Here is a 70776-nt window from a genome sequence, read left to right as displayed (position 1 = left end):
TTATTTTTGTATTTTTAGTAGAGACAGGTTTCATTATATTGGCCAGGATGGTCTCGATCTCCTGACCTCGTGATCCGCCCACCTCGGCCTCCCAAAGTGCTGGGACTACAGGCGTAAGCCACCACACCCGGCCTGCAGTATTTCACTGTTTTATGCGATTGTGTATTAAACTGAATAATTACAACACAAGTGTAAGTTATTGTAAAATGATCCTTGACATGGTTATAATTCAACTGGTAGGAGCAATGTGATAAGCATCAGTCAGTATGGCTTATAGAGAATGGAGAATGCCTATTAATCCAGTGAATTGATTATGTACAGATTTGTTAACCACTATCCCTATTATAAAAGATCTAAATTAACTTCTTATTGCTTTTGTTGTACTGTTGGAACAGTACCTGGCACACACTATTATAAGTATTTGCTACTATATTAGCATTGATACTCAAACTAGGTACAAGTAACAATGCATGAAAGGGTGAAATTCTGCCTACTTTACATGGTCTCCAGAACCGCTGAGACTACCTGTACTTGAACTGTCAAAAGGGAGCAGGGTGTGGAATATAAATGGCAACAGGTTGATTGAAAACATATGAATTCAAGATATAGTCAGTTTCACATTACTAGAAGTAGATTATCCAGTGCTTACAGGAAGAGATCTTAAAAAAGAGGTAGGAGAGGCCAGGCGTGGTGGCTCACGCCTGTCATCCCAGCACTTTGGGAGGCCGAGGTGGGCGTATCACAAGGTCAAGAGACAGAGACCATCCTGGCCAACTAACATGGCGAAACCCCGTCTCCACTAAAAATATAAAAATTAGCTGAGCGTAGTGGCCCACGCCTGTAGTCCCAGCTACTCGGGAGGTTGAGGCAAGAGAATCGCTTGAACCTGGGAGGCGGAGGCTGCAGTGAGCCAAGATCGTGCCACTGCACTCCAGCCCAGCGAGACTCCGTCTCAAAAAAAAAAAAAAAAAGGTAGGACAGCTCACATGTCAGGTCAACAAGACATAAAGAACTAGGAGTTGGGCGCGGTGGCTCACACCTGTAATCCCAGCACTTTGGGAGGCCAAGGTGGGCGGATCACGAGGTCAGGAGATCAAGACCATCCTGGCTAATACAGTGAAACCCCGTTTCTACTAAAAATACAAAAAATTAGCCAGACGTGATGGTGGGCACCTGTAGTCCCAATTACTCGGGAGGCTGAGCTTGCAGTGAGCAGAGATCGTGCCACTGTACTCCAGCCTGGGCAACAGAGCAAGACTCTATCTCAAAAAAAAAAAAAAAAAAAAGAACTAGGTTCACAACCCAATTTAACCTTATCACCTCAAAACTGCTAAGACGATGGTTCCAGGTCCTCCTAAAAAGGGGCAGCTAGACTAGGGAGCCGCTATAGACTTTTCGGTGCACATTACACTACTTTCCCCTCATCAATTCATGAATGACAGAAAATGTCAATCTTTTAAACAAAAACCAAATAGTGCATCCCAAAATCCAAAACAAATGACCTTGGTTTAACATTATTATGAAGTAAATATGCTGAGAAACTGAGTACATATAAACACACTATGCAAGAAAATTAAAAATTTGCACTATGCAAGAAAATTAGAAATAAAAAATTAAAAACCCAAATATAGGTAATGAGCCACTTAAATATAAGTAATAGATGTGGAGATTTGGCCATTTTGTTTTAGTCTAAGTAATGCAGTGTGTATCTAATTTGCAGGTGGAAAAAAACTTGAAAGTTATACAACAGAAGATTTACAATAACCAGAAAGTTCAAAGACTGTAGCTACTTGTAACACTCTTGTCCACTAGGAAAGAATCCACAGTGGCACTGACTTTCTTCCTTCTATGGACATCAAAAAGTACTGAAAATGTTATGAATAGTTAGGAGAAACTCAAGAGACAGCCCAAGAGGCTGAACCAGTCCCACTAGATGGCACCATCACAGGGAAGTCACTCTACTCTCTCATTTGGAGATGCAGGGGCTGAAATCTTTTTTGATCTTCAAAAAACAAAGCTGTCATCAACACAGTGATACTCTTTTTTTTTTTTTCTTTTTGAGACGGAGTGGAGTCTTGCTCTGTCGCCCAGGCTGGAGTGCAGTGGTGCGATCTCGGCTTACTGCAAGCCCCGCCTCCTGGGTTCACGCCATTCTCCTGCCTCAGCCTCCTGGGTAGCTGGGACTACAGGCACCCGCCACCACGCCTGGCTAATTTTTTGTATATTTTTGTAGAGATGGGGTTTCACCGTGTTAGCCAGAATGGTCTCGATCTCCTCACCTCATGATCTGCCTGCCTCGGCCTCCCAAAGTGCTGGGATTACAGGGGTGAGCCACTGTGCTCGGCCCTAACACGGTGTGATATTCTCATTGAGAAATAAGGATCCGAAATGAGAATTCAAAGCCAGGGAGAGGAGTTTTTCCAAAAACACCCTTTTCTCCCAGTATCATCATCCCCTCCACACTCCCATTTCAAATCAACAGTCTGAGAGGTACAATGTCTTACTGGTAAAAGAAGTAATACAAAGGCTGGGCACGGTGGCTCACGCCTATAATCCCAGCACTTTGGGAGGCCGAGGCAGGTGGATCACCTGAGGTCAGGAGTTCCAGACCAGCCTGGCCAACATGGTGAAACTCCGTCTCTACTAAAAATACAAAAAATCAGCTGGGCATGGTGGCACGTGCCTGTAATCCCAGCTACTTGGGAGGCTGAGGCAGGAGAATTGCTTGAACCCAGGAAGCGGAGGTTGCAGTGAGCTGAGATTGCACCATTGCACTCCAGCCTGGGCAACAAGAGTGAAACTCTGTCTCAAAAAAAAAAAAAAAAAAGGCCGGGCGCGGTGGCTCAGGCCTGTAATCCCAGCACTTTGGGAGGCCAAGACGGGTGGATCACGAGGTCAGGAGATCGAGACCATCCTGCCTAACACGGTGAAACCCTGTCTCTACTAAAAAATACAAAAAACAAGCTGGGCGAGGTGGCAGGCGCCTGTAGTCCCAGCTACTCAGGAGGCTGAAGCAGGAGAATGGTGTAAACCCGGGAGGCGGAGCTTGCAGTGAGCTGAGATCCGGCCACTGCACTCCAGCCTGGGCCACTGAGCGAGACTCCGTTGCACAAAAAAAAAAAAAAAAAAAAAAAAAAAAGAAGTCATACAAAATGGAGATTTTATTTTCCCAGCTCTGCAAACTACAGAATTAATTTTTTTCTTCAAGTTTCTTTGTTATGGAAAAAAAAAATACTCTCCTGCTAGTCCTCAAGTAACAAATTCATTGTAATCAACAATACTAACCATGACTGGAAATATCAAAATAACATACAACTACTGAAGCCGGGCATGGTGGCTCACGCCTGTAATCCCAGCACTTTGGGAGGCCGAGAAAGGCAGATCATAAGGTTGGGAGTTCGAGACCAGCCTGGACAATACGGTGGAACCCCCATCTACTAAAAATACAAAAATTAGCTGGGCGTGGTGGCGGGTGCCTGCAGTCCCAGCTACTCAGGAGGCTGAGGCAGGAGAATCGCTTGAACCCGGGAGGCAGAGATTGCAGGAGGCCAAGATTGTGCCACTGCACTCCAGCCTAGGCGACAGAGCGACTGTCTCAAACAAACAAACAACTAATGGAATAAAAACATCTGGAAATAAAGCTGGGTGCAGTGAGTGGCTCATGCCTGTAATCCCAACACTTTGGGAGGCCAGGCAGGTGAATCATTTGAGGTCAGGAGTTCAAGACCAGCCTGGCCAACATGGTAAAATCCCATCTCTACTAAAAATACAAAAGTTAACAGTGTGCTAGTGCCGCAGGCCTGTAATCCCAGCTATCTGGGAGGTTGAGGCAGGAGAATCACTTAAGACTGGGAGGTGGAGGTTGAGGTGAGCTGAGATCCTGCCACTGCACACCAGCCTGGGCTAGAGAGTGAGACCCTCTCAAAAACAAAGAAAAAAACTGGAAATAGGTAAATTTCTTTTTCTGTACAGAGAACTTCTTTCTATGTTGAAGGCAGAATTTTCTATTAAACAGATAGGCTACTGTATTAAAGTTTTCTGATACCTTAGTTACATGATTTTAAGCTGGAGCTAGACAGCAACATGTTGAATGTCACTCATTCTTATCACTTATGCCCCACTCCATCAAAAGTATACTTGGATACAGTCATCAAGAACCTAAAAACAGAACAACAACCCTAATGACAAAGATCAGTGAGCTTAAACTATGTACAATTTGAATACAAACTTACTGACTTACAGGATGGGGGAGGGGGGGTGTCGGGGGACCATTTAAACAGACAGATCTGGATATTAGCCTTATGCTCAATCTTCAAGTGAAAAGACAAATCAGAGGTCATTTAGAGATCAATTTAGTATTCAAATACATTGCTCACTTCTACTTGAAGCTACTTCACCTAGATCAGAGAGTTTACATTTGTACATGCAACTTCAATATACAATGTCCAGGAGTACAGCCACTCTAAAGTGCCACAAAAGTAAAACTGTCTAAGTGGCCAAAGAAATTAAGAATATGTAACAAATCCTGTGTTCCCACAGCACCTTGTTACAGCTGTAATACAGATCTCATCACGGTATCATCTCGCTCTCCCCAAACTGCAGATGTGGAGGTACTGTGCTCAAGCATCAGCCCTAATATCTTGCACAATGCCTAGCATACAGCAAGTGCTCAATATTTGTTGAATAAACAAAAAGTATCAAGCTGGCTGGGTGCGGTGGCTCATGCCTGTAATCCTAGCACTTTGGAAGGCCAAGGCGGGCAGATCACTTGAGGTCAGGAGTTCGAGACCCAGCCTGGCCAACACGGAGAAACCCCGTCTCTACTAAAAATAAAAAAAAAATAGCCAGGTGTGGTGGTGCATGCCTGTAATCCCAGCTACTCAGGATGCTGAGGCAGGAGAATCACTTGAACCCGGGAGGCAGAGGTTGCAGTGAGCCGAGATCGTGCCACTGCACTCTAGCCTGGGCAACAGAGCAAGGCTCTGTCTCAAAAAAAAAAAAAAACAAAAAAAACGAAACCCTATCAAGCTATCCCAGCTCACCAAAATGTGAGACCCATCAAAGAAGCCCATTTTTCCAACTAAACCTCAACACGCCTTCTCCTTGGAGAAGCTATTAACTGAGCACGAGATCAACACCCAGGTTACCATGAGACAGGATTTCTTGAAAAGCACAGAAAGAAATGTTGTATCACATTGGTTAAAGATCAAAAGCTCAGTCAGGCACAGTGGCTCCCGCCTGTGATCCCAGTACTTTGGGAGGCCGAGGTGGGTGGATCACCTGAGGGGAGGAGTTCAAGACCGGCCTGGCCAAGATGGTGAAACCCAGTCTCTACTAAAAATACAAAAATCAGCTGGGCGTAGTGGCGGGCGCCTGTAATCCCAGCTATTCAGGAGGCTGGGGCAGGAGAATCCCTTGAACCCAGGAGGCGGAGGCTGCAGTGAGCTGAGATCACGTCATTCCACTCCAGCCTGGGCGACAAGAGCAAAATTATGTCTCAAAAAAAAAAAAACTCAATAGCTCATACATTCACACACCTCAAGCCCAAGGAATGTGATCTTGGACCAATGAAGCTTTTAAATAAAATATTGTAAATATACTTTGCATACTGCATTAAAATCAAACATTTTACACATTGTAAAATCATCCTATGAGAGCAGAGGGGTGGACCAGTGGGTACAAAAGCACGCATAGGAAACTGTAACATTGCTTAACTTCATAGGTGCCCATTAATGGGGGCCTAATCTAATATTATGCTCCTGCAACAAAAATAAAAACTAAGAAGGAAGAATGAGAAGAGCAACAAACCAGTCTGAGGGTGCAACCAGTAAAGAGTCTGCAGACTTCACAGAGGCCAATTTTTCAAAACTCTACCATGTAACTACCTCCAAAGTCCAATGTAACAAAGCTATGCAATGCTTTATAATTTTCTTTCTGAATGACTGACAAGTTTTAACAAAATATGGCATAGAATCTATACACACATCCTGTTAGTTTCCTTGTAACAAGAACCATGAGAAACCTCTCCTATACCAGCCAGGAAGAAGAAACATATATTCCCATATAGAACATTTTCAAACCTACTATGTTAAATGACTACTGGAATGACTAGTAGGACCTAAAAGTTCATTGAAATTAAGACCCAAATCATCTCCTCTGCAAACTATCAGAAGGGCCTACCCAAGTTGCTCTTAATCATTTAAAAAATGTGTTTAAATCAGAATATGAATAGTGTTCATTATCATCATTTTACTCACCTTACTAACACCTACTCCAGTAAACCTGGCCTCCAATAATTCCTGCCGTCGTGGGTCCAGGCTATGCAATTCTTCCATCATTTCTACTGAAAAAGAAAAAAGTAGGCTGTGAAACCATAAATACTAATATGTGAGGCGGCAATTTTTTGTAGAACAAAACTCATAGTAATTATTTCACTGAATGATCAAATGCAGTTAAATCTCAAGTAAATACAGCATACGAGTGGTAGACTACTATGTGCTGCATCAAACAGTAATACATTTAAAACATCTAAAGCAGCTCAGAAGTCCTCTTCTATGACAGTCACTTATTCTTCCCTAGTTCTGATCTGATTTTAACAGCAAAAATAAACCCCTCAAACCCTTCATATAATCTCTGTAACAAAGTTGAGCACAGGGGAAAAAACAAAACAAGAACTAGCCTGCAAAAAGAAAATTCCTTCTATCAGCCTTCGAATCTAGCTAAGTATCTTCAGATATTTATTTCCCACTCAGGAAATAGTCCTTAAACTAAAAATATAAACCATTGACAATAATTTCAAAAGAATATAGGATGAATCAGAAGCTACAAATAACTGCAAAAACACTATAATACAGCTCCTTTCTCTGAAGAGCTCACAGTAGCTCATGAGAAAAGGAATTAATTATTTTAAATTTAATAGAGAGCCCACGGTGAAACCATCCACCTCCATTCACTCAGGAAATTAATATAGCTCCATAACAATCCCTTTAAAAAATCGTTTTCTGACCACTCCCTGCAGTAGGTTTCTCTTGATTCTGGACATCTGCTTTTAGCCCTTCTTCCAAGCAGGGAGGGGCAGGAGGACACCATTTTTAAACTTCCATAACCAATTAATGCACAGGCTACTTTCAACAAATATGTCCATCCTTTGCAAGAGACCAACTCCTACACGACCCATTGAAAACCTCCCTTTAAAATTAACAGTGGAAAAGAAGCATACATCATTACATAGAACCCCTTCGAACACATTATTAAGTAGTTGGAATGGTTGGTGTGATTTTAAAGTTACTGAAAAAATGAATCGAACATTCTCCTCTGCAATCCAACAACTCCACAATCTCCAGTAACAACCCCCTTACAAGTCCTTCAGTTTCATTTCCCTTCCTGGATTGAGAGCCTGGGGCAAAGGGGAATGAAAAGGTGACAAATTAAAGTTTCACCCACACAAGCAAGTGCAGGTTAGAGAGAGAATTAGGAAATTCTCAGAAAGGTTGAAATGCATCTTTATAAAAAGAAAAAGAAGGAAAAAAAAAGACTGGGGGAATGAGTTTCCCCCGTGGCCTTCCTCGCCTCTTGCCCTGCCCTAATCGAGGTCGGAATGGCAGAGGTTGCAGTCTCTCCCAAACCCCAAGGTCTCTCGCAACATTTCCCAAACCTATCCATCCCCAGGCCCGGCCCGGAAAATGACGCCCCGGCGGTTATTCCGTTTAATGTCAACTCATGTTAAGGAAATAGCCACTCCGTCTAATTCCAGCGGGGCCTTGGACTGGGATCCTCCCTGCAGCCAACAGCCGGGAAGCAGGGGCGACGGGGCCTGGTCCCGGCGCCCCTCGCCGGCTCCAAACTTTCCCCAACTCCAGGCCCACCTGTCACGGAGGAAGGGAGGGCCGGCTCTCGGGGGCGCCCGGGAGGCTGCCGAGGCCTCCAGCTGCCGGGGCGCCCCCGTCTCTCCTCCGGCCGCCGGCCCCAATCCCAGGCCAGGGCCGCCTGGGCCTCCCCCATCTTCGGCCCGGCCCCTCGGCAACCCGCAGCCCTCAGGGAGCCCCTCCCGCCTCAGCGCCCAGGAGCTGCGGTCCGGAGCCGGCCCCGAGCTGGGGCCCAGGTCGCAGGCTCCTCAGGCCACAGGGGTCCCTGGGACGGTTAATGCCCCAGGCCTGGCGCCCTCCCCCGCCCGGGGCTCAGCCTCTCACCTGCCGCCGCCGCCGCCGCTCCACGCTCCTCCCGGGAGGGGCCCCGACCCGACCCGGCTGCGGGCCGCTCCGCTCTCCCCCTGGGCAGGCCCGGGGCGGAGCCGGGGCCTCTCCTGAACGCCGCAACCCCCCGCCCGGGCAGCCGCCGCCGGCGCCCGGCTCCACGAGAGGGCGGGCGGGGGAGGGGGGGCACGAAGGCCGCAGATCCCCGGGCTCGCGTACAGAGCCAGGCGCCCGACGCGGGCCCGGGCCCGGGCGGCCGCGGGGGGCGCGGGACCGGCCTCCTGGCGCCGGACAAAGGCCAAGGGAGGCGCAGGAGGGCCCAGGCCGGGCCAGGAGGTGGGGGCCCGCTCGGCTGGGGGCCACTCGGGTGCGGCGCGGAGGGCGGGGGGGGTCGGAACCGCTGGTGCCCAGGACCCGCCTCCGGCCCCTTAATCCGGATCGGTTCGGTCCGGATTAGTAGTGATCGGTGTAAACACACTAGTGAAACCGCGTGTTTCCTCGCGAGATTTGCACGGCTGGGAGGCAGGGGGGGGTCCTGGGGGGGGTGGGGGAAGCGCCGACAGTGGGGGAGGAGGGGGAGGGGACGAGGAAGGTTGGGGGGGGTCCCCGCTGCCCCGGCGCCCCGCCTCCTCCAATCAGCGGCCGCGCTGCCGGGCAGGGGTTAACCAGGGGACCCCGCGCCGACCGAGGAGGCCGCGCCTCGCCGGGCGGCTGAGGGCGGGTGACGGGCGGCGCCGGCGGACTGGCCGCGACGCGAGGGGAGGTCTGGCGGCCGGGGGCGCCCTGCGACTGCCGGAGGCCAGAGGCCTGGAGGACCTGCCGCCGCCTTTGTCACCGGTCCCCGCCCCGCTGGACTTGCCCGGGCCGGGGCAGTGGGGCCGGCGCTGGAGGGGCTTGACCGCCCAGGTCCACCCATTCTTGGATCTGCCTCGCCGGCCCCCGCGCCCTCCCAACCCCAGCCCAACCCCTAGGCTCCGCGAGTTTGGGTGAGAAGTGCGGCGGCTTTTCCCAGGGATGGAGTTTAGAAGACGCTAATCCTATGTGCGAGCGGCGGACCCCACCCGGACTTCCCGGAGGCGCCCGGTTAGTGAAGCGACGGCGCCCACCTGCGTTCGCGGACTCGCGGCCGCCACTCCCCGAAGCAGCCGGCCCACCCCAGCCCCGCGCGGCGCCCCGGAGGGCGGGCTGCACTCCACGTACCTGGCTAGCAGAGCGTCTCCAGGGACAAAAGGTGCCCTGGGATCAAAGCCGAGCCCCCGCCCCCGCCGGGATGCTGCCCTCCGGAGGGAGGGGCGCTGCCCCCAAGGCACTGTCCCCGGGCACCCAGGGAGAGGTTCCATTTCAACCTCCGATGAAAAAAACGGCCCTCCCAGGTACTTAGGAGGGTCTGAGGGTAAGTGCCAAGACGGAGAAACACGCCGGCCCCTGACAGAATATCTCCTGAGGAATGAGAACTATCTAGTGGGCAAGGAGGGCTTCCTGCATAGCAGAGGGCACCCACTCTGATCGCGCAGCGCCAAGGGGAAAAAATCACACTCTTCACCGGCTCCCCTGAGCCAGGACAGTCTCCGGTGCAGCCACCCACCTTATAATTTTCCGCGGATGCTGCCTTGATCAGATGTCGGAAGATGACTTTAAGGACTACAAGCGAAATCTCAAGGGGAAAATTCAGACCTTGAACAACAGCCTTGAACTTTTTCAGGGTTAAACAAGTACTCCCAAGTGGAGTTTCTGTCCTTATTTCTTCGTTCTTCTCTAAATTCTTCCATATATTACCAAAACACAGACCTGCCAAAACGACACAGGATGGCGCTTTGCTTTTTGTTAGTTCTCCAACCTTCCAAACCCTTGGGGCACATTCAAGCGCTGTGGAAAAACTCCATTAAACCAAGAGTCGTCTTACTCCAGATCCCAGACTGCTTGGGAAGTTGGACATGCATATTCCCAAAGAGAATAGTGTTGGAAGGAGAGAGGAGAGCAGCCAGGGGGTGGGGGGTAGAGGGTAGGAAGAGAGGGCAAGATGGACGACTACCACTCGAGGCCAGCCTCTACTGCCTGATAGGGCGGGAGAACCTAAGAGCCCGTCCAAGGCAACACAAAAGCCAGTGAGGGTAGGTCTTTAATTGCAGCCAACGATCAAGAAAGCAACTCCATCAAATGACACTGCCTTTTTAAAACTTTATTTTTTTCTGAGTCAGACTCTCGTTCTGTCGCCCAGGCTGGAGTGCAGTGGTGCGATCTTGGCTCACTGCAACCTCTGCCTCCTGGGTTCAAGCAGTTCTCCCTGCGTCAGACTCCTGAGTAGCTGGGATTACAGGCACGTGCCACCACGCCCTGCTTATATATATATGTTTTTTGTTTTTTTTTTTGTTTGTAGAGTCTAGGTTTTACCATGTTGGCCAGGTTGGTCTCCAATCACCTCAGGTGATCCGCCCACCTCAGCCTCCCAAAGTGCTGGGATTACAAGCGTGAGCTACCGTGCCGGACCAAATGACACTGTCTTAAATGATTTAATGTCTTAAATAGGGAAAGGAGAGTAAGAGAAAGCCCTCAACGGAGTCAGAGGTGTCTTGCAGCCTAGCTCTTTCCACAGACAAGCCTCATGGGCCTGTTACCTAACCTTTTCAAGCTCCTCCAACTGCTTCTGTGATGGAGGGATTTGGGCTAGAGGAATTTTTTTTTTTTTTTTGAGACGGAGTCTCGCACTGTCGCCCGGGCTGGAGTGCAATGGCGCGATCTCGGCTCCCTGCAACCTCTTTCTCCCGCGTTCACGTGATTCTCCTGCCTCAGCCTCCCAAGTAACTGGGAATACAGGTGCACACCACCACACCCAGCTTATTTTTTGTATTTTTAGTAGAGATGGGGTTTCTCAATGTTGGCCAGACTGGTCTGGAACTAACCTAGTGATCTGCCCGCCTGCAGGCAGGAGCCACCGTATCCTGCCTATGATCCCATTTTTTAAAGTAATTTAGGCTGGGCGCAGTGGCTCACTCCTGTAATCCCAGCACTCTGGGAGGCCAAGGTGGGTGGATCACTTGAGGCCAGGAGTTCGAACCAGCCTGGCCAACATGATGAAACCCTGTGTCTACTAAAACTATAAAAATTAGCTGGACGTAGTGGCACGTGCTTGTACTTTCAGCTACTTGGGAGGTTGAGGCAGGAGAATTCACTTGAACCTGGGAGGCGGAGGTTGCAGTGAGCTAAGATGGCACCACTGCACTCCATTCTGGGTGAGACCCTGTCTCAAAAATAATAATAATAAAATAAAAGTAATTATTTAAAATAATTATTGGGCCGGGCACAGTGGCTCACACCTGTAATCCTAGCACTTTGGGAGGTCAAGGCGGGTGGATCACAAGGTCAGGAGACTGAGCCCCCCTGCGGCCAACATGCTGAAACCCTGTCTGCACTAAAAATGTTTTTTAAATTGGCTGGGCATGGTGGCGGGGACCTGTAATCCCAGCTACCTGGGAGGCTGAGGCAGGAGGATGGCGTGAACCAGGGAGGTGGAGCTTGCAGTGAGCTGAGGTCGCACCACTGTACTCCAGCCTGGGCAACAGAGCTAGACGCTGTCTCAAAAAAAAAAAAAAAAAATTCCGTCTTTAAAAAAAAATACAAAAGCTAGTTGTGCATGTTGCCATATGCTCGTGGTCCCAGCTACTTGGCAGGCTGAGGTTGGGAGATCACTTGAGTCCAGGAGGTGGAGGTTGCAGTGAGCTGAGAACCCACCACTGTACTCCAGCCTGCGTTATCAGTGAGATTCTGTCTCAAAAAAAAAAGAAAAAAGAAAAAAAATCTAGGCTATGCTCCCTGTATGGGAAATCTAGTCTAGTTATTTGGCAGAATCAGGCTTTGCAGGCCGTATTGTCTCTGTCGTAACTCCCAACTCTGCTGTTTAAAAGGGAAATAGCCACAAACAATATCTGAAAGAAGGATTATGGATATATTCCAATAAAACTTTATTTGCAAAAACAGGTTGCTGGTTGCAACGTAGTTTTCCAACCTCAACATGATTCTCAGACTTTAGGTTGCATCATCATCACCTGGAGGGCTTGTTCAAACAGATTGCTGGGCCCCACCCCCAGAATGTTTGATTCAGCAGGTCTGGGGTGGAGCTGATATTTGCATTTCTAACAACTTCCCAGGTGAGGCTGGCCAATGATGGTCTGGAAACCACTTTGAAAACCTCTGAAGCTTTTCTCAACTCCCTTATGTCTCTGTACCTAAAACACTTCATCCCTACTGTAGATGTAGCGTTTAGCGTGTTGTATTAGTTTAGTGATTGGCGTGTGGGTCTCTGGGAGCCTTTCTGAATCACCTCCCTAGACTAGTGCCTGACGATAGCAGTTTGCTCCGTGTTCATTGACTGAACTGAAACCAGAGGGTCATGGTCATCATCATTGTTCCAAGCCATAGATAGAAGATGAAGTCACCACCCCCAATCTCAGAGCTCATCAGAGTAGAGCTTGGGCTGGATCCTGCCCTTCTCTGCAGTGAGCAGTTTTGTCTCTGGAGCTCTGTGCAACCTGGAGCCAGCCCTGCCTGGGTTAAGAGGAAAAGGGACTCCCTCCCCACACCCCCACAGCGTGTACGCAAACACACCAGGAGAGATGACCTGCTCAGAGGAGACCTTGAACCAAGGGAAATGAAATGAGAGTGGGTTGGGGGCTTGTCTGTTTAAGTTTGTTATTTTTTGCTTGTAAGTGGACACTTTTACTTTGTGGTGTGGTGTGTGAATTTGGGGACTTAAATCTAGATGGCTGTCTGCTGCGGACAGCCACTGTTTCTGAATTACAGGGCATTTCAAGTGACCTGTGGTCAGGATGTTTTCTCTCAGATCAGGCAAAATCAGTTGGTCCTGATAATAACCAGGGGAGCCGTCCTTTCTCTATCTTGAGTAGAAGAAGCCACAGCTCCCGGGTCCCCCTCCCCCTCCTGACTGCCCACCTCCTGGCTTCCTGTCTTGCTGTGTCGCGTAGGCTGGAGTACAGTGGCGCGATCTCGGCTCACTGCAACCTGGGCGTCCCAGGTTAAAGAGATTCTCCTGCTTCAGGCTCCCAAGGAACTGGGATTACAGACGTGTACCACCTCACCCAGCTAATTTTTTATATTTTTAGTAGAGACGGGGCTTCACTGTGTTAACCAGGATGCTCTCGATCTCCTGACCTCATGATCTGCCCACCTAGGCCTTGGAAAGTGCTGGGATTACAGGCGTGAGTCACCGTGCCAGGCCTGCCTCCTGGCTTTTATCCTGGGGGCACTGCAAGTAGAGCCAGGCATGGGGCGCATGCATCCTTCCCAGCCTCTCTTTCCTGCTGGGCATGGAGGAGGAGGCACTGGCAGGAGCTCCCCACAGACAGGCGCTGCTTAGTAATGGGTTGGCTGCAAACTGCAGGCATGACAGTTACCTTCCTCTTCATGACCCCCAGTCCTGATGAGGCTTACACAGGAATTTCTTTGCTTTGTGAAGTCTTAAGACTATACTGCCGGGCGCAGTGGCTCACTCCTGTAATCTCAGCACTTTGGGAGGCTGAGGCAGGTGGATCATGAGGTCAGGAGATGAAGACCATCCTGGCTAACACGGTGAAACTCCGTCTCTACTAAAAATACAAAAAATTAGCCAGGCGTGGTGGCGGGCGCCTGTAGTCCCACCTACTCGGGAGGCTGAGGCAGGAGAATTACATGAACCCGGGAGGCAGAGCTTGCAGTGAGCCGAGATCACGCCACTTCACTCCAGCCTGGGCAACAGAGCGAGACTCTGTCTCAAAAAAAAAAAAAAAAAAAAAAAAAAAACAAATAAAAACAGGCCAGGCACGGTGGCTCACACCTGTAATCCCAGTACTTTGGGAGGCTGAGACGGGCAGATCACGAGGTCAGGAGATCGAGAGCATCCTGGCTAACACGGTGAAACCCGTCTCTACTAAAAACACGAAAAATTCGCCAGGCGTGGTGGCGGGCGCCTGTAGTCCCAGCTACTCGGGAGGCTGAAGCAGGAGAATGGCGTGAACCTGGAAGGCGGAACTTGCAGTGAGCCAAGATCATGCCACTGCACTCCAGCCTGGGTGACAGATCAAGACTCTGTCTTAAAAAAAAAAAAAAAAAAAAAAAAGACTGTACTGCCTAATCTTCCATGCCTCGCTCTTTCCACATTAATAGACAAAACCAGGAATAAGGACTGCTGCCCCTCCTGCTCTTGATTCGGCTCCATAAGAACTGCCAAAAGGCCAGGCAGCATTTGCCGCTCTTCTGGGGTTCAGTTCTGAAAGGTGCGACCCTGCAACCTAGAGCACAGGGAAGTCAGGACAGCAAAGGAGCCAGGCTGAGCTGGCGCTGGCTTAGAACTCTCTGATACTCCCTGTTCCCGCCAGCTTGTTAGCCCAGCCTGCCAATCAGTTTTGCATCAATAAACTTTATGTTCTGAGCTTGGCCAGATGAATGAGAGGAGAGCAGCTAAAGACTGATCTCTGACCTTGGCACGTAAACAGCCTCCAGATTGGACTTGACAGTTAATAAATGAAGGCCCTGCAATTCTCTGATGCCTTTTTGCCTTAATTAGATTGAGCATTCAAAGGCTATGAGGAAATCTTCCATTTGAAGAGAAAGACCTCACAAGACAGGAAGTCACTTCACTCATTCATTCATTCACACTGTCCATCATTCTGTCAACAGTCACTGGCATTTGTCAAACGCCCTATTACCTGTGCTCAGCGCTGTGCTAACTGCTTTTGAGTCGAGTGGCTGCAAGAATTCCAGAAGTCCACGCCGTGCTCTTCTGGAAGACTGCACAGCCAGGCAGTCAAGAGCACAAGCTTCAGTTCAACACATCTGAGCTCAAATCCTGATTCTGCCATGTGACTTTTGGCAAGTTATTTAAACTCTCTGCCTTTAGTTTCCTCTTGGAGTAAATAGTACCAACCTCCAGAGGTTGTCATCAAGGCCAAGTGAGACCATCTGTGTAAAGTGGGCAGCACAGAGCCTGGTGCTTGGCAGGCACCTGGTGGCCATGAACATGACAGTGCCTGCGCTTGGCTGAACTGTCGGGCTGAGAAGCCTCCCTTCCTTCCCTCTCTCCCCTCCCCCATCCCTGGCATGCTGCCAGTCACTGGGGAGCTGATGATGACTCACAATCCCTGCCCTCAATGATATTATAAATCTATTGTTGGCTGAGCACTGTGGCGCAACGCTTGTAATCCCAGCACTTCGGGAGGCTAAGGCAGAAGGATCACTTGAGGCCAGAAGTTTGAGACCAGCCCGGGCAACATACCAAGATCCCCTCTCTACAAAAAATTTAAAAATTAGCCAGGCATCGTGGTGTGCACCTGTAGTCCTAGCTACTGGAGAGTTGGGAGGCTGAGGCAGAAGGATCGCTTGAGCCCAGGAGTTCAGGGTTACGGCCTGGGTGAAAGAGGGAGACACTTGTCCTTTAAAAAAAAAAAAAAAAAAAAAAACTATTGGCCAGGTATGGTGGCTCACGCCTGTAATACCAGGACTTTGGGAGGCTGAGGCAGGTGGATCACTTGAGGCCTGGAGTTCAAGACCAGCCTGGCCAACATGGTGAAACCCTATCTCCACTGATAATACAAAACATTAGCCAGGCATGGTGGCACAAGCCTATAATCCCAGCTACTCAGGAGGCTGAGGCAGGAGAATTGCTCGAACCTGGGAGGCAGAGGTTGCAGTGAGCTGAGATCACACCACTGTACTCCAGCATGGACGACAGTGGGAGACTCCCTCTTAAACACACACACACACCAAAAAACAGGATGGCTGGGTACAGTGGCTCATGCCTGTAATCCCAGCACTTTGGGAGGCCGAGGCTGGCGGATCACAAGGTCAGAAGTTTGAGACCAGCCAGGCCAATATGGTGAAACCCTGACTCTACTAAAAATACAAAAATTAGCTGGGCATCATGGCACATGCCTATAGTCTCAGCTACTTGGGAGGCTGAGGCAGAAAAATCACTTGAACCTGGGAGGTGGAGGTTGCAGTGAGCCGAAATCGTGCCACTGCACTCCAGCCTGGGCAACAGAGCGAGACTCAGTCTCAAAAAAGAAAAGAAAAAAAAGAGAAGAGAAGAGAAGAGAAATCCCTGAACCCTTTCACACTATATTTGTTCACACACACAGGTTTCCTCAGTGTTACCCGTGTTCATCACATTGATGTGCTATTTCACTTCATGTGTGCTGTGAACTTCACCCAGAGCAAGGAGAAAGCAGTATGTACTCTGAAAAGCACCGCCTTCACCCAAACAGCACCTTGTCATGCATCTCAGAGCCCTTGGCCTCTGGGCTATCTCTTCACTCCCCCAGGGGTGCTCTGAAGTCTTAAGCAGTCTGCTTTTCTTTTTTTCTTTTTTTCTTTCTCTTTTGTTTTTTTTTTAACAGTCTCACTCTTGTCGCCCAGGCTGGAGTGCAGTGGTGCGATTTCAGCTCACTGCAACCTCTGCCTCCCGGTTTCAAGCGATTCTCCTGCCTCAGCCTCCCGAGTAGCTGGGATTACAAGCATGCGCCACAACGCCTGACTAATTTTGTATTTTTAGTAGAGATGGGGTTTCTCCATGTTGGTCAGGCTGGTTTCCAACTCCTGACCTCAGGTGATTCACTCGCTTTGGCCTCCCAAAGTGCTGGGATTAAAGGTATGAGCCACCACGCCCGGCCTCTCTTTTTTTTTTTCTTTCTTTTTTGAGAAGGATTCTCACTCTGTCACCCAGACTGGAGGGCAGTGGTGCGATCTCACCTTACTGCAACCTCCACCTCCCGTTCAAGCGATTCTCTTGCCTCAGCCCTCTGAGTAGCTGAGACTACAGGTGCCCACCACCATGCCCACCTAATTTTTTGTATTTTTAGTAAAGACAGGGTTTCACCATGTTAGCCAGGATGGTCTCACTCTCCTGACCTTGTGATGTGCCCACCTCGGCCTCCCAAAGTACTGGGATTACAGGCATGAGCCACCGTGCCCGGCCAGCAGTCTGCCTTTCACGTGCCTCTTTTTATTTATTGTTTTTTTGGGTTGCTTTTGCTTTTTTTTTTTTTTTTGAGACAGAGTCTCACTCTGTCACCCAGGATGCTGGAGTGCAGTGGCACGATCTCGGCTCACTGCAGCCTCTGCCTCCCGGGTTCAAGCAATTCTCCTGCCTCGGCCTCCTGAGTAGCTGGGATTACAGGCACATACCACCATACCTGGCTAATTTTTGTATTTTTGTTAGATACAGGGTGTCACCATATTGGTCAGGCTGGTCTCGAACTCCTGACCTCAGGTGATCTGCCCACCCCAACCTCCCAAAGTGCTGGGATTACAGGCATGAGCCACCATGCCTGGCCTTGTATTTATTGGTTTTAATCCTCAATTAGAAACCTCTTAGGCAATTGTCTAGTTTTTACTAGCTATCCTTAATTTTTTTTTTTAAGTGAAATCAAGTTTATTAAGTAAGTAAAGGAATAAAAGAATGTCTACTCTGCCAGGTACAGTGGCTCACGCCGGTAATCCCAGCACTTTGGGAGGCCGAGGCGGGTGAATCACAAGGTCAGGAGTTCAAGACCCGCCTGGCTAAGATGGTGAAACCTCATCTCTACTAAAAATACAAAAATTAGCCAGACGTGGTGGTGGGCGCCTGTAATCCCAGCTACATGGGCGGCTGAGGCAGAGAATTGCTTGAACCCAGGAGGCGGAAGTTGCAGTGAGCCGAGATCGTGCCATTGCACTCCAGCCTGGGCGACAAGAGCAAAACTCTGTCTCAAAAAAAAAAAAAAAAAAAAGGAATGGCTGCTACTCCATAGGCAGAGCGGCCGCTATCCTTAATTCTTAAATAACCCAGGCTCGTGCTATTCAGTATATGCTTCCCATCATTTCCTAAAGGGACAGTGAGCATACAGGAGTTCAGAGTCCTTTGAGATCTCCTAGTTCAATCTCCTCAGGTTGCAGATAGAGAAACTGAGTCTCAGAGGTGTGGGGACTAATCTCTCCTCTTGCCTCCCTCCCTAATCCAATAAACAATCTTCACCCAGCTCGTCAACACGAACCCACAAATTTCACCAGTTTTTCTCTGCGGGAGCCTCCCCATTGCTCTCCTGGCCCTTCTTAGCAGAGAGCTTCATATCCTACGTAGAGGAGAGAGGGGAAGTCATCAGACAGGAACGCCCCCACCAAGTTGCCCGTCTGACCTGTGGCTGTCAACATTGGGCAAAGACCACCCCCCAGGCCCTCACTCTGGGCCATCCACCTGTTCCTTCAGGACTCTGCCCTGTACCTCTCACCCCGGCTGACATCATCACCTTCTCCTCCTCCCTCCCACAAGCATTGCTTTCAACACACACTCATGCTCCCATTCTTCAAAACATTTATCAATTGTATGAAACTTTCTCTTGACCCTGCTAGTCACCCTTCCTTTTTGTAATTAAAATAATTTTTTTTTTTTTTTGAGACAGAGTCTTACTATGTCGTCCAGGCTGGAGCACAGCAGTGGTGCGATCTTGGCTCACTACACGCTCCGCCTGCCGGGTTCACGACATTCTCCTGCCTCAGCCTTCTGAGTAGCTGGGACTACAGGTGCCCACCACCACACCCAGCTAATTTTTTGTATTTTTAGTAGAGACAGGGTTTAACCGTGTTAGGATGGTTTCGATCTCCTGACCTCGTGATCTGCCCGCCTTGGCCTCCCAAAGTGCTAGGATTACAGGCTTGAGTCACCGCGCCTGGCCTCTTTTTTTTTTGAGACAGATTCTTGCTCTGTTGCCCAGGCTGGAGTGCAGTGGTGCAATCTTGGCTCACCGGAACCTCCACCTCCCAGCTTCAAGCCCTTCTCCTTCCTCAGCCTCCCGAGTAGCTGGGATTACAGGCGCCTGCCACCACGCCTGGCTAATTTTTGTATTTTTGGTAGAGATGGGGTTTCACCATGTTGGCCAGGCTGTGTTGAACTCCTGACCTCAAATAATCTGCCAGCCTCGACCTCCCAAAGTGCTGGGATGACAGGCCTGAGCCACCGCACCCAGCTTTGTTTTTTTTTTTTTTTTTGGAGACAGGGTCTCACTCTGTCATCCAGGCTGGAGTGCAATGGCAAGATCTCAGCTCGCTGCAACCTCCGCCTCCTGGGGTCAGGCGACTCTCCTGCCTCAGCCTCCAGAGTAGCTGGGATTACAGGCGCACCCGTCACCACACCCAACTAATTCATTTATTTATTTTTATTTTTAAAATTTTTTGAGACGGAGTTTTGCTCTTGTTGCACCACCACACCCGGCTAATTTTTTTGTATTTTTAGTAGAGACGGGGTTTCGCTATGTTGGCCAGGCTGGTCTTGAACTCCTGACCTCAGGTGATCCACCTGCCTCGGTCTCCCAAAGTGCTGGCATCACAGGAGTGAGCCACTGCGCCCAGCTGCACCCAACTTTGTAAGGAAAAAATTAAGCTGAAAGAGGAGTTGAAAACATATTAACATATTCTTCACCTAGGTTTTTCCAATTAGCATTTTGCCGTCTGTGCTTTCTCTGTGTATGGGGAATGTGTTTAATTTGTTGTTATTGTTGGAGCCCCGGACAGTTTCAGGTATCTACTCTTTCCGCCCTAAGTACTGCAGTGTGTGTCTCCTACAGAGTTTCCCTCTTACCACACACCATTATCACACACAACAAATTCAGAGCTGCTATAGTATGTAATACAGGCCAGGTGTGGTGGCTCACACCTGTAATCCCAGCACTTTAGGAGGCTGAGGCTGGAGGATCACTTGAGCCCAGGCAGTTGAGACTGCAGTGAGCTCCCTGCACTCCATCCTGCATGCCAGAGTGAGACCTTGTCTCAAAACAACAACAACAACAACAATGTATTATCTAATGTGGAGTCCACTTTCCAATTTCCCCATTTGCCCCCAAAATGTCCTATATAACTGTTTTGTTTTGTTTTGTTTTTTAAGTGTAAATTTTTTTCGTTTCAGAGATAGGGTCTTGCTTTGTCACCCAGGCTGGAATGCAGTGGTGCAATTGTAGCTCACCCACAGCCTCAACATCCTGGGCTCAAGCCATCCTCCTGCCTTGGCCTCCAAGTAGCTGGGACTATACCTGGCTCATAGCTATTTTTTAATCCAGACCCCAGGCAAGGCTAGGCCAGGCACTGGTGATTGTGCTGTTTTACTCTTCCTTCCCATCCCAGTTTGACTTCCAGATCCCTCCCTCCACCCAGACGGCTCTGGTCAAGGTCAGGAGCCACTTGCATTACCAGATATAAAGGATCCTTCTCGCTGGGTGCAGTGGCTGACTCCTCTAATGCCAGCATTTCGGGAGGGCGGATCACCTGAGGTCAGGAGTTAGAGACCAGCCTGGCCAACATGGCGAAACCCCATCTCTACTAAAAATACAGAAATTAACTGGACGTGGTGGGCACCTGTAATCCCAGCTATTCAGGAGACTGAGGCAGGAGAATTGCTTGAACCCCGGAGGCGGAGGTTGCAGCGGGCTGAGATGGCACCATTGCACTCCAGCCTGGCCAACAAGAGCGAAACTCTGTCTCAAAAAAAAAAAAAAAAAAAAAAAGGCTCCTTCTCTGTCTTCATTCTCTGTCTTCATTCTCTGTCTTCAGCAGGGACCCGGCAAGAGCAGATTCCTCTGAGTTTCCGGGTCGCAGCACATTCCCATTTCCTCCCCAACCTGGAGATTTGTGGTTTCAAACACCAGTTGTGCACTGATGCCACCAGCATCCAGGGGCGTGCAGCCCTGACCTGTCTCCCCCCTCCAGACTGTCATGTTCCACTGCCTTCTCCACACTGCCATGTGGGTGTGCCATGGTTACCTCCATGGATCTGAACAGAAGTCTCCATGTCTTCCCTTCTTTCCCAGCTCAGGAGCAGAACAGCACGACCACCACTGCCCTTTATCCTTCATAACAGCCTTTCCTTTTCCCCTCCGGCCCTTCCACCCATGAGTCCTCTTGGACCCACACGTCCCCATCCTCACCTCCATCACTGAAGCCTGGCCCCCCATTCAGAGTCCGGAAGTATGGAGGGCCCTCCATGCGGCTCTCAACTCTTGCCCCACCCCCACAGTACACTTTCCACAGTGCTAATCTCTTTAAAATGTAAATTAGACCTGGTCACTCCCTCCCTTAAAACCCTTTAATAGTTGCTCATTGGAGTGAAAAAAAATCTCCGCTCCCTCTGGCTTATAAGGCCCAGGTGGTCCAACCCTGCCGCCATCTCCAGTCTCCTCCACCATTCTTGCTGGGAACCCTCCAGGGCCTGCCTTGAGCTGCTTGAATGCAGACATTTTCCTGCCTGGGAGCTTTTATACTTGCTTTCACCCTGGCCTGCCATGCTCTTCACCCTGGAATCTCCTGTGGCTGCCTCCTCTCAGCCTTCCTGGCCTCCCAAATCTCCCAGCGTTCACTGTCCAGATCCTGCTGCCTGGAGCGGGCTGTCCTCTCCATCTGGGGTCCGGGGCTCTGACTGCCTCAGCTCAGGGTACATGCACGCCCTTCTCCATTCACTTGGACAAGGGCGGGGGTAAGGGATCATCATTTGGTCTGGATTCCTTCTCATAATATTCATTATTATTATATACATATTTTCTTCTGATTTTAAAATTAATTAAAACAATTTCCAGGGCCCCTAACAGTGTCATAGGCCTTATGGAGCAGCGGAACCTGCCTGAGGGTAGAGCTGAAGTTCCTCGGAAACCAGATGACCTTACAGCCTCTTCACTGTTCTTTGAGATGAAAGACAAGAAATGCAGATGAATGCTTTCTGCTACAAATCTCATCTCTCCAGGCTAAAGTTGCCAAGGAACATGCCATCGCTGTAACTGCTAAAAACACAACGTATAATGAAATGCATCTTCTACACATGAATCTGTGAATGCAGAATAGCCCACAGAGGTTGACAATTTGATTCTGTTCTCTGCAAGGTGTTAGAATTTCACTATGGGGGCCACTAGGACTCTGCTGTATTAATGATGTATATTCTGTTGTTTTTTGTTTGTTTGTTTTTTCAGACAGAGTCTCACTTTGTCGCCCAGGCTGGAGTGCAGTGGGTCGATCTCAGCTCACTGCAACCTCCCAGGTTCAAGCGCTTCTCCAGCCTCAGCATCCCAAATAGCTGAGACTATAGGCGCTCACCACCACACCCAGCTAATTTTTGTGTGTTTTTTTTGTTTGTTTTTGAGAGATAGAGTCTTGCTCTGTCACCCAGGCTGGAGTGCAGTGGTGCGTGATCTTGGTTCACTGCAACCTCCACCTCCCAAGTTCAAGCAATGCTCCTGCCTCAGCTTCCCAAGTAGCTGGGACTATAGGCATGCACCACCACACCCAGATAATTTTTGTGATTTTTTGTGTGTGTGTGTGTTGGAGTCTCTCTCTGTCGCCCAGGCTGGAGTGCGGTGACGCGATCTTGGCTCGCTGCAAGCTCTGCCTCCCGGGTTCACGCCATTCTCCTGCCTCAGCCTCCAGAGTAGCTGGAACTACAGGCGCCCGCCACCGCGCCCAGCTAATTTTTTGTATTTTTAGTAGAGACGGGGTTTCATCGTGTTAACCAGAATGGTCTCGATCTCCTGACCTCATGATCTGCCCACCTCAGCCTCCCAAAGTTCTGGGATTACAAGCGTGAGCCACCACACCCGGCCAATTTTGGTAATTTTTTAGTACAGATGGGGTTTCACTGTATATTGGCCAGGCTGGTCTCGAACTCCTGACCTCAGATGATCTGCCTGCCTCGGCCTCCCAAAGTGCTGGGATTACAGGTGTGAGCCACTGTGCCTGGCCTATACTATTGTTTGTTTTGTTTTGTTTTCGAGAGGGGGTCTTGCTCTGTTGCCAGGCTGGAGTGCAGTGCACAATCTCGGCTCACTGCAACCTTCACCTCCTGCCTAACCCTCCTGAGTAGCCGGGATTACAGACGTGTGCCACAACGCCCAGCTAATATTTTGTATTTTTGGTAGAGACGGGGATTTCATCATGTTGGCCAGATGGTCTCGAACTCTTGACCTCAAGTGATCTACCCACCTCAGCCTTCCAAAGTGCTCGGATTACAGGCGTGAGCCACTGTGCCTGGCCCTATTCTATTGTTTATACTCAATTTTCAGTTGAGGAAAACAGCATGAGAGAACCTTAGTAACTTGGCCGAGATGGCAGAGAGAACAAATGGTGACTCCAGGGTTTCAGTCCCAGCCCCTGCTCTTAGGGGTTGCTTTGGAGAGATTGGGTTTGAGGTGCCCGGGGCCCTGCTAGGGGAGAGATGTCTAGGAGTTATTTAGATAAACTAGTTCAAGGCTCAAGAGAGATTCTTAGCTCATGACATAGATTTGGGAATTATTCTTGTATTGGTAGCACTTAGAGATTCAAAGTGGATCTGCTCATTCATTCTTGCCATCTTGTGGGACCTAGAATTGTTTCCACACGTCGAAATCACCGTGATGCAGCCTCCTCCCCGTGATAGGCTTGCTCCCCGGCTGGCTCTTTTGCCCTGCCGTTTCCCAGAAATGCGTGGCTTAGAAGGAGCACTTAGGGAGCCCTTCTCTGCAGGTTTTGAGGTCCATCTCCAGCCCTGCTGTTTCCTGCTGGATCGGGTAGTAAAACTTGTCTTTCCTCCCTTTGATGCCTGACTCTCTCAGGGACATGGCTTGTGGGTGACATTCTATGCACTTGCCCACCCAGTAAATATTTACTGAGCACCTTCATGTTCCAGACAATCTAGGTACGGAGGATATAACTGTGAGCAAAGTCGACCAGGTCCCCGGACCCCAGGAGCAAGCCCATAGTCTAGAGGCAGGAGGCAGAAGCGAGCAGGAACAAGGATGCTGCTCAGGAGTCATAAGAAACAGTTTTGGAGGCTGAGGCGGGTGGATCACCTGAGGTCAGGAGTTCAAGACCCACCTGATCAACATGGTGAAACTCCATCTCTACTAAAAATACAAAAATTAGTCGGGCATGGTGGCAGGTGCCTGTGATCCTGGCTACTTGGAAGACTAAGGCAGGAGAATCTTGAACCTGGGAGGCGGAGGTTGCAGTGAGCTGAGATTGTGCCACTGCACTCCAGCCTGTGCAACAAGAGTGAAACTCTGTCTGAATGAAGGAAGGGAGGGAGGGAGGAAGGGAGGGAGGGAGGGAGGGAGGAAGGAAGGAAGGAAGGAAGGAAGGAAGGAAGGAAGGAAGGAAGAAAGAAAGGAAGAAGGAAGGGAGGGAGGGAGAGAGGGAGGAAGGAAGGAAGGAAAAAAGGAAAGAAGGGTGGGAAGGAGGGAAGAGAGAAAGGAAGGAAGGAAAGAAGGAAGGAAGAAGGGTGGGAGGGAGGGAAGAGAGAAAGGAAGAAAGGAAGGAAGGAAGGAAAAGAAAGAGAGGAGAAAGAGAAAGAGAGAGAAAGAAAGAGACAAGGAAGCAAGACAAACCCTGGGACGGTGTGGGGCTGAGGGTTCATGGGAGGTCAGGGAAGGACTGTTAGACGGGCAAGGCCTGAGGGTATAGGATTGGCATGTCTAGAAGGCCTGCTTGAACGTGCCCAGGGGTCGAGGAGAGTGGAGAGGGGCTTAGAAAGGGAGGAGGATCACAAGGGAGGGGAATGTCCCCCCGGCATACTAAAAATGCAAACATTAGCCAGACGTGGTGGCGGGTGCCTGTAATCCCAGCTACTTGGGAGGCTTAGGCAGGAGAATCGCTTGAACCCGGGAGGAGGAAGTTGCAGTGAACCAAGATTGTCCAGTGATCTCTATCTAAAAAAAAAAAAAAAAGTCAAGAGAGCTGGGTGCTGTGGCTCACGGCTCACGGCTCATGCCTATAATCCCAGCACTTTGGGAGGCCGAGGCGGGGGATCGCTGGAGCCCAGGACTTTGAGACCAGCCTGAGCAACATAGTGAGACCACGGTCTCTTGTCTCTTCTAAAAGTTAGACAGGCATGGTGGCACACACCTGTAATTCCAGGTACTTGGGAGGCTCAGGCAGGGAGGATTGCTTGAGCCCAGAAGTTCAAAATTAAAATTGCAGTGACCTATGACTGTGCCACTGAACCTCCAGTCTGGGTAACAGAGCCAGAGTCTGTCTCAAAAAAAAGAAAAGAAAAAGAAAAAGAAAAAAAAAGAAAAGGCAAGAGCAGATAGCTCTTTGCTAAGGAGAGAAAAAGGAGGAAGAAGGAGCAAGAAAGAGGCAGTAGCAGGACTGGCTGGGTTCTTTACAAGACCCAATGTAAAATGAAAATGCCGGCCCCCTCGTTAAAAAATAATTATTAATAATTCTGGGCAGGGTGCGGTGACTCACGCCTGTAATCCCAGCACTTTGGGAGGCCAAAGCGGGTGGATCATGAGGTCAGGATTTTGAGACCAGCCGGACCAACATAGTGAAACCCTGTCTCTACTAAAAATACAAAAATTAGCCAGGCGTGGTGACGGGCACCTGTAATCCCAGCTACTTGGGAGGCTGAGGCAGGAGAATCACTTGAACCCAGGAGACAGAGGTTGCAGTGAGCCAAGATTCTGCCACTGCACTCCAGCTTGGTCGACAAAACAAGACTCTGTCTCAAAACAAAACAAAACAAAAAAAATAAAAATACAGAAATTAGCCAGGCGTGGTGGCAGGCACCTGTAGTCTCAGCTATTCGGGAGGCTGAGGCAGGAGAATTTCTTGAACCCGGGAGGCAGAGGTTGCAGTGAGCCCAGATTGCACTACTGCACTCCAGTCTGGGTGACAGAGTGACACTCTGTCTCAAAAAAAAAAAAAAGAAAAAAGAAAAAAGAAAAGAAAAAATTAATTCAGCCTGCCTGGGCGACAGAGTAAGACTGGAGACTCTGTCTCAAAAACAAACAAACCAGGAAAAAAAAAAAAAAAAATCAAGGAACAGAAAGAAGCAAGGAGAAGGAATCTCAAGATCTCAAGATAGCAATGGCAGAGTATGAAATCAAGGCCCTTCTGTAACTGAACAGGCCATAGCCCAAGAAGGCTCCATGGAACCCCTTGAAGATGAGGCATTAGAATCCCAGCACCCCCTGGCCAGGTGCGGTGGCTCACGCCTGTAATCCCAGCATTTTGGGAGGTTGAGGCGGGTGGATCACGAGGTCAGGAGATCGAGACCATCCTGGCTAACACGGTGAAACCCCTTCTCTACTAAAAACACAGAAAATTAGCTGGGCGTGGTAGCTGTAGTCCCAGCTACTTGGGAGGCTGAGGCAGGAGAATGGCGTGAACCTGGGAGGCGAAGCTTGCAGTGAGCCGAGATTGCGCCACTGCACTCCAGCCTGGGCAACAGAGCGAGACTCCGTCTTAAAAAAAAAAAAAAAAAAAAAAAAGAATCCCAGCCACCCACCTTCATCCCAGGAGGAGCTGAGCCTCACAGGCTTGCCTGGCCCATAGGGTAAAGATGGGGGATTTCAGTTTTCCATTTTGATGAAAATGTTGCGATTTGGACAGTGTTGCAACACAAACACAAATTATGTAGCCAATCGCATGGACTTTTGATAGTTCTTTTACACTTCTCTTAGCTGCGGGGTTTTCTCCTCCTGGGGAGGTTTGGGGTGAGGGTGCTTTCTTCTCCAGCCCGCAGCGGGGTTCACATCTCAGCAGGTGTAACATTTTCCTGGACTGGCATCATTGGTTGGAGCCAAGAATGTCTAAACCCGTATATTATGTCAGATATCATTTATATCAAACTACCTCTCCCTAATCTAAGGCTAATTACCTCACGATTAACACTGGTTGTCTGACCTTGGTAAACCCTTTACCCTCCCTGAACTTCGGATTTCCTCATCTGTAAAATGGAGATAATTATACTTATATTCACAGAGGCACTGTGAGGATTAAATCTATGAAAAGCTATTTAAAGAGTCTTAAGGTCCAGACAAACGCCAGCTCGCGTTAGTGCAAACCTGCTCAGCAGTTGCTTCGTTGGTGTGATAGGGAATCCTGGAATGGGACGGCTTGACAGAAACCTCCCTTGGTGCCGCCCAATCTCTGGACTCGGTTGTATTCTGAACAATCAACTTCTGATCTAAATTCAGTTTCTCAAGTAGCTTCCCTTCCTGGGGAGATCCCCTCAGCTTGTCAGTTACGTTTCAGATCACCGATCAATAATCTTGCTTTAGGGGCATGATTAGTGGGGTGGGGAAAAATAAAGAAAAACATAATAATCTTGCTTTGTAATCCGGACCCTTGTGAGTGGGGCTGACCTCATAGCTTTAGCAGTCCCTCGAGGAGCTGAGAAGAATCCAGACCCTGTACACGAGGGCTACTGGAAGCAGGTAATCATTCTTACTCATTTCTTAGTACCTAATGCACTTGGGTAGTACTCATTAAAATGTGCCAGGGCCGGGTGTGGTGGCTCAGGCCTGTAATCCAAGCACTTTGGGAGGCCGAGGCAGGAGGATCACTTGAGGCCAGGGGTTTGAGACCAGCATGGCCAGCATGGCCAAACCCTGTCTCTACTAAAAATACAAAAAAATTAGCCAAGTGTGGTAGTACATGCCTGTAATCCCAGCTACTAGGGAGGCTGAGGCATGAGAATTGCTTGAACCCAGGAGGTAGAGGCTGCAGTGAGCCAAGACTGCACCACTGCACTCCAGCCTGGGTGACAGAGCGAGACTCTGTCCGGAAAAAAAAAAAAAAAGTGCTGAGGCAGATACATTCATTACGAGAGTGAGCAATGGTACCAAGCTCGAGATTAGTGAAGCAGTGTTCCCCACACTCGGTGGGTGGAGAATCCACCATGAGCCTCAGGCCTTTGCACTGGCCATTCCTTCCGCAGGGAAGATGTTCCATGAGAGATGTGACCTTCTCCAGGAGGACTTCCTTGTCCCCACCCCCAGCCTCAGAGTGTGCATTTTCCCTAGCTTGCTTGGTTCTTCTTGGTACATGCCCACGTGTTAGAGGATTTATGGGTTTATTGTTGGAATATCCCCATCCAAATTTGACAGCTCCAGGAAAGTTGTGACTGATGTGTTCACTCCTGTTTCCAGACCTACTGCTCCGAGCCTTTGGCCCCAAAGGCATCCAACTGGAACTTAAGATATTGTTTTGTTTTCATTGTATTTATCTTTAAAGTACATTTATTTATTTATAAATAGAGATGGGGCCTCACTATGTTGCCCAGGCTTGCCTTAAACTCCTCAAAAGGTTTAAACGATCCTGGGTTCAAGCGATCTTCATACCGTGGCCCCCTAAAGTGTTAGGATTACAGGGGTGAGTCACTGCACATGGCCCAAAAATACTTTCAATTCACGGCAACTAATACTTATTTTACCTTTATAGCAGCGATTAAAAAAAAAAAAATCTCTTAAAAATAAATTTAAGGCTGGGCGCAGTGGCTCACGCCTGTAATCCCAGTATCTTGGGAGGCTGAGGCGGGCAGATCATGAGATCAAGAGACTGAGACCATTCTGGCCAACATGGTGAAACCCTGTCTCTACTAAAAATACAAAAAATTACCCGGGTGTGGTGGTGCACACCTGTAGTCCCAGCTACTCAAAAGGCTGAGACAGGAGAATCACTTGAACTGGGAGGCGGAGCTTGCAGTGAGCCAAGATCGTGCTACTGCACTCCAGCCCGGGTGACAGAGCGAGACTCCATCTCAAAAAATAATAATTAAAACGGAGTTTTGCTCTGTCACCCAGGCTGGAGTGCAGTGGCGCGATCTTGGCTCACTGCAGACTCCACTTCCCAGGTTCACACCATTCTCCTGCCTCAGCCTCCCGAGTGGCTGGGACTACAGGCGCCCGCCACCACGCCCGGCTAATTTTTTGTATTTTTAGTAGAGACTGGGTTTCACTGTGTTAGCCAGGATGCTGTCGATCTCCTGACCTCGTGATCCGCCCACCTTGGCCTCCCAAAGTGCTGGGATTACAGGCTTGAGCCACTGCGCCCGGCCAATTTTTTGTTTTTTGAGACAGAGTCTCGCTCTGTCGCCCTGGCTGGAGTGCAGTGGCGCAATCTCACTGCAACCTCCTCCTCCCGGGTTCAAGCGATTCTCCTGCCTCAGCCTCCTGAGTAGCTGGGACTACAGGCACCTGCCACAATGTCCAGCGAATTTTTGTATATATATATATGTGTGTGTGTGTGTGTGTGTGTGTGTATATATATATATATATATATTTTTTTTTTTTTTAGTAGAGATGGGGTTTCACCACGTTGGCCAGGCTGGTCTTGAACTCCTGGCCTCAGGTGATCCGCCTGCCTTGGCTTCCAAAGTGCTGGGATTACAGGCGTGAGCCACCGCGCCTGGCCAAAAATATCCATAATTTAAAAGGATTTAATAATAGTCTACTCGGATATCAATACTTGGGAAGATGAAACAAACCAGCTGAAGTCAGGAAATCATGCTCTTACAGATGCCTTTTTGGGGATTCTGCCTGCCATTGTGGGAACTGCCTGCCTATACACACACACACACACACACACACACACACACTGCAAACCCATTTTACAGAGACATCAAACCTCAGGAGCTTGGTTACAGTTGCCTCCCAGAAGTGCATTAAGGAGCAGAGAGGTGGTCCTTAAAGAGGCTGCAGGAGTGAGGGTGACCACACATCTCCCAGGGTGGGGTCCAGGAGGCACCCTGTGCCCTTTTACTGTTTTTTGTTTAAGCCACCTTGAGCTGTTGATACTTGCAACCTTATATGATTATTTTTTTGAAGTTAAATATAAACTGTGTATCCGGGGTGTCTGTGCAATGGCGGGGGCAGCGGGCAGGGTAGTAAGAAGCTATTCAGGCATTCAGTCCTCACTTACTGGGCACCGACCACAGGCCAGGGCTTTGGTAGTCTTCTAAGTGTTTAGAATACAATGGTACCCCAAGAAACTAATAATTTGTTTATTTATGTATTTGAGAGGGAGTCTCACTCTTGTCACCCAGGCTGGAATACAATGGCTTGATCTCAGCTCACTGTAATCTCCACCTCCAGAGTTGAAGCGATTCTCCTACCTCAGCCTCCCGCGTAGCTAGGATTACAGGTGCGCACCACTACGCCCAGGTAATTTTTGTATTTTTAGTAGAGACGGGGTTTCACCATGTTGTCCAGGCTGGTCTTGAACTCCTGACCTCACGTGATCTGTCCACCTTGGCCTCCCAAAGTACTGGGATTACAGGGGTGACCCACTGCGCCTGTCCTTTTTTTTTTTTTTTTTTTTTTTCTGAGGCAGAGTTTTGCTCTCGTCACTCAGGCTGCAGTGCAATGGCAGGATCTTAGCTCACTGCAACCTCCGCCTCCTGGGTTCAAGCGATTCTTCTGCCTCAGCTTCCCAAGTAGCTAGGACTACAGGCCCTCACCACCACGCCTCGCTACTTTTTGTATTTTCGGTAGAGACTGGTTTCACCATGTTGGCCAGGTTGGTCTCAAACTCTTGACCTCAAGGTATCCACCTGTCTTGGCCTCCAAAGGGATTACAGGCATGAGCCACTACACCCTGCCAGAAACTCATAATTTAATGAGCTTGATTGAATGTCGGCCCTAGTCGCCCCCTAAATATTGAGGGGTTTGAGGGGTAATGAGAAGCAAGGCTGAAGAGGGTGACAGGGGCTTGTCAGTAGCAGGGCACTTCAGGGCCCTCCCCATTCTACTCACCCTGAGGGCTTCTCAAGTGTGTGTGCCACTGCTGATAAATGTTTCTCCCTCCCTCCCTTCTTTCCTTTTTTTTTTTTTTTTCTCCTTTCCTTCTTCTCTTTCTTTTATTTTTTTTGGAGTCTCGCTCTGTCACTCAGGCTGAAGTGCAGTGGTGTGATCTCGGCTCACTGAAACCTCAGTCTCCCGGGTTTAAGTGATTCTTCCACCTCAGCCTCCCAAGTAGCTGGGATTACAGGCACCCACCATGCCTGGTTAATTTTTTTGTATTTTTGTAGAGACAGTGTTTCACCATGCTGGCCAGGCTGGTCTTGAACTCCTGACCTCTCAGGTGATCCGCCCACCTTGGCCTTCCAAAATGCTGGGATTACAGGTGTGGGTCACCACACCTGGCTAATTTTCTTTTTCTTTTTTTCCTTTCCTTCATTCTCTCTCCTTCTCCCCTTCCTTCTTTCCTTTTTATCTCTTTCTCTTTTCTTTTCTTTTTTGAGACAGAATCTTGCTCTGTCGCCCAGCAGTGGTGTGATCACAGCTCACTGCAGCCTTGAATTTCTGGGCTCAAGTGATCCTCTCACCTTAGCCACCTGAGTAGCTAGGACTGCAGGCAGGCACCACCATGTCTGGCTAATTTTTAAATTTCTTGTATGAACAGGATGCTGCTATGTTGCCCAGGCTGGTCTCGAACTCCTGAACTCAAGCAATCCTCCCATCTTGGCCTCCGAAAGTACTGGGATTACAGGTGTGAGCCATCACACCTGGCTATAACATATTAAATTTTAATGGCAAAATCCAAATTCAGAGAATGGAAGCAGAGAATGAATGAACAAAGGCAATGTGAGGGTCATATGCGGGTGAAGATGCCAAGCTTGCAGCTTCAGTCAAGGCTACGGTGGCTCAGGGTCCCCGGTGGGGTATTAAATCCGACTGTGGCGATTTGTCCTGAAACTTGGTCATGGAGTGAAACACACCAATGATCAGAGACAATGTCCAGCCTTGAACCAAGACACTTATTTAAATAAAATGAGGCAGCCATGATGCAACATTTCAGTGTTTTCACCTGGGAAATTCACCATCAGCACTTCTTCTACCTCTTAACCAGGGTTTCCAAATCACAACCTGTAGACCAAATTAGGAAGCACACACAAATCTGCAACGCATCAACGCAGCCAGGCTCCGAAAATAGCAGCTGCAGCCACAAAGCAAAGAACAGGCCTTTGTGAACAGACTGAAAGAAACTGCTTGTCCTGAGCCCATCTTTTAAGCCACAGAGAGAACTCCTTACTCCTACTAAAGTATGTCTTTAAGCAAAGATAGGAATCAATTACATCCAAGTAGGATGTCTTAGCACATTAGATTTTCCTTTTCTCACTAAGTTTCCAAGGCCTAATTTTCCAACCAGAGCCCAAGAGAATATTAACTTACATGAAGAGAGGTGGCCGACCCATTGGCCATAGGTTTGACAGCATTAACAGAGGCCAGGCTCCACATGAATCCTGCAAGACCAGGAGACGAATCCCTTTCACAGTGCAAAACCCACTTACAGGGTGATTGCTGCCTTCAGGAACATGGTTTCACGCCAATAGCTCCAGCGCATCTGTCTCAAACTATCTCTGATTTTTCAAACAACATTGAATTTATCGCCTCACCCTAATTAACACTACTTAGGAAGGTAAGTCCATTTCAGAAACATTTCTCTGTTAGATTCACATTGAAACCACACCACTTCCTGAGCAGCTTCACACCTGGAGCCACCTTACAGCCCAACATAGCACCTTTCTTTCTTTTTTTTTTTGAGACGGAGTCTTGCTCTGTCACCCAGGCTGGAGTGTCATCTCTGCTCACTGCAACCTCCGCTTCCTAGATTCAAGCAATTCTCCTACCTCAGCTTCCCCAGTAGCTGGGATTACAGGCGCCTGCCACCATGCCCGGCTAAATTTTTTGTTTTGTTTTTAGTAGAGATGGGTTCCGCCATGTTGACCAGGCTGGTCTCAAACTCTTGACCTCAGATGATCCGCCCACCACGGCCTCCCAAAGTGCTTGGATAACGAGCCTGAGTCACCACACCCGGCCCACCATTCTTGCATTAAGCATATTAAGAGATACCATTCAGAGCCAGACTGATAGTTGAGACAGTATTTATTTTTTAAGTGGCACTGATGTCATATACTTTAATCCCTCCCAACACATGTAACTGTCCTCTGCCCATCAGTGATTCTGAGGATGAAACAAACGTTATGCAAAGTCCCTTACAGAGTCAAAATTTGGCCTGAGAGATAAAAAGTCGAGCTTAGAAGATAGCAGAGAATAAAAGGGAGCAGGGGCAGGAGAAGGCTCATGTTTTTAATCTGAGCCCAAAGCCCAAACCAGGTGCCAGAAAGCGAAAATAAAAACTGTGCCTATAGTTTTGAAATGCTTTAGGGATGCTGAAGGATAGTCTCTAGAGAATCATTTAAATGAATGTATCTATTCTTCATTTCAAAAGATAAATGAAATACCATCCCAGTGATTCATTTTTTTCCCAGTTTTAAGTAAATACAGTAATGGAAAAGATGGGAGCTCCCTTTCTCCCTTCATTCTTTGCTCCCACCTTTGAAAACCCATTAAGTGATAAGCCAGGTGCAGTGGCTCATCCTAGCATTTTGGGAGGCAGAGGTGGGAGGACTGCTTGAGCTCAGGAGTTCAAGACCAGCCTGGGACACATGGTGAACCTGTCTCTACAAAAAATACAAAAATTAGGCTTGGTGGCACATGCCGGTAGTCCCACCTACTTGGGAGGCTGGGGTGGGAGGATCACCTGAGTCTGGGGGGTCGAGGCTGCAGTGAGCGGTGATCGTGCCGCTGCACTCCAGCCTGGGTGAGCCTGTCTCAAAAACAACAAAATAATCCCACAGGAAACTCAAATACCCATGGGTCCATATTGAGACAAGTAAATCAGATATGAGAAAGCTTTTCTGTACAAAATTCCAACCAATCAGTGTAGAAGGAATGGAAGGATCAGAAACCACTATTTGGCAACTATCATGGTTATTCAGCCAAAAAACAGCAATAGATACTGAAACTAGGGGGTAGAAGTTTGATGAGGAACAGGATATTTAGTCTCAAAGTACTTCCCTACAGAATACATATTAACTTTACAGTGGCAGAACCCGGCAGACACCACAACTAAGTGACATCACCAATAATGGGGAAATTCATAATCATGTGTTGCCCGATACAATCCTATGGGGGGAACACATATTCTGATATTCCTGCCCAAAATGCAGAACCTGAACCAAATCAGGAGGAAACATCAACAAACCGACTTCCAGTTTACACAATAGCCTCTTACCTTAAAATGCCAAGGTGCAAAAGCAAGACTGAACCGTAGACTAAAGGAGACTGAGGCACAACTACTAAATTCAATACAATTATTTATTTTTTACTATTTTTTTTTTTTTTTTTTGAGACGGAGTCCGCTGTTGCCCAGGCTGGAGTGCAGTGGTGCGATCTCAGCTCACTGCAACCTCCGCCTCTCAGGTTCAAATGATTCTCCGGACACAGCTTCCCGAATAGCTGGGATTACAGGCGCCCATCACCATGCCCAGCTAATTTTTGTATTTTTTTTTTTTTTTGAGATGGAGTTTCACTCTTGTTGCCCAGGCTGGAGTGCAATGGCGCCATCTTGGCTCACTGCAACCTCCACCTCCCAGATTCAAGTGATTCTCCTGCCTCAGCCTCCCACATGTAACTGTCCTCTGCCCATCAGCGATTCTGAGGATGAAACGTTATGCAAAGTCCCTTATAGAGTCAAATTTGGCCTAGGTGGGGTTACAGGCGTGCGCCACCAGGCCTGGCTACTTTGTATTTTTAGTAGAGACAGGGTTTCTCCATGTTGGTCAGGCTGGTCTTGAACTCCTGACCTCAAATGATCCACCCACCTCGGCCTCCCAAAATGCTGGGATTACAGGTGTGAGCCACCGTGCCAGGCCTATTTTTAACATTTTTTAAAAAGTCAGGGTTTTGGCCGGGCACGGTGGCTCACGCCTGTAATCCCAGCACTTTGGGAGGCCGAGGTGGGTGGATCACCAGAAGTCAGGAGTTCGAGATCAGCCTGACCAACATGGAGAAACCCTGTGTCTACTAAAAATACAAAAAATTAGCTGGGCATAGTGGTGCATGCCTGTAATTCCAGCTACCAGGGAGGCTGAGGCAGGAGAATCGATTGAACTTGGGAGGCATAAGTTGTGGTGAGCCGAGATCGTGCCATTGCACTCCAGCCTGGGCAACAAGAGCGAAACTGTGTCAAACAAACAAACAAAAGGGTCTTGCTACATTACCCAGCCTGGTCTTGAACTCCTGGCCTCAAGTCATCCTCCTGCCTTGGGTTCCCAAAATGCTAGGAATACTGGAGCCACTGTGCCCAGCCAACATAATCGTGTTTTTGTGTGACAAAGCTATTATTGGGACTACTGGGCAAACATGAATGGTTAGTGGCTAGCAGTAATGTTTCCATGTATTCCTACTTGTGATGGATACATTTGGTAATACATTTGGTGATGTTGGGACATCAGAAAAAAATGGACGATTCTTGCAGTATTCCTATATAAGCTCATTATTCCAAAATTTAGAAAAACATTAACAAGGTGAAAGCTAGGCATCTCTGTTTTTGAGATGCAGTTTCCCTCGTTGCCCAGGCTGGAGTGCAATGACACCATCTCGGCTCACTGTAACCTCTGCCTCCCAGGTTCAAGCAATTCTCCTACCTGAGCCTCCTGAGTAGCTGGGATTACAGGCACCCACAACCACGCTGGGCTGATTTTTTATTTTTTAGTAGAGATGGGGTTTCACCATGTTGGCTAGGATGGACATTGAACTCCTGACCTCAAGTGATCTGCTCACCTCAGCCTCCCAAAGTGCTGGGATTATAGGCGTGAGCCACCACATCAGGTCGAAAAGTCCTTACTTTCTAAAATTAAGAATATATCCTATAACTGCATGGATCAAGAGAGAAATATGTAAAAATAACTGGAAAATGCAGAACATAAAAAAAGGATCTAACGATTAGCTAGGCATGATGGTGCCCACCTGTAGTCCTAGCTACTCAGGAGGCTGAGGTGGAGGGATGGCTTGAGCCAGAAGTTCAAGGTGATAATGAACTATCCTTGCACTATTGAACTCTACCCTAGGCAACAGAGTGAGACCCCTGTCTCCTAAAAAAAAAAAAAAAAAAAGCAAGCATCTAACACTGACAATGATCACATTCAGAAGTGAAGAGATCAGATGTGGCTAAAATTAAGAAGTTCTCTCAATTCCTTTTGTGTCAAACACTTAAGGGTGCATTAAAAAGGACAATTTTGCAAAATGTGAAAATTCTTTTAATTATTTCTTTTCTGAGACGGAGTCTTGCTCTGTTGCCCAGGCTGGAGTGAAGTGGCATGGTCTCGGCTCACTGCAACCTCCGCCTCCCGAGTAGCTGGGACTACAGGGGACTACAGGCGCGTGCCACCATGCCTGGCTAATTTTTTTTGTATTTTTAGTAGAGACGGGGTTTCACCATGTTAGTCAGGATGGTCTCGATCTCCTGACCTCGTGATCTGCCTGCCTCGGCCTCCCAAAGTGTTGGGATTACAGCAGTGAGCCACTGTGCCCGGCCAAATTCTTTTAATTCTTTAGACACAGGTTAGAGGGGGAACAGAGCTTAAAATTCCATGGAACTAAGATTTATTTTTTTGAGACAGAGTCTCGCTTTGTTGCCCAGGCTGGAGTGCAGTGGCGCAATCTCAGCTCACTGCAACCTCCGCCTCCTGGGTTCACACAATTCTCCCACCTTAGCCTCCCGAGTAGCTGGGATTACAGGCACCCACCACCACGCTCAGCTAATTTTTGTATCTCTAGTAGAGACGGGGTTTCACCATGTTGGCTAGGCTGGTGTCAAACTCCTGACCTCAGATGATCTGCCTGCCTCGGCCTCCCAAAGTGCTGAGATTACAGGTGTAAGCCCCCGCGCCTGGCGGAACTAAGATTAAAATGAAGACCACGATCAATTACTTAACAAGAACACCACATTTTGATGCTCTCTATAGGGTCATTTTTTTTGGTCAGGAAAACATCTGATCTGATTCTTCCCAGCTTGCTTCCCCTACAACTTAATGAGCCCTTCACTAACCTCGGTAAGTATTAACTGCAGTTGCCCTAGCCCGGCATTTACACTCTCAAAAGATTTAACGCACTTAGAGTCAAAAAACACTTGTCATATATAACACTTTTTCACATGGAAATAAATTGGTGTTTTAAGGTTTACAGTTCCTTTGAATAAAATTTCAGTTATTAGTTACAAAATGCTAAGACAGATTGAGATCTCAAAGAAATAACTTGAGAAAATTATATTTTAAAGGACTTCACAAATATAAAGCATAACTGTTAGAATCCTGATACAAAGTAACTTTTTCTAGGTTTAAGGTTCAAGTCTGAATTCCTAAATTGTCCAACGTCAACAAGACCTCATTTATATTCTTTTTATTTTTATGATTACTTTCAGATACAGGGTCTCACTATTTTGCCCAGGCTGGACTCCTGGGCTCAATGGATCCTCCCCGCCTCAGCCTCCTGAGTGGCAGGGATTACAGACATGCACCACCATGCCTGGTGCTACAGATGTTTTTTTAAAAAAGCCCGGAAACACAATGAGCTTGCATCGTCTTGGCAGCAGGTGCCTCTCAGCTGGTGCTGGACAGAAGGGGCTTGCAGTATTTGCACTGAATCCAAACCCGGTACATTGTCAGTTGCTTCCCTCGGTTCACCTGCAGTCGGCGGTCCACCAGGTTCTGAACCTTTTCCAGTCCAGCAGTGGTGAAAAGCATGTCCAGCTCCTCTAGTGTGGAAAAGAAAAGATGTTTATATATTTTCCCCTCAAGAAAAGGCATTTTTATCGACTAAGTCCTCATTAATGGGGCTCAGGGAAGCTGCTGTAGTGTTTTTTTTTTTTTTTTTAAGACGGAGTCTTGCTCTGCTGCCCAGGCTGGAGTGCAGTGGCCGGATCTCAGCTCACTGCAAGCTCCGCCTCCCAGGTTTACGCCATTCTCCTGCCTCAGCCTCCCGAGTAGCTGGGACTACAGGCGCCCGCCACCTCGCCCGGCTAGTTTTCTTTTGTATTTTTTAGTAGAGACGGGGTTTCACCGGGTTAGCCAAGATGGTCTCGAACTCCTGACCTCGTGATCCGCCCGTCTCGGCCTCCCAAAGTGCTGGGATTACAGGCTTGAGCCACCGCGCCCAGCCTGCTGCTGTAGTGTTTTTACACAGCCTTTTGGTTATAAATGCAGTGGTGGCTTGGTAACAGCAACTTCATGTTTAGGTGGGGAAGTCACTGTGTATGGGCCGTGGTTTTTTCTTTTTTAAAAACCTTTGGTTTATATTTGGCCGTTAGGCTCTATGAACGCCTTAAAATTTATACAAAAATATATATGTATGTCAAAGCAATTGTTTTAGGAAAGAGGTTTCATCATCTTAACCAAAGGCTCAAAGAAGGTGACCCCAAAAAGGGCCCAGGAACGGAGAATTCATAAGGCCCATGTGATGGATGACGCCTGTAGACAGGGCCAGTTGCAGAGGAGAGCAGTTCCTGGCACCCCTAGAACCCAGGGGACATGACTCACTCTGACCTGGGTGCACCAAAGCACAACCCCGTGCAGAGGGTGAAATGGGCTGGACTGGAGACAAGCCTTGCAGAGCGGGCAGGCTTCCCATTTTGGACAGTGGCAGACAGGGAGAGCAGAGCAGGACTGAAGGCATGGACAAGCCAGGGCTGACTGGGGGCCCAAGTGTCTGGCCCAGGGTGGAGGAGGGTGTAGGCAGTGGGGAACTGCAGGAAACGGAATGCCTAAAAGGCAGGAGGGGCCAGATAGTTCTCCTTCTGAACGCGCCTTGAAGACCATCTCATCTGGGACTGGGGACTTTTAGCGTAAAAAGATGAGTGTTTCATACCTTGTGTGAAGAAGTAAACCCTGGTTCCATCACCTCTCACGTAGAAATTTCCAGATAGACACTGACCTGCAGAGTGATGTTAAAAATCAGAGACACTTTAAAGCACTCCTTTGACTTGCATTGCTAAGGAAATGTTAACTGAGAAGTCAGCTTGTTGGGTGGAGAGCACTCCTGCCTCAGTGCTTCGGGAAGGGCAGCTTAACAGGAATAAGCTAACTCCAATGTCAGAAAACATGAGGTTCCTAAGCTCCCCACTCCAAAACTCTAGAATTGTTTGATGAAAACAACTTGTTCACCCCCCCAACCCCATTAAATTAACAGCACAAACTTTGTATTTATTTATTTTTTTTGAGACGGAGTTTTGCTCTTGCTGCCCAGGCTGGGTGCAATGGCGTGACCTCAGCTCACTGCGACCTCCGCCTCCCAGGTTCAAGCGATTCTCCTGCCTCAGTCTCCCAAGTAGCTGGGATTACAGGTGCACACCACCACACCCGCCTAATTTTTTGTATTTTTAGTAGAGATGGGGTTTCACCATGTTGGTCAGGCTGATGTCAAACTCCGGACCTCAGGTGATCCACCTGCCTTGGCCTCCCAAAGTGCTGGGATTAAAGGCGTGAGCCACCGTGTCTGGCCTATTATTATTATTATTTTTTAAATTAAGCAATATAGCTGAGTTTAAGCAAACTTAAGACAACCATTACCATTTTGGTGGTGACTGTCCTTTGCATGTCTCTTCTCGTGTCTACATAATCATAAATACAACTCAGATACTGTTTTGATCATGAACGTGCTTTCCCTTCTGCTGCTAACCTCCCTGGCCTTACCTCAGTTTACAGGCCTGGCACATACTTCCAGACCTTCCTGAATGCCCAAATCATCACACATGTATATACTTATTTCCCTGCAGATACTGGTATACGGGGATGGAGTTTAAAATACTCCCTTGCACGTTGCTCTCCTCTCACTGAATAATACAGAACAGAAATCCCTCCAAGCTCAGTGGTATGGGGTCCACCTCAGGTGACAAGTACATCTCCCTATGCAGAGGCATTCACTTCGTTTACAAAGTTTTGCTCGTGCATGTGCTAGTTCTTGACTATATTCAAAAAAACTATTGGCTTGAACAATAACTGGGTGCTTAAAAAAAGGCTGTAGGCCAGGCACGGTGGTTCCCGCCTGTAATCCCAGCACTTTGGGAGGCCAAGGTGCGCGGATCACCTGAGGTCAGGAGTTCGAGACCAGCCTGACCAACATGGTGAAACTCCGTCTCTACTAAAAATATAAAAAATTAGCTGGGCATGGTGGCACATGCCTGTAGTCTTGGCTACTCGGGAGGCTGAGGCAGGAGAATTGCTTGAACCCAAGAGACAGAGGCTGTAGTGAGTCGAGATCGTGCCACTGCACTCCAGCCTGGGAGACAGAGCAAGACTCCATCTCAAAAAAAAAAAAAGGCTGTAACACTGAGCGCAGTGGCTCACGTCTACAATCCCAGCATTTTGGGAGGCCAAGGCAGGTGGATCACCTGAGGTCAGGAGTTCGAGACCAGCCTAGCCAACATGATGAAACCCTGTCTCTACTAAAAATATAAAAAATTAGCTGGGCATGGTGGCACGTGCCTGTGATCCCAGCTACTTGGGAGGCTGAGGCAGGAGAATCGCTTGAACCCAGGAGGCAGAGGTTGCAGTGAGCCGAGATCATGCTATTGCACTCCAGCCTGGGCAACAAGAGTGAAACTCCATCTCAAAGACAAAAAAAAAAAAAAAAAGGCTGTAACAATTTCTCTTTCTACCAGTAATGAAGGAATGTACCTCCTTCTTTGAATTGGCCAGTATTAAGTAGTACTAACTTGTTATTTTTATTTCCTTGAAGTGTTGTTTACTGGCCATTTAGATACGTTATTTTGTGAACTGACTAAATACTCCTGGCCTGTTTTTTGGGTGGGTCACGGATCTTTTGCTTATCGGTTTCATGACAGCTCCTTGAAGAGCAAAGATATTAAGTCTTTATCTATTATATGCACTGAAAATATTCCTTCTTACTCTGTCATTTGCCTTTTACATTTTTAATGGCATCTTTTGTCATGCCACATTTAAAATTATTTATGTTTTTCAAATGTCTTCTTTTTTTTTTTTTTGAGACGGAGTTTTACTCTTGTTGCCCAGGCTGGAGTGCAATGGCACGATCTCGGCTCACTGCAACCTCCGTCTCCTGGGTTTAAGTGATTCTCCTACCTCAGCCTCCCGAGCAGCTGGGATTATAGGCATGCACCACCATGCCCGGCTAATTTTGTATTTTTAGGAGAGACAGGGTTTCTCCATGTTGGTCAGGCTGGTCTCGAACTCCTGACCTCAGGCGATCTGCCTGCCTCGGCCTCCCAAAGTGCTGGAATTACAGGCATGAGCCACCGTGCTCGGCCGTCTTTCAAATGTCTTTCTAATAAAAGCTCTTCTAAAGGTAGCTGTCTTGCTTAAAAAGACCTCAATATCTAGATTATATAAGCCTCTTCAGTTTTCTTAAAAAATATAGTACTCTGTCACATTTAAATTGGCTTTATATATGGAGCTCTAATTCTAGAGTCTCTATTCTGATGGCAGCACCATTTTTTGATTATAGTGGCCAAGTACCTTTGTTTTTTTTTTTAATTATACTTTAAGTTCTGGGGTACATGTGCAGAACGTGCAGGTTTGTTACATAGGTATACATGTGCCACGGAGGTTTGCTGCACCCATCAACCCGTCATCTACATTAGGTATTTCTGCTAATACTATCCCTCCCCCAGCCCCCCCAATCCTCCGACAGGCCCCAGTGTGTGATGCCCCGTGCCCCGTGTCCGTGTATTCTCTTTGTTCAACTCCCACTTATGAGTGAGAACATGTGGTGTTTGGCTTTCTGTTCTTGTGTCAGTTTGCTGAGAATGACGATTTCCAGCTTCATCCATGTCCCTGCAAAGGACATGATCTCTAGTGGTTAGGATTCGGCGCTCTCAAAATACCTTTTTTAAACCGAAGCTGAGCCATGTCATAGCGGCCGTAATCTCGCAGAAGCATCATCCCCCCAGGTTTCAGAAGCCTGCTCAGCCTGTTGATGGCCTTCTGCATCCTGTGGAGCAGCAGGGAATGATGGTCAATCAGGTCTCCTTAAAGACAGGGATCTCTTTCCCTGTAGCATATCCCAAAAAGCCAGTAGACCTCCTCAACTGACACACCAACCCTGAGATCTAAGCTCCTCTACCCTTGCTTCAGTTAGAACTGAAGGACGTTAGCTGCCTGCTCACAGCTGTGGCCTTGATCCACTGCCTTCAGCCTGAAAAGGCCCGAGGAAAGCCTGCTTCTGCCATAAGAAAGTTCCCTGTGCCTGGCCGGTTGCAGTGGCTCATGCTTGTGATACCAGCACTTTGGGAGGCTGAGGCAGATGGATCACTTGAGGTCAGGAGTTTGAGACCAGCCTGGCCAAAATGGTGAAACCCCATCTCTACTAAAAATACAAAAATTAGCCAGGCATGGTGGCGTGTGCCTATAATCCCAAATACTCAGGAGGCTGAGGCAGGAGAATTGCTGGAATCTGGGAGGTAGAGGGTGCAGTGAACCAAGATTGCACCACTGCCCTCTGGTCTGGGCAGCAGAGTAACTGAGACTCAGTCTCCAAAAAACAAACAAAAAAAAGTTCTCTGCTCTCCATCTGGCTCACTTCCCTCCTGGTCCTAGATAGCCATCTTTGCCCTGTGCTCCTGTGGCTGAGCAGAATCCTGAGCATCCAGTGGGTTCTGCTAGGTGACTTAATGGCCTGCACCATTAGACCTGAGCTCTTTCAATGCAGAGGCTGTATCTTTCTGTTTGTTAAATGAAGACTTGTCCTCAAGAACATACAAGTTACATGGCAATACAATCAGTATGCAAATGAGGATAAGAGACAGAGGGTTTTACACTTAGGTCTGCACTTTCCATATGCAGTGTTCTTTAGAAGTCTTGGTGCAGGTTGAAGCTTTCATAACTTCAGAAGTCTAAATGCTACAAACTTCACCAAAAAAATTTCAAAATCTGTTTAAATTTTGCATAATGAACATTTCCCACTTCAAAAACAAAAAACGGCCGAGGCAGGCAGATCACCTGAGGTCAGGAGTTCGAGACCATACTGGCCAACATGGTGAAACCCTGTCTCTACTAAAAATACAAAAAAATTAGCCAGGGATGGTGGCAGGCACCTGTAATCCCACCTACTTGGGAGGCTGAGGCAGTAGAATCACTTGAACCCGGGAGGCGGGATTGCAGTGAGCCAAGACCACGGAATTGCCCTCCAGCCTGGGCAACAAGAGCGAAACTCCGTCTCAGAAAACGAACAAACAAACAAACAAACAGCTGGGGTCCTGCTATGCTATGCTGCCCAGGCTGGACTCTCGGGTTCAAGTGATCCTCCTGCCTCAGTCTCCTAGGTAGCTGGGACTAAAAGTCTGTGCCACGGTGGCTGGCTTGAATTTTAAATTTTAACAGTTTGTTTTAGTCCATGTCAATTTTTAAAAACTTTGTAGCATTGAAACTTCTGAGGTCATAGGTTTTTTTTGAGACAGGGTCTCACTCTGTCACCCAGGCTGCAGTGCAGTGGTGTCATCATAGCTCACTTCAATGCAGCCTCAAACTCCTGGGCTTAAACCATACTCCTGCCTTAGCCTTCTGAGTAGCTGGGACTACAGATATGCATCTGGCTATTTTTTCTACTTTTTATTTTTTTATTTTTATTTTTGTACTTTTATTAGAGACGGGGTTTCACCGTGTTAGCCAGGATGGTCTCGATCTCCTGACCTTGTGATCCACCTGCCTCGGCCTCCCAAAGTGCTGGGATTACAGGCGTGAGCCACCGCACCTGGCCTTTATTTTTATTTTTAGTAGAGATGGGGGTCTTGCTTTGTTGCCCAAGCTGGTCTTGAGCTCCTGGCTTCAAGCATTCCTCCCACCTCAGCCTCCCAAAGTGGTGGGATTATAGGCGTGAACCACTGTGCCTGGTCAACCTCTGCAATTATTAAAGTTTAAAACCATGGTAGGTCTTTTGGGTTATCCTGCATATGCCTTTATTTCGCACTCATCCTCTCAGGTTGGATGACTTCAGTGCCCTTCTAGAGGAAGTGTGGCCTAGAGAAGGTCAACCACTCAAAGCTCCTATCCTGTGCAGCCAGCAAGGGGTCCTTGGACTCTGGGAGATAAACCAGGATCTCAATTACTGGTCCCTGCAGTCTCTAGTCATGTTATCTGGCTTCCTAACACCAGCTTACCTTGACCTTTAACACTAATTTGCCTAATCATCCTTTGCAGGACTCTGATGCCACTGAATGAGATGTTTGAAGTCTCTAATGTCATGATTTCATGGGTATAGTTTACCCTAATATGTGCCAACCTCCAGCCTGTCCGGACTCACTGCACTCTGGCGGTGACAAGGGCTTCCATGGAATTAGTCAATGGTGTCTGAATCTCTTAGCCACCATCTCTAACTCTGCTTCCTTGAGAAGGTCAGGTGTGGTGGCTCACGCCTGTAATCCCAGCACTTTGGGATGCCGAGGTGGCTGGATCACTTGAGGTCAGGAGTTCAAGATCAGCCAGGTGAACATGGTGAAACCCCGTCTCTACTAAAAATACAAAAAATATTAACCAGGTGTGGTGGTGCGTGTCTGTGCTGCTCGGCACGCTGAGGCAGGAGGATCACTTGAAGCTGGGAGGCAGAGGTTGCAGTGAGCCTAGATCTTGCCACTGCACTCCAGCCTGGGCAACAGAGTGAGACTCCATCTCAGAAAAAACAAAAACCAAACAAACAAAAAAAAAACAAACAGAAAGTAGTTTCACAGGACCACTGGTTGCCTGATGCATATGAGATTTTAATGGTGTATTTTAGGATATAGCATTTGACTTTCTTTTAATCTGAATCTGATTTTATAGAATTCTGTACCACACTTTTCCAAAACATTGTAAGCATCAGAGAACACTTTAGTTAAGCTTCAATATAAATTTTGTGTTGCTAATAAGGTTTTTTTATTTAAAGCATTTAAAAGGCCAATAGGCTGGATGAGGTAGCTCATGCCTATAATCCCAGCACTTGTTGGGAGGCCATGGCGAGCAGATCATGAGGTCAGGAGTTCGAGACCAGCCTGGCCAGCATGGTGAAACACCATCTCTACTAAAAAAAAAAAAAAAATACAGAAATTAGCCAGGCATGGTTACACCTGTAATCCCAGCTACTCGGGAGGCTGAGGCAAGAGAATTGGTTGAACCTAAGAGGTGGAGGTTGCAGTGAGCTGAGATCTCATCACTGCACCCCAGCTGGGGCAATAGAGCAAGATTCCATCTCCAAAAAAAAAAAAAAAAAAGGCTGGGCGTGGTGACTCACGCCTGTAATCCAGCATTTTGAGAGGCCGAGGTGAGCAGATCACAAGGACAGGAGTTTGAGACCAGCCTGGCCAACATGGTGAAACCCCATCACTACTAAAAATACAAAAATTAGCTGGGCATGGTGACGGGTGCCTGTAATCCCAGCTACTCAGGAGGTTGAGGCAAGAGAATTGTGTGAACCAGGGAGGCAGAGGTTGCAGTGAGCCTAGATCATGCCATTGTACTCCAGCCCAGGCAACAGGGCTAGACTCTCGTCTCAAAATTAAAAATAAATAAATAAATAAATACATACATACATACATAAATAAATAAAAGGCCAATAATGAGACATTACCTAAAAGCTGTGACACCCACAGTTCTAAAATGGCATGTGATGAGATTATCAATAGGAATTTCCCCACATACTCATTAGAGACTGATTTCCCATTCTTTCCCAATGTTGAGCCACAACAAGGAAATGAAGAACCAACTACTGCAGCCAGCAGGCAGAAGTTACGAGGACAGAGCAGAAGCTGGACATCAAGCCAAATTTAGGAAAATGGTTGAGATGCTCACATCATTACAAATGGTGTGGCTTCTTTGTGTCTATCAGAACATAAACAAAACTCTTTTTACTTCTAGCCCAACTCTAATATCAAGGTCCCTCACCAGGCTGGGCATGGTGGCTCATACCTATAATCCCAGCACTTTGGGAGGCCAAGGTGGGAGGATCGCTTGAGCCAGGAATTCAAGACCAGTCTGGGCAACATGGCAAAACCCCATCTATGCTAAAAACACAAAAATTAGCCAGGACTGGTGGCACATGCCTGTGGTCCCACCTACTTGGGAAGCTGAGGAGGGAGGATCATTTAAGTCCAAGAGGTTAAGGCTGCAGTGAGCCATGATTGTACCACTGCACTCCAGCCTGGGCTGACAGAACAAGACCCTATCTTAAAAAAAAGTCCCTCACCAAAGCTTTCTTTTTGTGACACTACCGGCCAAGGGACCCAAACTTACTTGTCTGGAACAATCGCTGAAAGAACAAATATGAGAATGATAATATCAAGACTGCCCTTGGGCACTGGGTAACTCTTCTCTTCATCACACAGGTCGTGAACAAAGGCAAAACACCGTGAAGGATCATATTCTGGATTTGTCTGCAGACAGGTGGAAGAGACAAGTACATTAGAAAATATTAACATAGCCTAAATAAAATATTATCTTGTTTTAAATTTTAAATGTAACTGCCGCTACTTCACAAAGAGGGATATATTTCTTTTTCCTTTTTTTTGAGGCAAAATCTCCCCATATTGCCCAGGCTGGCCTCAAACTCTTGGGTTGACACGATAGGATCTCCTGCCTCACCCTCCTGAGTAGGGGATATATTTCTAATCATTATATAGATTGGTGAAAAAGTAGTTGTGGTTTTTGCTATTGTAAGTAATGGCAAGGGCGTGGTGGCTCATGCCTGTAATCCCAGCACTTTTGGAGGCCAAGGCAGGAGGATCACCTGAGGTCGGGAGTTCAAGACCAGCCTGACCAACATGGAGAACCCCCATCTCTACTAAAAATACAAAATTAGCCAGGTGTGGTGGCACATGCCTGTAATCCTAGCTACTCAGGAGGCTGAGGCAGGAGAATCACTTGAACCCAGGAGGCAGAGGTTGCAGTAAGCCGAGATCGCGCCATTGCACTCCAGCCTGGGCGACAAGAGTGAAACTCCGTCTAAAAAAAGAAAAAAAAAAAAATAAGAGAAAGTAATCGCAAAAACTGCAATTACTTTTGCATCAACCTAATAGCATGTTATTTCAGGGAGGACTCAGAGAGTAAAGATCAGGAATAATTGAAGGGAGATGGTGAGGAATCTAATGGTTGCTTTTAAAATAGAACATTCCTGACTCCCCTACTTTTATTCTTTATTCTTGTGTACTTTCTATACTTCTCATGCATGAAGTCAGATCTGAGAACTGGAAAAACGATCATGAAAATGAGTGACCAACAGGGAAAAAAAACATTCATAAGCAGAGACAGCACACACTTTAAAAAAGCACAATCTGCTAGGCATGGTGGCTCACACCTAGAATCCCAGCACCCTGGGAGGCTGAGATGGGAGGATCACTTGAGCCCTGGAGTTTGAGACCAGCTAGGCAACAGAGTGAGACTTTGTCGCCACAAAAAATAAAAAAAATGCTGGGCGCGGTGGCTCATGCCTGTAATCCTAGCACTTTGGGAGGTTGAGGTGGGCAGATTACCTGAGGTCAGGAGTTCAAAATCAGCCTGGCCAACATGGTGAAACCCTGTCTCTACTAAAAATACAAAAAATTAGCTGGGTGCAGTGGCGCCCGCCTGTAATCCCAGCTACTCTGGAGGTTGAGGCAGGATAATCACTTGAACCCGGGAGGCAGAGGTTGCAGTGAGCTGCGATCACGCCACTGCACTCCAGTCTGGGCAACAGAGCTAGACTCCATCTCAAAAAAAAAAAAAAAAACAAAAAAAATTAGCCAGGTGTGGTGGCATGTGCCTGCAGTCCCAGTTACACAGGAGGTGGGAGAATCATTTGAGCCCAGGAGATCAAGGCCGCAGTGAGCTTGATTGTACCACTGTACTCCAGCCTGAGTGATTGAGACCCTGTCTCAAAACAAACAAAGCACATGATTTAAAATAACTCCCAACTAGAAAATATTACACAAACCATAGAATTCTTCAGGAAAATCTATTTCTGTAGACGTAGAAAATTTAAATGTACTTTGTTAGCAAAAACTGAAGTAAAGATAGGCTTCAATATTCATTTGGTCTTTAACTTCATGAATAATTCCAAAAACATGGCACTATCAATCCCGAACCTGCCCTAACAGCATTATACATAATTGTAACAGACACTTTTTTTTTTTTTTTGAGACAGAGTCTTGTTCTGTTGCCCAGGCTGGAGTGGTGCGATCTCGGCTCACTGCAACCTCTGCTTCCCAGGTTCAAGCAATTCTCCTGCCTCAGCCTCCCCAGTAGCTGGGATTACAGGTGCACACCACCACATCCTGCTAGTTTTTGTATTTTTTTTTTTGAGATGGAGTTTCGCTCTTGTCGCCCAGGCTGGAGTGCAATGGCATGATCTTGGCTCACTACAACCTCCACCTCCCAGGTTCAAATGATTCTCCTGACTCAGCCTCTCGAGTAGCTGGGATTACAGGCACCTACCACCATGCTCGGCTAATTTTTGTATTTTTAGTAGAGATGGGGTTTCACCATATTGGCCAGGCTGGTCTGGAACTCTTGACCTCAGATGATCTGCCTGCCTTGGCCTCCCAAAGTGCTGGGATTACAGGCATGAACCACTGTGCCCAGCCTAGTTTTTGTGTTTTTTAACCTACAGACAGGGTTTCACCATGTTGGCCAGGCTGGTCTTGAACTCCTGACCTCAAGTGATCCACCCACCTCAGCATCCCAAAGTGCTGGGATTAAAGGCGTGAGCCACCACACTTGGCCAATTGTAACAGACACATTTTTTTTTTTTTTTTGAGATGGAGTCTTGCTCTATTTACCCAGACTGGAGTGCAGTGGTGCCATCTCGGCTCACTGCAACCTCTGCCTCCTGGGTTCAAGCGATTCTTCTGCTTCAGCCTCCCAAGTAGCTGGGACTACAGGTGTGCTCCACCATGCCCCGCTAATTTTTGTATTTTTAGTAGAGACGGGGTTTCACCATATTGGTCAGGCTGGTATCGAACTCCTGACCTCGTGATCCGCTGACCTCGGCCTCCCAAAGCGCTGGGATTATAGGCGTGAGCCACCGTGCCCGGCCGTAACAGATACATTTTAAGGCATCTGCCTTCAATGTCCATTTTCTCCAAATATGTGAGTTTGTTTCTCATTGGCCAAAAGTGATTCAAAGAGGGCTGCTGTATTTACCAGTTAGGTTGTGTTAACTAGACTTTCCAGGGACTTCAGAACTGGGACACAGTTGTTTTAGTGAGGCACCATGAACCCCTGAAGAGGGTGAACTTGTAAGGGACTGGGAGGAGCAAGCACGTTGGAACCACGTGCAAAACCAGGAAAAACGGACTTGAGAAAGCTGGTATGCAAAGAGGGAAAAAACAAATGGGCCCTGGGCAATGAGAGGTAAGATACCAGGAACTTGGGGCTGTATTTTGTGCCGTTAGGTTCTATGACATTCTCCTTTATTGCTTTGAGTTTGTCTAGATGTTTCTGTTACTTGTAACTCAAAGAACCCCAATGGAATCATCTATCAGGATCGCCTGAGCCCAAAAGTTCAAGGCTGCAGTGGGCTATGATTGTGTCACTCTACTTCAGCCTGGGCACACAGTGAGACTGTCTCCAAAAATAAAAAAGGTGAAGTCCGAAGATGTGACTGAATTGCTGCAATCTCATTGCTGCTTCTTTTTTAGCCTTCCTTCCTTCTTTTCTTTACTTCCTTTCCTCCCTTCCTCCTTCCTTCCTTCCTTCTTTCCCTCCTTCCCTCCCTTCCTCCCTCCCAGTATCCTTATCTGTAAGGAGTTGCTTCTTATGGGCAAAGAACGTGGTTTACTGAGATCAAATCTACTCTGGTAAAGATGCTGTGAACATTGTTTTGAAATGGCAAGAAAGGTTTTTTGTTTTGAAATGGCATCAAACTTAGTTGATCAAGTAGCAGCAGGGTTTGAGAGAATGGACTTCAATTTGAAAGCTCTACTGTGGGCAAAATCCTATCAGCATCGCATGCTACAGAGAAATCTTTCATGAAAGGAAGAGCCAATTGATACGGTAAACTTCATTGTTATCCTATTTTAAGAAACCACCAGTCACCCCAGCCCTTAGCAATCACTACCACAGCCCTCGGCAATCACCACCCTGATCAGTCAGCAGCCATCAGTATCAAGGCAAGACCCTCCACCAGCAAAGATTACAACTTGCTGAAGGTTTAGATGATTATTAACATGTTTTAGCAATAAACTATTTTCTTTCTCTTTTTTTTGAAATGGAGTCTCACTTTGTTGCCCAGGCTGGAGTGCAGTGGCACGATCTTGGCTCACTGCAACATTTGCCTCCCCAGTTCAAGTGATTCTCCTGCTTCGGCCTCTTGAGTAGCTGGGACTACAGGTGCCCACCACTATGCCTGGATAATTTCTTGTATTTTTCTTTAGTAGAGATGGGGTTTCACCATGTTGCCTAGGGTAGTCTTGAACTCCTGATCTCAAGTGATCCATCCGCCTCGGCCTTCAAAAGTGTTGGGATGACAGACGTTAAGCCATTGTGTCCGACCAATAATGTATTTTTATTTATTTTTTTTGAGATGGAGTCTCGCTCTGTGGCCTAGCTGGAGTGCAGTGGCGCAATCTCGGCCTCCTGAGTTCAAGCAATTCTCCTACCTCAGCCTCCTGAGTAGCTGAAATTACAGGTGTGCACCACTTTTTGTACTTTAGCTTGGCTAATTTTTTTTGTATTTTTAGTAGAGACGGGGTTTCACCATGTTGGTCAGGCTGGTTTTGAACTCCTGACCTCGTGATCCGCCCACCTTGGCCTCCCAAAGTGCTGGGATTACAGGTATGAGTCACCCCACCAGCCTGCAATCATATTTCATTGGTTTATGCAATTGTGTATTAAATTTAATAATCACAACACAAGTGTAAGCTACCATTCGAGACCAGCCTGGGCAACGTGGTGAAACTCTTCCTTTCACTTGAACACACAGAGGACACTGTAGAGTATGAAGTGGCCTAATTGCAATATTGTGTCTTAGAGAACAGGGAGACCAGAGGAGAGGGAGAGAAATGGGGGAATGGCCGGTTGGTGGAGCAGTCACAACACATGCGTTTGTTAAGTTGACCATCTTACACAGATGTGATCTGTGGAACCCCAAACCAAGTACAACAGTAACATCACACGCTATAACATATTAATAGTAAAAAAGTCTGAAGTATTCTGAGAATCACCAAAGCATGACACACAGACACTAAGTGAGCATATGGTGGTGGAGAAACAGCACTGGTAGGCTTGCTTGATGCAGGGTTACAAGAAACTTTCAATATATGAATGGATACCACATCTGTACAGTGTGATAAAGTGAACTGCAATAAAATAAGGTATGCTTGTTATCAGTAAATCTTTTACTTTTAGACCATAAGAAAAGAGACCATATAATAAGAACACAGAGACCTTGATTTTTAGGAGAACCTTTTCCCTTTAATCAGTGGAAATTCCCAATAGGAGCCATTTTACTCACCTGGACCAGCTCTATAGCTGTGGAAGAAAAATCACAGCAGTAAACAAAGAGTCCTGGGTCACTGAAATGGGCAGAAAAGACAGCAATGAGACTACAAATTGAGCTATGTCTACTCTCATTCTTGTGTAGTAGAGTTGGAAAAACCATCATTCATTCAAATAAACTGTATCTATTAGTCACAACATATTTCATTTTGGTTAAAATCCTTTTTGAATTATATCCTTTTGGAGGCTGTGTGGACATAGCTAATATGAAGTTTATAAAACAACCAGTGAGTTCCAAATCAATGTCTTCTCTTTTTCCATCTACAGAAATCCTACGTTTCCCTCAAATGAAGCCTTGCTTGGTAGCACCACAAGAATTCTTTTTTCTCCGCTCTGAGCTACCTTGGCACTTTCTCCACACCAGGAACACATCTGTACCTGTCTGTTGGCCCCCACCACACAGTGGGTGAGTGCTGTGACCCCCCACCACACAGTGGGTGAGTGCTGTGACCCCCCACCACACAGTGGGTGAGTGCTGTGACCCCCCACCACACAGTGGGTGAGTGCTGTGACCCCCCACCACACAGTGGGTGAGTGCTGTGACCCCCCACCACACAGTGGGTGAGTGCTGTGACAGCAGAGATTACACCTCTCGCTTATTAGTTCACCAAACACTACTGTGGGTCCACTATGTATTGGGTACTATCTTAGATGCTGAGGAGATAAAGACAAACAACACAAAATCCCTGTGCTTATTTCTCTTGGTATCCTCACTATCTAGCACAAGTCTCAGCACAAGGTAGCAATACAAAAAATGTTGATTTTAAAACCATCAAAATTGCTTCCATTATGAAGCATATTATATATTTATTCTGAAGACATCAAAATGCAAAACAATTTGTAATGCCAGAATTCTTTTTGTCAGGACAGGTCTAAATAAAAATGGGAGAGGAAGGCTGTACGCTTGTGTTTTAGAAACAACAGCCCAGAGCTCTTCTGCACTGTTGGGCTCATTCTTTGAGAGACCCTGAGATTTCTGGGAGTATGCAATACCTCCAGCTTCTCAAAGGCATGGGCTCTGCTTCCTGCTGAACTGTTGACCTTTGGAGCAGACAACTTTTGGGAGGTATAATCAAGACTAAAAACCTGGGAAGCTGCAGCATTTGCTGTGGTAATCACTAGCTACCTGTGGCTATTTAAATTAAAAATTCAGTTTCTCAGTCCTATTAGATACATTTCACACGTGGCTAGTGACTGCCATAAGGGCAGTAGAACATTTCCATCACTGCACAAAGTTCTATTCCACAGTACTGCTCTGGAAGCTGGGGCCATGCCTGTCCTGTTCTTGAATCAGCCAGGCAGCTGCATCTGCCGAGTACCCATTAAGGTCATGGGCTAAGTTCTATCAGACTCAGCTTCTGCTTTTAAAACACTCATTGCAGTCTTCACCTCCTGGGTTCAAGTGATCCTCCTACCTCAGCCCCCCAAGTAGCTGGGATTACAGGTGCGCACCACCATGCCCAGCTAATTTTTGTATTTTTAGTAGAGATGGGGTTTCACCATGTTGGCCAGGCTAGTCTCAAACTCCTGACCTCAGGTGATCCACCTGCCTCGGCCTCCCAAGGTGCTGAAATTACAGGCGTGAACCACTGTGCCTGGCAAGTGTTGTTTTCTTCTTTATGCTTTTCTTTTTTTTTTTTTTTGACATGAGGTCTCAGCTCTGTCACCTAGGCTGGATGGTAGTAGGGTAATCTCAGCTCACTGCAGCCTCTGCCTCCTGGGTTCAAGTGATTCTGCAGCCTCAGCCTCCCGAGTAGCTGGGACTACAGCTTCCCACCACCATGCCGTTAATTTTTGTATTTTTAGGACAGACGGGGTTTCACCATGTTGGTTAGGTTGGTCTTGAACTCCTGACCTTGGCTTCCCAAAGTGTTCAGATTACAGGCATGAGCCACCACACCTGGCCTCTTTGTGCTTTTCTTTTATCTTTTTTTTTTTTTTTTTTTTTGAGATGGAGTTTTGCTTTTGTCGCCCAGGCTGGAGTGCAATGGCATGGTCTCGGCTCATTGCTACCTCTGCCTCCTGGGTCCAAGCCATTCTCCTGCCTCAGCTTCCTGAGTAGCTGGGATTACAGGTGCCTGCCACCATGCCTGGCTAATTTTTGTATTTTTAGTAGAGACAGGGTTTCTCTATGTTGGCCAGGCTGGGCTCGAACTTCTGACCTCAGGTGATCTGCCCACCTTGGCCACTCAAAGTGCTGGGATTACAAGCGTGAGCCACCACGCCTGGCCTGTGCTTTTCTTTTTCTACAGGTCATATAGTTATCCCTAGGTATCCAGCTCAAGTCTCTTACACAATGGTCTCAGGTGTAGCATTTGCATACAACCCACACACATCCTCCTGCATAGATTAAATCATCTCTAATGCCTAATATAAATGCTATGTAAATAGTGATATACTTTTTTTTTTTTTTTTTTTGAGATGGAGTCTTGCTCTGTCGCCCAGGCTGGAGTACAGCGGTACAATCTTGGCTCGCTGCAAGCTCCGCTTCTCGGGTTCACGCCATTCTCCTGCCTCAGCCTCCAGAGTAGCTGGGACTACAGATACTACCACCACGCCCAGCTAATTTTTTGTATTTTTAGTAGAGATGGGGTTTCACCGTGTTACCCAGGGTGGTCTCGATCTCCTAACCTCATGATCCACCCGCCTCAGCCTCCCAAAGTGCTGGGATTACAGGCTTGAGCCACTGCGCCCGGCCGTAAATAGTTATGTTTTAAAAAATTGTTGTATTATTTCTGAGACAGGGTCTTGCTCTGTCACCTGGAGTACAGTGGTGTGATCATGGCTCACTGCAGCCCCAACCAATCCTCTGGCCTCAGCCTCCAAAGTAGCTGAGACTACAGGTGCATGCCAGCATGCTTGGCTAATTTTTAAGTTTTTGTAAAGACAAGGTCTCACTATGTTGCTCAGGCTTGTCTTTAACTTCTGGGCTCAAGTGATACTATCTCCTTGTCCTTCCAAAGTGCTGGGATTATAGGCATGGGCCACTGTGCCCGGCCTGTACTATTTATTTTCAATCCAAGGTTGCTTGAATCCTTGGATGCAGAACAGGTGAATATGAAGGGCTGAGAGTATTAATTATAAAATCAGAGTCCTTAATTGGGATCTGAGGATAGAACTGCATTTCAAAATAATTGGTTTTCTCTATTTTACTTCATATACTTAAAATTAGCCCAAGATAAATCTATATAGAGATCCGTGCATTTGTAGAGTAGTGGTTGCTTAGGGCTAGAGGCTGGGGGAAATCGGGAAATGGGGAGTGACTGCTAATGGGTATGGGGCTTCTTTTTGGGGTGATGAAAATGTCCTGAAGCTGACTGCAGTGACGGCTGCACAACTCCGTGAATTAACTTAAAACCACTGTATTATGGTCGGGCGTGGTGGCTCACGCCTGTAATCCCAGCACTTTGGCAGGCTGAAGTGGGTGGATCACAAGGTCAGGAGTTCGAGACCAGCCTGGCCAACACAGTGAAAACCCGTTTCTACCAAAAATACAAAAATTAGCTGGGCACGGTGGCGGGCGCCTGTAATCCCAACTACCCGGGAGGCTGAGGCAGGGGAATTGCTTGGATGGGAGGTAGAGGTTGCAGTGAGCCAAGATTGTGCCACTGTACTCCAGCCCGGGTGACAGGGCAAGATGCTGTCTCAAAAAAAAAAGAAAAAAAGAAAACCAACCAAACAAAAAAACCACTGTATTACACACTTTGTATCTCCAAAAAGCTGTTATATATAAAAAGAAAACAAATGAAAAATACATTAGCCTGAGAAATGATCCAAAGACTTTATCAGATACATTAAAAAAATATTAAGAACCCTGGCCTGTGCAACATGGCAAAACCCCAATTCTACAAAAAAGACAAAAATTAGCAGGGGTGGTGGCACACGCCTATTGTCTCAGTTACTTGGGAGGCTGAGGTGGGAGGATCAACTGAGCCCAGGAAGGCTGAAGCTACAGTGAGCTGTGATGGCACCACTGCATTCTAGCTTGGGTGACAGACAGCCTGTCTCAAAAAAAAAAAAAAAAAAAAAAGGCAATAGGGTAACTCAAGAAACATAAAAAGGCTGTAAAGACTGCAGAGTGGGCTGGGTGTGGTGGCTCATGCCTGTAATCCCAGCACTTTAGGAGGATGAGGTGGGTGGATCACCTGAGGTCAGGAGTTCGAGACCAGCCTGGCCAACATAGTGAAAGCTTGTCTCTACTAAAAAAATACAAAAATTAGGCTGGGCATGGTGGCTTACACCTATAATCCCAGCACTTTGGGAGGCCGAGGTGGGCGGATCATAAGGTCAGGAGATTGAGACCAGCCTGACCAACATGGTGAAAGCCCGTCTCTACTAAAAATACAAAAAATTGGGCTGGGCGTGGTGGCTCAAGCCTGTAATCCCAGCACTTTGGGAGGCCGAGACAGGCGGATCACGAGGTCGGGAGATCGAGACCATCCTGGCTAACGGTGAAACCCCGTCTCTACTAAAAAAATACAAAAAACTAGCCGGGCGACGTGGCGGGCGCCTGTAGTCCCAGCTACTTGGGAGGCTGAGGCAGGAGAATGGCATAAACCCGGGAGGCGGAGCTTGCAGTGAGCTGAGATCTGGCCACTGCACTCCAGCCTGGGCAGCAGAGCGAGACTCGGTCTCAAAAAAAAAAAAAAAAAAATTAGCCAGGCGTGGTGGTGGGCACCTGTAAGTCCCAGCTACTCGGGAGGCTGGGGCAGGAGAATGGCATGAACCTGGGAGGTGGAGCTTGCAGTGAGCTGAGATTGCGCCACTGCACTCTAGCCTGGGAGACAGAGCAAGACTCTGTCTCAAACAAAACAAAACAAAACAAAACAAACAAACAAAAAAACACCAACAACAAAGCAAAAATGAGCCGGGTGCGGTGGCTCACACCTGTAATCCCAGCACTTTGGGAGGCTGAGGTGTGTGGATCACCTGAGGTCAGGAGTTTGAGACCAGCCTGACCAACATGGAAAAACGCCGTCTCTACTAAAAATACAAAATTAGCTGGGTGTGGTGGCGCATGCCTGTAATCCCAGCTACTTGGGAGGCTGAGGCAGGAGAATCGCTTGATCTCACGAGGTGGAGGTTGTGGTGCGCCAAGATTGCGCCACTGCACTCCAGCCTGGGCAACAAGAGCAAAACTCAGTCTCAATCAATAATACAAAAATTAGCTGGGTGTGGTGGCAGGGACCTGTAATCTCAATTACTTGGGAGGCTGACGCAGGAGAATTGCTTGAACCTGGGAGGTGGAGGTTGCGGTGAGCCAAGATTGAGTTACTCCAGCCTGGGCGACACAGTGAGACTCCATCTCAAAAAAGACTGCAGAGTGATGCAGCTGGACGATATCAACTAGGGAAGTTTTCTAGATGCTTCTGATCTAGAATGTGAGGAAGGAAGCAAATAGTGTAGTAGAAACAAAGGACATTTTGGAAAGGTACGGAATCAGGGGAAGACATGCAAGGTGTGACCAGTGCACTGAGGGATAAGAGGACATACTTTATAGGGCACATTCTTGCAGAGGACCTTGAAAACTATGCCCAACAATTTAAAAACCTGATTCACAGGCAGTAGAAAACATGTCAATTCTGAGCCAGTGAATTACATGAACAAGTGGGTTCTAGCAAGATATTGAACACAGCGATCTTATTTAAATGGCATAAAGAGGCTGTGGCAAAGATGCCATCTGAACTGCCATTCAGTTTTACATTCATTGATGATATTGATGATTAATGGCCATAACTTGAAGCTAAGTCAATCTCCCATTTGAGGTGGGTTCCTCAGAGTGTAACTTCAAGAGCAGAACAATCTCTTTTCTTCAGTGTTAGCTACTAGGACTGCCATTTTCTTAGAAATTTCTGAGAACAAATTGTAGAAATATTTAAATGTATATTGGTAATGAGGCTAATGTTTTACTCAATCCTGTTAATGAATACCGTGGGCTAAATTGGTAAAGTGTATATTATACGAAACCTTTGAGAAACTGGATTCCAATAATGAATACAGAACTGGAATGTCATTTCCACAAGGGGTTTAAAAACAGTTATGGGGCCAGGAGCCATGGCTCCCACCTGTAATCCCAGCACTTTGGGAGGCAGAGGCGGGTGGATCACTTGAGGTCAGGAGTTCGAGACCATCCTGACCAATACAGTGAAACCCCATCTCTACTAAAAATACAAAAATTACCTGGGCATTGTGGCGCATGCCGGTAATCCCAGGTATTTGGGAGGCTGAGGCAGGAGAATCGCTTGAACCCAGGAGGCAGAGGTTGCAGTGAGCCAAGATTATGCCACTGCACTCCAGCCTGGGTAATACAGCAAGACTCCTTCTTGAACAAAACAGGTATGTTATAATAAATATATCTGGTGTTGCTCTTTGTGGTTCCAGGTACAGAGTTCCAAAAACCTTAAGAATTTCCTCAGCAAGATGGGCATCGTGGCTCACACCTATAATCCCAGCACTTTGGGAGGCTGAGGCAGGTGGATCACCTGAGGTCTGGAGTTCGAGACCAGCCTGGCCAATGTGGTGAAACCCCATCCCTACTAAAAATATAAAAATTAGCTATGCATGGTGGCGTGCACCTGTAATCCCAGCTACTAGGGAGGCTGAGGCAGGAGAATCACTTGAACCCAGAAGGCCTAGGTTGCAATGAGCCGAGATCATGCCACTGTACTCCAGCCTGGGTGATGAAGCAAGACTCTATATCTTTTGTTATTCATAATGAACTCCCCCAGGACCACACTGAATTTATGTTAATGAGACGACCTGGGGTGGGGCCAACACCAGGAAGGGCAAATAGACTGGAACTTTCTTTCAGCTTCACCCACCAACATCCTGAATAGAAATGCAGATTATGTTGTACGAAAACTATTATCTTCTTCTCCTTTTAAAGTTAATTTTCCCATAAGTCTGTATCCTAGCTGTATAAAAACTCTTGAGGCTGGGAATGGTGACTTATGCATGTAACTCCAGTACTTTGGGAGGCCAAGGCAAGAGGATCACTTGAGCCCAGGAGTTTGAGACCAGTCTGGGCAACGAAGTGAGATCCTGTCTCTACAAAAAATAAACAAAAATTAGCTGGGCATGGTGGCATGTGTCTGTAGGCCCAGCTACTTGGGAGGTTGAAGTGAGAGGACCGCGTGAGCCTAGGACTTTCAGCCTGCAGTGTGCTCTGGGTGTACCACTGTGCTCTAGTCAGGATGACAGAACAAGAGCTTATTTCAAAACAAAAAAAACTCTTGATGAGCTTCCAGGTTGGTGAACACATCCATATGCTAGGAGGGCCCTGCACTGAGCTCCTCAGGGACAAAGCTCCTGAGTGTGAGATCCTGTGAACTCCACCCTAATTATTTCTTCAGCTGGTTGTTAATCTGTATCCTTCGTAACAAACACATAAATGTAAGTGAAGTGTTTCCCTGAGTTCTGTGAGTCATTCTAGGCAATTATTGAACTGGAGATAGGGCTCCCCTGATTTACAGCCTGTAGGGCAGAAACACGGAGGGCCAGATTCACAACTGGCATCTGAAGTCAGGGGCAGTCTTCTGGGACCAAATCCTTAACTTGTATGATCTGATACCAACTCCAAGTAGACAGTGTCAGAATTAATTCAATTCTGGATAATTCTAGGACACCCAGCTGTTGCTGAATTGGTCAGTGTTGGCAAAAACCCCGCACATTTGGTGTCAGAAGTGTTCTGTTTAAGTACACAAACAGTGTTTTCATCAGAACAGGAGACATCTGCATGTATGTTAGCTTTCTCAACTCTACCATGGGGGTGATGACAACTCAGCCACTGACTGTTCTTCAGAGATCACGAGAATGGAAAAGGTGAACACATTTGTTCCTTAGAAGGTGGCACTACATGTTAACACTATCAAGTTTTAAGTCTAATTTTCCAAATGACAAAGATAATCAAATTCAATCAATCCATAAATGAATAATGTAGAAATCTGAATTTGACATAATCCATATTTTCCAATAACCATTACTGATAGTTTGATGTAGCAAGTTTTGAAAAAAACCTTTACTTTTTTTTCTTGCTACATTGCCCTGGCTGGTCTCACACTCCTGGCCTCACGCAATCCTGCTTTGGCCTCCCAAAGTGCTGGGATTACTGTCGTGAAGCAATGCACCCAGCCAACCTTCACTTTTATCTTCTTTGCTATCATAAACTTTTACAACATACTTACTTGTTCGTTTGTAAAATTGGAAAGACTGTGTTTCCCACACCACAACCAACCTGCAGAGAGAAATGAACTATTAATCACAGAACTTTCCAGAGTTAATTCCCTAAAGCTAGAAAAATAATAATCAACAAAAGCTGGCCTAACTGTATTAGGAAAGGTGTAGTGACCAGAGCTAAACAGTACCCACGACATTTGTTGATTTCGATCTCGACTTCAGGAACCCTTAAAAAGACAAGAGCATGGGTTTTCATTAGCAGAAAGGAGCTGGTCTAGCAAAAAGGGCAAGGATTGCTTTTATCTTTTGAGTTCTAGCAAGTGGTCCTGTAGATGAAGTATTTTCTTACTGAGCTTATATTGTTATTGTGAAAATATTTGTAATCAACTGTGCTGAAAAATGTATGAAAAGGGGACCTTGGCAACCTTGTCCTAAACACAGCGCTGTGTGGTAATGAAGACAGCAACTATTCACTAAAGGCTTAACTATGTGCCAGATATTGTTCTTAGCCATTTTACGTACATTATCTCCATCCTTGTAACTACAAGGTGCAGAGGCAGCAGTCTCACTGCTCAGAGAGGGTAAGGAAATTGTCTAAGATCACACCATAGGACTCAATCCCAAGGTTAACCAGTTTCAGAATCAGCTTCCAGTAACGTGTGCAGTCCCCATTTATGAATTTATATTATACCAATCTAGACATTTTTCCAGGTCTAGACTCTGCTACACTATCCAAACGCAGAGGAAGAGAATTATCCCAGGCCTAAGACACAGGCACCATCCTAACTACCCTCTTTGTTCCTGTAAACTGTATTAGAGGAGAAGCAACAGTTTGTCTTCTGATCTGGGACTTTCTTCCAGGGTTATAGCAATGATCATGTTGAGCTCTTTCACCTGTATGATGCAGTGGCATGTGACAAGTACAGCATGATGCTATTAATACAATTTTTGGAAGTGACATGCTATTCCCATGTGATCTTTGTCCATCATGACCACCAGGTATCTGGCCTGCACTGAGGGCATTTTATCAGTTCAAAAATGGAAGTGATTCCAGGCTAATATAAGGGTCAAGTCTAGTCAGCATCATCCAATAGAAGTTACTTTTGTTGTCACCCTCTCTATGCTACTTCACGTGCACAAGTATAATAGCTTCACATACCCCACTACGGAGACAATAAAAGGTTACCTCCAGTATTCGGTAGGTGGCTGAGGATCCAGGAAACTCATCAGCACAAATTTCCAGGTCACTAATTTTCTGAGTTACATTCTCCTCCACAGGAGGTGTCTCTGTTTTATGTTCAAGGCTCTTCGAAGAACACTTGTGCTGTTCTTCCATTATTAAACTAGGTCCATCCTCATTGTTTCTACATTCAGGTACTTCACTCCTCTTGTTCTCCAAGAACCAATCCTTCAAATGATTTTGATTCTGGCTAGGTGCCAGCTCAGGGAATTCGGTAAAAAGCCAATGTCTATCCTTGAAAAACCCATTTTCATGGATTTTGTAGAAGTTATTCCAGTATTTGTGGGCATTGATCTCATAATCAACTGTAAATATTTAAGAAAGAATTTTAAGAACCCGCTCTCAAATATTTTATTTATATCTAATGTCAATTATCCTGCTTTACCAAATGTCACTTTAATACTAAAAGTATCCTCAGGTAGAGCCACAGTCCCAGAGCTGAAGGCCTTTCTGAGGTAATTTAGTCCTGCCATCTGGCATTATACCTGAAAGGCCCTATTCGTCATTACAGGAGAGTCTAAATTCTGTTTGAACAATCAACCAGAGAACGTACTATCAAGTATCCTCCTACACCTTTGGATGACTTTTTTTTTCCCCCCTAAGACAGAGTCTCTCTCTGTCGCCCAGGCTGGAGTGCAGTGGTGCGATCTCGGCTCACTGTAAGCTCCACCTCCTGGGTTCACGCCATTCTCCTGCCTCAGCCTCCTGAGCAGCTGGGACTACAGGCGCCCGCCACCATGCCCGGACAATTTTCTGTATTTTTTAGTAGAGACAGGGTTTCACCGTGTTAGCCAGGATGGTCTCGATCTCCTGATCTTGTGATCCGCCTGTCTTGGCCTCCCAAAGTGGTGGGATTACAGGCATGAGCCACCGTGCCCGGCTGGATGACTTTTAACTATTAAAAACTCCTAGAAGTAGCCAGGTGCAGTGGCTCATGCCTGTAATCCCAGCACTTTGGGAGGCTGAGGCGGGCAGATCATGAGGTCAGGAGATTGAGACCATCCTGGCCAGCATGGTGAAACCCCATCTGTACTAAAATACAAAATATTAGCCAGGCGTGGTGGTGCACGCCTGTAGTCCCAGCTACTTGGGAGGCTGAGGCAGGGGAATCGCCTGAACTGGGGAGGAGATTGCTGTGAGCTGAGATCTTGCCACTGCACTCCAGTCTGGTGACAGAGCGAGACTCCGTCTCCAAAAAAAAAAAAAGATGGACAGTTTAAATGAAAGCTGTTTTTAAGGTGACCATGACAATCCCAGATTTCAGTTTACTGCTCTTGCCGATTCAGGGGGCCTTGACTAGTGTAGTAGAAAGGATAAAACCTAACAAATTGAGCAGGACAGTGACAATGGAAGGTGGAATCCAATAAGGAGTGTGTTAACAATTCACAACTCACTTGCTGAATCAACCAAGACTCCCTAAGAAATAGGATTTTAGTTCCACTGCTGCTACTACTGACTGCTTACCTCTGGGAAAAGCACTTAATGTCCTGTGGTCCAAGTGTCTTTAACTATAAAAAGAGAATATTGAACCACATGATTTTCAAAATCCCTTTCAACTCTTAACTTGCTTTGATTTAGTTGCTGTCAAACTATGCAGGGTGAATGTTTTGTAACTGGAATCTTCTTGTACAGAACTCTTTCAGAGGGTACTAAATTTGTAGTCCTATCTTCAACTGTCTGGAACAATCAGTCCTAGTTTTAGTATCTAGGGATACTTTGCAGTGAAATCATCCACCTCTCAAGCAGGGGCCTCCTTTTCTTTGGTCAGGCTTAATCTCCACTCTGTTGCATCCACCTTTCCTTGACTGAAGCCCTAAATTCTCATAACCATCACACAAGTAATAGACACACAGTCACCAGTCATTAGCCCCCCTCCCAACAATATTTAGAATGTAATCACTTAAATGAAGCTTCAATGGAAACATCTCCTCATGGAAAGTGCAAATCATGTAGAAAGTACAGGCTCCAAGATGATCGCGTGACCATACAGTCGTCATTGGCTAGCCATATCAACGTGGGTCTAGTCAACATAATTAAAGACAAAATTACCCTCCTCCAAAGTTAAACTATATATTAAAAAAACCCTCTACGACTTAACAAGATTTTGTTACAATGCAGCCCTTTTCCCTCCTTGCTCATCCCCTCCCCGTCCCGCTCTACTCCTGAGATCTGCATCAGGCCAGTAATAAAGGACCTAGGCGGCCGCGGTTCTCTGGCCTCTCCGGGAGGGCGCGTTCGGCAGTACGCTGGCTGTTGATACTACTGAGAGCCCATTTAAGCGCACCTTGTTTCTCCTGGCACACCCGCTGGGTACTGTTCTCCTGGACTTTTCTCTCCGCCGCTGCGGCTTGCTCTTCTGACCACTCCACATTGTCCCTGAGAAAATCAAATGGGCAGCTTAGGGGCCTCACGTCCTGGCTGCGGGCAGGGTGAGTCGCTGGCCTACGAGTTTCTCTCCCCTTGGAGAGTGCCTCAGGTAGGGCAGCTGGACTCGTAGCCGGCGGTCAGGGGCTTTTCGGAGGGCTCCGAGGCGGCGGGACAGAGGGCGAGCGACAGGCCGGGCGAGGGGCAGGGTGATTACCAGGCATTGTGGTGGAAGACACGCGCCGGATCGCTCAGGAACCGGTTCCCAAACTGCTGCCTCTTATCGGCGAGGACTGCAGGCGCACCTTCAGGGTAGGAGCCGGCCATGACACCGGAGCCGGAAACACTTAACTTTCGGTAACGCGAGAACTTGCTACGGGCCACTCCCTCTTCCAGAAGACGCTGAATCTGGGCGGGAAAAACGGTGGCGGGGGAGGGCGGCCCTGGAGTCCGGTCCGGGTGGAGCCTGGGAGCTGTCGTTTGGGGCTGCCCCAGGGTTGGCGAAGGGCTCTCTAGGGAAGGGGACTAGGCAGGGGGAAGTTCTCCCCGGAGTCGTTTCTCATTGATGAGGTGCTGATGGACGTGCAGGTTAGGCAGAAAGTGGGAGACATTCCACTTGAGCCCCAGTTCAATGCTGGGATCCTCTAACAGGTTCCCTAGCTTCCCTCAAGTTGTAAAACAGGAAAAATCTAGAATCATTGTAAGAATTGAGGCTACCTAGTTCCACTATGGAGCCGATGTCCAGAACTGAAGAAGGTAGCAAGCAGTGGCAAGAAACCGGGCAATTTCCAGCTTCTGTGGTCAGCTCTTCATAGTGTGGGTGTATATGTATACACAGTGTGTATATATATTTTGGTTGGGGTAGGGGAAGATGGAGATATGAAATTAGAGAACACAAGGCTTAGCAAATCAAATGGAATATCCAAGGACAAGTTTTTTTTTTTTTAAATTATAACCATCTAACCTTTTTGAATCATCCGTATTATATTTATTATAATTATCCTTATTAGCACAATTAAGATTGTAATACACACATACATAGTTTGTCATAGCAATACATTTCAGCCTTACATTTCTATTTCTAGATCTTGAGGATGATTGTATTTTTTTTTTTTTTTGAGACGGAGTCTCACTCTGTTGCCCAGGTTGGAGTGCAGTGGCGCGATCTCGGCTCACTGCAAGCTCCGCCTCCCGGGTTCCCGCCATTCTCCTGCCTCAGCCTCCCGAGTAGCTGGGACTACAGGCGCCCGCCACCGCGCCTGGCTAGTTTTTTGTATTTTTAGTAGAGACGGGGTTTCACCGTGGTCTCGATCTCCTGACCTTATGATCCGCCCGCCTCGGCCTCCCAAAGTGCTGGGATTACAGGCGTGAGCCACCGCGCCCGGCTCTATTTCTAGATCTAATACAAAATGACTCTCAAAAGAATCTAGAAGAAAGTATGTTATAGACATAATGGTATTTGAGAAGACTTCCAAGAGAAGCATGATGAATACCACTTGGAAAAGGAGGAAAGGGCAGAGCCAAAACAAGGACCACCCCAATACCTCTTGGACTTTATTTAATGTCATAATGTCAGAATAAAGGGAAAGATGAATTTTTTAAAAAAAGAAGGAAAGGGTTAGTGCAGTGCTAGACGTATTATATTGGTAATTAGTACTTTTTTTTTTTTTTGAGATGGAGTCTTGCTCTGTTGCCCAGGCTGGAGTACAGTGGCCGGATCTCAGCTCTCTACAACCTCCATGTCCTGGGCTCAAGTGATTCTCCTGCCTCAGCCTCCTGAGTAGCCGGGATAACAGGTGTGTGCCACCACACTCAGATAATTTTTGTATTTTTAGTAGAGATGGGGTTTCACCATTTTGCCTGGGCTGGTCCCGAACTCCTGACCTCAAATGATCTGCCCGCCTTGGTCTCCCAAAGTGTTGGGATTACAGGCGTGAGCCACTGCGCCCAGCCAGTAATTGTTTATTCCATTGTAAATTCTTTCTGTAGGTAAAACTATGGGGAGCAACGAATGATTCTACACTTTTTCCTCCAAAGAAATGGGAACAAGCTCTAAGCCCTCTCTAGGAAGAAAAATATGCAAGTTAATAAAAAAGATAGTAAAGAAGTTGTACTTCATTTGAAGACAATATGCTTTTGCCATTCTTGTGGTCTTTGGAAACATTTTGAACACAAGCTCCATACCCAGAAACAAGTACAAGGAATTTTTATCTTTTCTCAAGGCCGGCTGTTTGCAGATATGGTGGTTGATTTACATTTATTTCTGGCATCTTTTTTTCTCATCTATGGGCTTTTATTCTCCCCTCACTAAAAGCTGCTAGTGTTCCCAATCAACAGTCCCACTGCACGTTTTCTTGCAGACAGCTCATTGTCTTCACTTGAATTTACTATATTAGTTTCAAAGGAGACATTTTAAATGTCAAACAGCTTTGGCCTTTTTTTCTGTGAAATGTGCTAAAGTATCCTAAACTTAATTTTATTTTTTATTTTTATTTATTTATTTTTTTGAGACGGAGTCTTGCTCTGTTGCCCAGGCTGGAGTGTAATGACGCGATCTCGGCTCACTGCAAGCTCCACTTCCCGGGTTCATGCCATTCTCCTGCCTCAGCCTCCCGAATAGCTGGGACTACAGGCGCCCGCCACCATGCCCAGCTACTTTTTTGTATTTTTAGTAGAGACGGGGTTTCACCGTGTTAGCCAGGATGGTCTTAATCTCCTGACCTCGTGATCCGTCCGACTCAGCCTCCCAAAGTGCTAGGATTACAGGTGTGAGCCACCACGCCCAGCCTAAACTTAATTTTATACAATTATATTTGATTGGCCTGTGCAACCTATTTTTCGAAGCACCTAAAAAAATTTTTCGGAAGTTTGACATGGCTGTGAGTTCTCTGGTATCAGACTTTATACTGGATTGTAGCTTCAGAAACACCACGTTTCAGACGAGCTAAGGGTCCCTCTGGTGGTGAGTAGGGAGAACTCTTCTAGCTCAGTGGGTGGCATGGGTTAAACGCTTGTAAAGGTTAAACACTCTCATTCTGGATTCTTGCCTTAGGTTGTCAGCCAAGGACAAGGGTAGTTAATTGTTCTGCTTTTTTTTTTCCTTTGAGACGAAGTCTCGCTCTGTTGCCCAGATTGGAGTGCAGTGGCATGATCTTGGTTCACTGCAAGCTCCACCTCCTGGGCTCAAGCGAGTCTCCTGCTTCAGCCTCCTGAGTAGCTGAGATTATAGGCCACCGCCACTACACCCGGCTAATTTTTGTATTTTAGTAGAGACAGGTTTCACCATGTTGGCCAGGCTGGTCTTGAACTCCTGACCTCAAATGATCCGCCTGCCTTGGCCTCCCAAAATGCTGGGATTACAGGCATGAGTCACCACACCTGGCTTTTTTTTTTTTTTTTTTTTTTTTTTTGAGATGGAGTCTTGCTCTGTCACCCAGACTGGAGTTCAATGGTGCGATCTGGGCTCACTGCAAACTCTGCCTCCCTGGTTCAAGTGATTCTTGTGCATTAGCCTCTGGGGTAGTTGGGATTATAGACACCTGCCACCACTCCCGGCTAATTTTTGTATTTTTTTGTATCTTCCTTAGGGATGGGGTTTCACTACGTTGCTTAGGCTGGTCTGGAACTCCTCACCTCAAGTGATCTGCCTGCCTTGGCCTCCAAAAGTGCTGGGATTATAGGCGTGAGCCACTGGGCCTGGCCAACAACTTTGATTTTAAAACATTATTTATTTATTTATTTATTTATCTTCTTTTCTTCTTCTCCTTTTTTTTCTTTGAGATAGGGCATCGCTCTGTCACGCAGGCTGGAGTACAGTGGCACCATCACAGCTCACTGCAACCTCTGCCTCCCAGGCTGAAGTGATTCTCCCACATCAGCCAACGGAGAAGCTGGAACTAGAGGTTTGTGTCCCCATACCCGGATAATTTTTGCATTTTTTGTGGAGACAGTGTTTCGCCATGTTGCCCAGGCTGGCCTCGAACTCCTGGTCTTAAGCAATCCGTCTGCCTCAGCCTCCCCAAGTGCTGGGATTACAGATGTGAGCCACTGCACCTGGCCTATGTTTTCTTATTGCAAAATAAATTTTTTATTATAGAACATTAGAAGATATTGATAAGAAAAAAGAAAATACTTCTTCCCACCATTAATTTGACTCATTAACGCTTTGGCTTATATCATCTCTGTCTTTTCTTTCTAATTTAGTTATACAAGTGACTTTACATTAAAATAGTTTCACAACAAAATGCTTTGTGCCTTTTTTTTTTTAAACAATTACATTTATCCGGCTGGGCCCGGTGGCTCACTCCTGTAATCCCAGCACTTTGGGAGACTGAGGCGGGTGGATCACGAAGTCAGGAATTCGAGATCAGCCAGACCAAGATGGTGAAACCCTATCTCTATTAAAAGTACAAAAATTAGGCCAGGTGTGGTGGCTCACGCCTGTAATCCCAGCACTTTCAGAGGCCGAGGTGAGTGGATCACAAGGTCAGGAGATCGAGACCATCCTGGCCAACATGGTGAAACCCCATCTCTACTAAAATACAAAAAATTAGCCGGGTGTGGTGGCGTGTGCCTGTAGTCCCAGCTACTTGGGAGGCTGAGGCAGGAGAATCGCTTGAGCCCCGGAGGTGGAGCTTGCAGTGAGCCAAGATTGTGCCACTGCACTCCAGCTTGGGCAACAGGGTGAGACTCCTTCTCACAAAACAAACAAACAAACAAACAAAACTCGGGCGTGGTGGTGGGTGCCTGTAATCCCAGCTACTCAGGAGGCTGAGGCAGGAGAATCGCTTGAACCCAGGAGGCGGAGGTTGCAGTGAGCTGAGAACATATCACTGCACTCTAGCCTGGGCAACAGAGCAAGACTCTGTCTCAAATAACAACAACAACAACAAGAGAACCTAATTACATTCATTTATTTTAAGTGTACAGTTCAATACATTTTCATAAAAATCTATATTTGTGTAATCAGTGTCACAATCTAGTTTTAGAACAATGCCTTGAAGCTCTCCCATGCCACTTAGCAGTTGTAGTCTGCTTTTGAACTTAATAAAACTTGGGGACATTATTCTTTTGTTCAAAATATTCTTTTACAACATCACTTAATGTCCTTCTGGTATTGTTTCATATAGCTGTATCGTGCTTTACTGGACATTTAGGCTACTTTAAGTTTCATACTATTAAACGTTTAATGGCTGGGCGCAGTGGCTCACACCTGTAATCCCAACACTTTGGGAGGCTGAAGCAGGTGGATCACGAGGTCAGGAGTTCAAGACCATCCTGGCCAGCATGATGAAACCCTGTCTCTACTAAAAATACAAAAATTAGCCAGGTATGGTGGTATGCACCTGTAGTCCCAGCTACTTGGGAGGCTGAGGCAGAAGAATCGCTTGAACCCTGGAGGTAGAGGTTGTAGTGAGCTGAGATCACGCCACTGCACTCCAACCTGGGCAACAGAGTGAGACGCTGTCTCAAAAATAAAAAAAGAAAAAGAAAAAAATTAAACATGGTGTACATCTTTGTAATGAAATAATTTTGTACATTCATGATTATTTCTTTATGATTACTTTCTTTTTTTTTTTTTTTTTTTTTGAGACGGAGTCTCGCTCTGTCACCCAGGGTGGAGTGCAGTGGCCGGATCTCAGCTCACTGCAAGCTCCTCCTCCCGGGTTCACGCCATTCTCCTGCCTCAGCCTCCCAAGTAGCTGGGACTACAGGCGCCCGCCACCTTACCCGGCTAGTTTTTTGTATTTTTTTTTAGGAGAGACGGGGTTTCACCGTGTTAGCCAGGATGGTCTCGATCTCCTGATCTCGTGATCCGCCCGTCTCGGCCTCCCAAAGTGCTGGGATTACAGGCTTGAGCCACCGCGCCCGGCCTATGATTACTTTCTAGAATAGGAATTGCTGAGTCAATGGTTATAATTAGCTCTATCACTAAGCTCTGTGAGGTTAAGTCATTTTACTTGTTTGTTAACTGTTATATGTTCAGGTCCTAGAACTAGGTCTGGCACACAGTATGCAACTCATTTGATAATTGGTGAATGAATGGATGGATGAGTACCCTCTTGCTATACTATATTTCGGCAGAGAGATGCCAATTTATACTGTCATTGACAGTGTGTGACAATTTAATAGAAATAATCTATTGCTGTACATTTTAGATTTTCCAGGACAGATCCTACTAAAAAATATTCTGTCCTGTTATCTCACTGATGCAAGGAAAGATTCCAGGAACTGTAACATTTTGGCATCCAAATTATATCTCCTAGATTCCCTGTTATACCTACAGCCATATGAAAAGTCTCTTGTCAAGTCATAAATCTTTTTATCTAGAAAATATGGCTACTTATCTATAAGGTTAGTTCTTCTCTCCAACATTGTATCTTTATGAATAATAGCAAGTATATTTAGACTCTTTTGACTATTCATGGTAACACTCGCAAAATTACCTCAAGGCCATTTCAATAAGCAGTTTTGGGGGCATTGCCTTCATTGCTTTTTCCTGGTATTTTATAATTTTACAGCGGGGCGTGGTGGCTCACGCTTGTAATCCAAGCACTTTGGGAGGCTGATGTTGGCAGGATCACCTGAGGTTAGGAGTTTGAGACTAGCCTGGGCAACATGGCGAAACCCCATCTCTACTAAAAATAAGAAATTAGCTGAGTGTGGTGGCACGTAGCTGTAATCCCAGCTACTTGGGAGGCTGAAGCAGGTGAAACGCTTGAACCTGGGGAGGTGGAGGTTGCAGTGAGCTGAAATCACGTTGCTGCACTGAGCCTGGGCAACAGAGTAAGACTCTGTCTCAATTTTTTTTTTTTTTAACATTATGAGGCATTGTCCCCATCAATATTGGACATATCTTTTCCTTTTTCTGGGTCAAAATTTTTCTAGAATAGTGATTTAAAAAGCATTTGTTCTATATGTTGAGTGTGATGGACTGGTTTGCACCCACACACCTGCAAACCAGCTTCTTGGACAACATTTACAAATAGTTGATCTCATCCCTTATATATATTTTTTTATCCCTTACATTTTTAGATCAGAATTGGCACAAGAAATAAAACACTTTGCCATCCTGACAGTAGATCAGAAGGTTAATATAGATTTAGTCTTGGTACATCCAGATTTCCTGAGTCCAAAGTGGTCTGTCTTTCTGTGGGCAACCCTTGAGAACCACAGAAAAATACCCCAGTGGGACTGGGCACAGTAGCTCATACTTGTAATAACACCACTTTGGGAGGCTGAGGTGGGAGGATCACTTCAGCCCAGGAGTTTGACACCAGCCTGAGCAACATAGGGAATCCATGTCTGCACAAAAATAAAAAAATTAGCCAGGCATGGTGGGGCATGCCTGTAGTTCCAACTACGTGAGAAGCTGAGGTGGGAGGATTCCTTGAGCCCAGGAGGTTGAGGCTGCAGCAAGCCATGATTGTGTCACTGCACACCAGCCTGGGTGACAGAGTGAGACCCTGTCTGTAAACAAACACACACACCAAAACAAAAACAAAAACAAAACAAAAAACCAGTAATGGATGATACATACTTAAACATGATTGAAAGGGCAAATTTTATGGAATGTATATTTTACCATAATAAACAATTATAATCCCCAAACTTGTAATATAGTTATATATGTGCTGCTTTAGTAAATGCATTAAAGAACAGCAACAATAAATACAATTGATGTGATCAGCTATTCGTTTTTTGTTTGTTTTGTTTTGAGACAGAGTCTTGCTCTG

At 46.9% G+C, this 70776-nt stretch overlaps 2 protein-coding genes and 4 long non-coding RNA genes across 37 annotated transcripts in view; 2 read left to right on the top strand and 4 right to left on the bottom strand.

Moving 5' to 3' along the window:
- Positions 1-3608, bottom strand: part of LOC144335845 (uncharacterized) — a 20028-nt gene extending 16420 nt beyond the window's left edge. Inside the window, exon 1 of the long non-coding RNA XR_013407040.1 lies at positions 3072-3608. This is a non-coding gene — a long non-coding RNA (uncharacterized LOC144335845). The remainder of the gene's footprint in view (positions 1-3071) is intronic.
- TLK2 (tousled like kinase 2) overlaps positions 1-32419 on the bottom strand; it is a 165293-nt gene extending 132874 nt beyond the window's left edge. For 6 of the 32 annotated variants that reach the window (XM_077972344.1, XM_077972316.1, XM_015120032.3 and 3 more), the window contains exons 1-2: positions 8190-8674; positions 6258-6343 (exon numbers count right to left, since the gene is read on the bottom strand). Coding sequence is in view for 22 of the 32 variants with exons in the window: in XM_077972316.1 (XP_077828442.1) it covers positions 6258-6338 (81 nt within the window). In the remaining 10 variants the exon portion in view is untranslated. Of the gene's footprint in view, positions 1-6257; positions 6344-6679; positions 6700-7006; positions 7061-7443; positions 7595-7865; positions 8071-8189; positions 8675-9298; positions 9697-9777; positions 9981-32119 lie in introns of those variants that run through there. The other 26 variants (XM_015120033.3, XM_077972326.1, XM_015120035.3 and 23 more) reach the window with 19 other exon arrangements.
- LOC144335848 (uncharacterized) lies at positions 2023-5018 on the top strand. Its single transcript, XR_013407043.1, has 2 exons — positions 2023-2105; positions 3652-5018. It is a non-coding gene; the product is annotated as an uncharacterized LOC144335848 (long non-coding RNA).
- A 4553-nt stretch (positions 32420-36972) lies between the features above and the next one.
- On the bottom strand, positions 36973-63372 carry METTL2A (methyltransferase 2A, tRNA N3-cytidine). The gene is given in 9 exon segments (NM_001266641.1): positions 36973-37547; positions 38657-38722; positions 41649-41755; positions 46024-46163; positions 51218-51278; positions 59445-59494; positions 60623-60981; positions 62961-63052; positions 63258-63372. Coding segments are annotated over 9 exon segments (1140 nt in total). The 5' UTR covers positions 63368-63372; the 3' UTR covers positions 36973-37392.
- Positions 53176-60900, top strand: LOC144335851 (uncharacterized). Its single transcript, XR_013407046.1, has 3 exons — positions 53176-53243; positions 54332-54715; positions 58405-60900. It is a non-coding gene; the product is annotated as an uncharacterized LOC144335851 (long non-coding RNA).
- Positions 53994-55293, bottom strand: LOC144335844 (uncharacterized). The gene is made up of 2 exons (XR_013407039.1): positions 54953-55293; positions 53994-54621 (listed from the first exon to the last, which is right to left on the bottom strand). It is a non-coding gene; the product is annotated as an uncharacterized LOC144335844 (long non-coding RNA).
- Positions 63373-70776: the final 7404 nt, after the last annotated feature.

The sequence above is a fragment of the Macaca mulatta genome, chromosome 16 (genome assembly GCF_049350105.2).
Source record: "Macaca mulatta isolate MMU2019108-1 chromosome 16, T2T-MMU8v2.0, whole genome shotgun sequence".
Taxonomy (NCBI): Eukaryota; Metazoa; Chordata; class Mammalia; order Primates; family Cercopithecidae; genus Macaca; species Macaca mulatta.
Note: the sequence above shows the minus strand (reverse complement) of the source record. Positions and strands in the feature narration are given on the sequence as shown.